Here is a 72,089-nt window from a genome sequence, read left to right on the forward strand (position 1 = left end):
AATGCCAGCTACTTGTGAGTTGTGGTAGGTGGCCAGGCCAGCAAGGGAGCCAGATGTATTTGTGCTTGCTTCCCTTTTGTTTTGCCCGCAGAAATCACAGGTGCAGCAGAGTGCGGGTAGCAAGGACAGTCTTTATATTGACAGGCCAGGCTACTGCTGAGCAAGACAGGTGCTTTTATTGAACCCCCTCTCCTATTGTAGTGTTTGAGGGAGCTCAGGGAGATTCACAGAACAAGGCTATCAGAGAATGCAGGGACAGGAGGTGTGCTGGCTGGAATGCTGAGAAAGAACCAGTGTAGTGACCTCTGTTATCAAACCTGAGGGGGAGGGGGGGAGAGCACGGGAAGTATCAGAGAGGCATCGTGCAGTGGCCAAAACAAACAAAAGAGAAAGTAGCTGGCTGGAGCTGACTTTACCTCCATTATCAGTCACAGGGAGAGGAGGAGGGAGCGCATGGGAAGGATCAGAGGCGTGTGCTGCAGCTAGAAGAGACAGTGAAAGGCTGAATCAGTGTGAGAGCTGTGCATGTACTCACAGCTCTTCTAGTAATGCTGGAGGGAGAGAGAAGAGTCCGCAACGTGCAGCCTGGGAAACCTGCAGATCAGGCGGTATGTGCTGACAGGAAGCAGAGCTCTCTCAGCATGTGTCTGCTTCGGATGTTTAGCAACAGTCAGGGGCGGGCCCCCTAGTGGCCACGGGCCTTCGGGCAGCTCCCGATATGCCCGAATGATCAGTCCGCCCTTGTCCATCGGAATGGTGAAATCAGTGAGAGATGGGTGCATATAAATCAATTACGTGCTTGCTATCCCAAATCACAATTACAGTTGTTGGGAGACTGACCCGCGCACTCCTCTTTGATGATTGAAAGATCATAAGGGCAGACTAAATTTAAGGTGAATCCACATTTTGCTTTACAGGGCTATTTTTGTATATATATGATACTCAAACTGTTTATTTACCTACCATAGTGTGTGTAATGATGCCCCAGATGACAGCCAAACTGGTGATCGAAAGTGATAGTGACCAGACCCTAGCAGGAATCCCTGATGATGATCTGGTGTTTCAAACCAGAAACCCGTCTGCCAGCGATCATTCGAGAGAGGAGGACCAGATGCCCCGAAGAAGAGACCTACCCACGAGACCGTCCCGGGGACCTGCTGTGTGGGGCATCCTGGGTATTCCGCTGTAGATATGCATGCCAGGCCAAGCCGGCCTAATCGCTCGACTAGGACTTTCATCGGGAATATTCGTCCAAGAAGCACCTGGGTTCATCTTGACTGACAAACGAATAATCACCCAAAAAGTTTGCATCAGCGGGGATCCAAGGACCTACACTGAAAGACGTTTTAACCCACAGAATATCCAATCCCCAGAAATCAAGGAATGGTACACCCTACACTTGAAAGCAGCACAGACTCGTGCAGAGGAGATCCTTATCCAAGCTTGCAAACCATTTGTGCCAATAGCTACGGCACATGAGAAAAGACCGAAGAGGTTCATTGGGGCCTTGATAGCCGGACTAATCTTCACTGTCCTAGGAACTATTGTGTCAACCACAATATCGGCCGCTGATTTGGTTTCAGTAAAGACTCTCTCAACTGAGATTGAAAATTTACAGATGAGTATCAGAGCTATTCACCATGAACTTGAAACACAAAAAGCAGGGTTAAGGGACTTAATCACTGTCGTCAAGGACACAGTTGTCACTGTTAATTTACATTCAGAACTACTCGCCCGGTCTATAAACCTACATCAAACTCATGAACTGTTCAAAAAAGAACTACTCTTCATTCAGGAACCAATTTTATTCCATACCTTAGCATTTCTGAATGAAATACAAAACGGAATGAACGACCTCTCCCATGGATACATTCCACTATACTTTGTGTCCACCGAGATGGTCAAAAGCCTGCTAATCAGGTTAGTGGAGGTGAAGTAGAGGACTTTAAAATCAATTTAGCCTTGGAAACAGGAAGTGCTATGCCCCTAATATATCAATCCAGAAGATCTTGAAGTCTGCTTCCTGTTGGCCATACCCTATGTCTCCTCAAAGAATGTTTTCCAGATGAAGACAATTCATAATGTTGGGACCTGGAAAGGAGACATACATGTACAAATCAAAACCCCTGACCTGATTGCCTATCAATCTTGGGTACCAGACTTATATGCCATACCCCTTTTGAAGGATATCAATTTCCAATGTAACGGAAACCCATTTGTATATGATACAACCCACGCACTACGTGGCCCGGAATATGATAAACATGGTTCCGAACAATGCGAAGTACAAATGTGTAAAACTGCAGATCCCTCGGAAGTCTATGCAATACTTGTGAAGGAGAAATGGCTTGTGAGCTCAGCATTAAAAAACATGAGCATATTTTATGAGAAGCAAATAATGAGCCGTATTATAGCCTTGCCTGCTACCGTATCCATTATCAAGGTTCCAACCAATGCCAGAATCACCATCGGAAAAACCACCTTGTACCCAGTCGGAACTGAAGTCTGGGAAGGGGCTGTCGAAAGTGTTGATGCCTTCCAGGTTCAGGACATCCTGATAAATCCAGATCTGAAATTCTTATTAAAGCATAAACCCAACCATACCATCCAGATGTCTATAAAGAAAGACAACCTGTCAATTGAAGGTTTTGCCTATACAGAGAAGGACCACATGTTATTGGAAAGCAGATCTTATTTTACACTAACGGACATCATAATTCTCATCCTTATTGGACTCTTAATACTGTGGTTATTGATTTTAACAATCCACATGGTGAAAGTATCACGAAAAGTTCATAGAGAATTACCGACGGTCCTCAGACTCGTCAGTGGAGTGCACCATCAACCATAATGATCTATAACCTGCCTAGCGGTTGATTTCCCTGTATGATACTGATATACATGTCAATCAAAAAGGGGGAATATGTCAGGTTATATCTATATAAAATTGATGAAATATAACTTTGCCATAGGTGAATCTGACCTTTGTCTGACATGATTCAATTCAGGGCAGGAAGAAAAGGCTGAGCCCCATACAACTATATTGATCAATCCTTAACAGTGCAAATTAAGCTACAGGCTTGTGTAACTAGTCAGTCACAATTGACAATACTGAACGGTCCCCACCTTTGAGGTCAATAAATAAAAAGATGTGTTAAGGATTTGAAACCCAAGGTTAAAGATGAAACTTCATTAACAAAGAAATAAAGCAATAGACTGTCCTCATTGTTCTAAGGGTGAAATTATCTAGCCCTGAGACATCCAGTATTGACTCAGCTGACAATACAAGCCTAGCTCATAGTTGGTGATTAGTTATTGGACGTGTATGCATGGGTGTATGTATGTGTGTACATATATATATATATATATATATATATATATATATATATATATACAGTGCCTTGCGAAAGTATTCGGCCCCCTTGAACTTTGCGACCTTTTGCCACATTTCAGGCTTCAAACATAAAGATATAAAACTATAATTTTTTTTTGAAGAATCAACAACAAGTGGGACACAATCATGAAGTGGAACGAAAATGTATTGGATATTTCAAACTTTTTTAACAAATTAAAAACGGAGAAATTGGGCGTGCAAAATTATTCAGCTCCCTTAAGTTAATACTTTGTAGCGCCACCTTTTGCTGCGATTACAGCTGTAAGTCGCTTGGGGTATGTCCCTATCAGTCTTGCACATCGAGAGACTGAAATTTTTGCCCATTCCTCCTTGCAAAACAGCTCGAGCTCAGTGAGGTTGGATGGAGAGCGTTTGTGAACAGCAGTTTTCAGTTCTTTCCACAGATTCTCGATTTGATTCAGGTCTGGACTTTGTGGATACTAATGTGGAGAAGTTTAAAGCCGGATTTGGATACAAAAAGATTTCCCAAGCTTTAAACATCCCAAGGAGCACTGTGCAAGCGATAATATTGAAATGGAAGGAGTATCAGACCACTGCAAATCTACGAAGACCTGGCCGTCCCTCTAAACTTTCAGCTCATACAAGGAAAAAATTGATCAGAGATGCAGCCAAGAGGCCCATGATCACTCTGGATGAACTGCAGAGATCTACAGCAGAAGTGGGAGACTCTGTCCATAGGACAACAATCAGTTGTATACTTCACAAATCTGGCCTTTCTGGAAGAGTGGCAAGAAGAAAGCCATTTCTTAAAGATATCCATAAAAAGTCTCCACCTAGGAGACACACCAAACATGTGGAAGAAGGTGCTCTGGTGAGATGAAACCAAAATTGAACTTTTTGGCAACAATGCAAAACGTTATGTTTGGCGTAAAAGCAACACAGCTCATCACCCTGAACACATCATCCCCACTGTCAAACATGGTGGTGGCAGCATCATGGTTTGGGCCTGCTTTTCTTCAGCAGGGACAGGGAAGATGGTTAAAATTGGTGGGAAGATGGATGGAGCCAAATACAGGACCATTCTGGAAGAAAACCTGATGGAGTCTGCAAAAGACCTGAGACTGGGACGGAGATTTGTCTTCCAACAAGACAATGATCCAAAACCTAAAGCAAAATCTACAATGGAATGGTTCACAAATAAACATATCCAGGTGTTAGAATGGCCAAGTCAAAGTTCAGACCTGAATCCAATCGAGAATCTGTGGAAAGAACTGAAAACTGTTGTTCACAAACGCTCTCCATCCAACCTCACTGAGCTTGAGCTGTTTTGCAAGGAGGAATGGGCAAAAATTTCAGTCTCTCGATGTGCAAAACTGATAGAGACATACCCCAAGCGACTTACAGCTGTAATCGCAGCAAAAGGTGGCGCTACAAAGTATTAACTTAAGGGGGCTGAATAATTTTCAGAATTCAGTTTTTTATTTGTTAAAAAAGTTTCAAATATCCAATAAATTTCGTTCCACTTCATGATTGTGTCCCATTTGTTGTTGATTCTTCACAAAAAATTACAGTTTTATATCTTTATGTTTGAAGTCTGAAATGTGGCAAAAGGTCGCAAAGTTCAAGGGGGCCGAATACTTTCGCAAGGCACTGTAAAAGCACTTTAATCAATGGAAAGTGGTGTTTGAGGCACTTTACCTTGAGTACTCACTACACAGACACACACACTACAATATACTGCAGTAAAACTGTACTGAGGCACTGCAATATACTGTGGTAAACATGCACTGAATTATACTGCATTAAACGCAAGCCTACCCAGTGAAATAAACTGTGTTAAATGTGCACCAATGCACTGCACTGCACTGCAATATACTGCGTTAAAAATGTACGCTAATGCACTGAAATTTACTGTGTTAAACGTGCAGTAATGCACTGAAATGTACTGCAATAAACGTGCACTAACGCACTGAAACATACTGCCTTAAACGTGCACTAACGCACTGCAATATACTGCGGTAAAGGTGGACCAACGCAGTGAAATATACTGCGTTAAACTGCAGTAACGCATTGATATATACTGCGTTAAAGGTGCATTAACGCACGTAAATATACTGCATTAAACATGCAGTAATGCACTAAAATTTACTGCAATAAACTTGCACTAACGCACTGAAATATACTACGATAAAAGTGTACTTATGCACTGAAACATACTGCATTAAATGTGCACTAACGCACTGCAATATACTACGGTAAAGGTGCACCAACACAGTGAAATATACTGCGTTAAACGTGCAGTAACGCACTGAAATATACTGCATTAAACGTGCAGTAACGCACTGAAAATACTGCGTTAAAGGTGCAGTAATGCACTTAAATATACTGCTTTAAATGTGCAGTAACGCACTGAAATATACTGCATGAAATGTGCAGTAACGCACTGTAATATACTGTGTTAAAGGTGCAATAATGTACTGAAATATACTGCGTTAAAGGTGCAGTAACGCACCTAAATATATTGCGTTATACTTGCAGTAACACACTGAAATTTACTGCAGGAAACCTGACCTGACAAAATAAACTGACTAAAAATAATTGTTCAAACTACACTCACACTGCTCTATCACTAGATTCACACTAAAGTAACATAAACGTAAAATTGAATGGTCACTACACTCACACTGCACTATCACTAGATTCACACGAAATTGATATTCTACACTGACAATAGAATCACAATAGCACACTATAGCACACTAATTCACTAGAAGCACTAAACAGAGCCCTCTCTTCACGCCAATATCACACTGCAAATGGCTGCTATGGGGAGAAGAGAAATGAGCCATGATTGGGCACAGTCATCATCAGGGCTGCTGTTAGAAATCGCGGGGCCCCGTACAGACTACCTGGCAGGGCCCCCTCAAGAAAATATTAAATATATATTTAGCTAAAATTACAACAAAATCACTATTAGCAGACACAAATATAACATAACTCGCATAATTCCTGCTAAATCTAAAAAAAAAAAACCTATGTTAAATAAAAAAGAAGATGATATTAGAAAAATATACAGGCTGGGCAGTTGGAGCTCAGTGATCAGAGAGACAGAAAGAGAGAAACAAAGTTACAATTTACAAATAAACTCCTGAGCAGAGATAAGTGCTGGGAGGGGGGCACACAAGGGAGGGGGATTAGTGAGGGACAACTGTCTCTTTCTCAACAGATAAAAGCTGATAGCAGGGAGAGGGACAGATCAGATTCAGGTGCTGGAGGAAGATTTCTGTATTTGTTGTCCATCACTAATCCCTCTCTCTGTGTGGGCCCCCCTGTGAGCTCGGGCCCCTTACAAGAGGGCTGGTGGTCCCCCCCTATCAGCGGCCCTGGTCATCATTACAGTCATGGCTCTGACAGCGCTATGTGCCCTGATTGGGTAAAGCTTTTATTGCTTTAACCAAACAGGGCGGCATTGTGGTCGTTTGGCGGGCCGAACCAATGGTTGAATGCCCCCAACAATTTGGGTGTTCGGTGAATGGGTGAACTCATGCTCGGGCCGAACTGTTCACCCAAATCTACACAGCACCAGTTTTGGTATGAAATTCAGGATTTGAAATTTTGTTTGAACCTTTTGCACCTTTAGTAAAATGCACAGAAATATTTACAGTATCTCACAAAAGTGAGTACACCCCTAAGATTTTTGTAAATATTTTATTATATCTTTTCATGTGACAACACTGAAGAAATGACACTTTGCTACAATGTAAAGTAGTGAGGGTACAGCTTGTATAACAGTGTAAATTTGCTGTCCCCTAAAAATAACTCCACACACAGCCATTAATGTCTAAACCGCTGGCAACAAAAGTGAGTACTTGAGGGGCAGCAAATTTACACTGTTATACAAGCTGTTCACTCACTATTATACATTGTAGCAAAGTGTCATTTCTTCTGTGTTGTCACATTAAAAGATATAATAAAATATTTACAAAAATTTGAGGAGTGTACTCACTTTTTTGAGATACTGTGTATATATATATATATATATATATATATATATATATATATAGTTCACTGAGTGGATTCATTTTGAGTTTTTTTTTTTTTTTTTTTAATCACATTTTATTTATTTGATATTTAAAGAGTTAGCACATTTATTTATTTTTTACTATATAATTTAAATTTCATTAAGAATTTTTTTCTATTTGTTAACATAGTTGATTAACTTAATATTTTCACATTTGGCACCTTTCAGGGGGGAGGGGGGAGCCGGATACCTGGTTTTGACAGGTACCTACTCCCACTTCCAGCTCATTTCGCTGGAGGAAAGTAAGGTGGAAGTTCGGCCCACCCTCCTCCCTAACACAGCTGTCCCATTCACAGAGCGCAGCGCAATTCGCGCATGCGCAGTAGGAAACCGGCTGTGAAGCCGCAACTGACTGCTGACATTTAATTTTTTTGGGGGGGAGGTGGGGACAGAACTCCTCTTTAAGCTGGTGCCATGTTTACTGTTTCAGGTTTCCTGTTTCAGAGTGGCTCTTTTCTCTTGCATTGTCCTATGGAGCCACCCTTGCATGCAGGAACTAGAGTTGTGTACAGAATATATTTGAAGAATTAAGGCACAAAAGAAACACCATCCAATTGTATGACTTAAATAAACCCGCATTGTTTATTCTGAAAATTGGGTCTCCTAAGTGTGAAGTATTGGGAGGAGTTTTTGAAGTTAATTTATATGTATTCCTATATAGTGTCCATAATGATAATGACTGAGAAACAAAGTGGTTGTGAAAGGATATAATATTTATTGGGATATTTTTGAACCATAATATACCTGACATGTTATATGGAAGGATAGAGTTCTCTTCAAATTGAACCCATGTGAGTTTTGAATTGGGTATGTGCTATTAGGCTATTTTGGAGAATCGTGAGGTTAAATAGTATAGCCAGAAGTCTAATAAACCTAAACCCTCTTTATGTTGGGATGTATATAATACAATTTTGGAAAAACAGGGATGAGAGTTAGCCCAGACGAACTTATTAACTTCTTTTTGAAATTTCGTTATATGAATTTTATTTATTCTAATAGGGATGGCTCTAAAGAGATATAATAATATCGTAAGGATTGTCATTTTTATTGCGGTTATTCTACCTAAAAATTAGATATGGTACGATTTCCATAGTTTGAGAGTTCTTCTTATTTTTAATAATAACGGTGTGTAGTCGTTTTTGGAGAATAGAAATGTAATATCTGGAGTAAGATGGACCCCTAAGTATGAAATTGAGTTCATTGACCGAGAAAAGTTAAGGGTATTTAGGAGTGCTGAATTGAGAGACAGGTATATTTATTGGCATTCCAATTGATTTTGAAATATTAACTAATAGGCCAGATATAGCAGAGAATTTTCAAAGCGTGTTTAGTAACTTTGGTAGGGAGGTTATGAGTTGAGAGATAATAGGAAGCATGTGATCCACGTACATGCTGAGTTTATATGTTTTGTTACATGAAGTATAATCTTTAATATCTGGGTTTGATAGAATGGTTGTGGCTAAATGTTCTATGGCCAGTGCAAAGAGGAGGGGGGAAAGAGGACAACCTTGTCTGGTACCTCTACTAACCTTAAAAAAGTCAGAATTACAGCCCGGTATATGGATTCTGGTTTGAGGATTATTATATAATAATGATAAGCATGAAGGAATTCGCCATGAAGACCATATTTTGGGAGGCTAGTATTTAGGTATTCCCAAGAAACAGAAAAAAGTTATTTATAATGTATATCTATAAAACAATGTTTTGCTTTTCATTTCTATTTTAAATTGAATTGGTTGTTTTACAAGGTGATAACTTACAATCACTTTATTTATTGGTATACAATCTTTATTTAACAGATAAACGCTTTTATACAAGGTGCATCACTGACATGGCAGTTTGTCAAGTATATCCAAGAAAAAAAAGTTTGTGTTTAGAAACTCCAGAATACCATGCAGGACAGAGAGGCCCTTTTTAGAGTAGGGGTATAAATAGGTTGCCTGTCCTAATTCCTAACGCAATTTTGTCACCTGAAAACAATCCACTAAAAGGTGTCTGCAAAGTGCAAAAACACTTCTAAACATTTATGTGTCTTGAAAAAAGCAAGTCAGAACTTTGCAATCTTCAAGCACTAAAATCCCCTGCAGAATCTTAAGCATTTGACACTTCTGTGAATCCCTTGCCATGCAGCTCTGGTTGTATCTGCCAGCTCTAAACCATTACCGGACACAGTAATGACAAGGGGTTAATAGAACCAGGTTAGCACACATGGTAAAGGCATACAGCACTTCTGAGTGTTCAAGAGATAAAGATTCTGCCTTCTTTTATTAGATTTTTGTTAAGCAAAAGAGTATATTTAGGGTGCAACTCCAGCCAAAATAATATTTTTTTAGTTTCATTATATTTTTATTCAGTGTTTTACATACAACAAGCAAGCAAATAATATGCAAATTCTAGTATTATACTTTGTCAAGAGCATAAAATAGCTGATGACAAATTCTGTAAAACACCAATGGTTGGACAAGGAAACAACAACAAAGGGTTAACATTCTAGAAAAAGTTATAATATATAGCTTTATTAGGTCTACAGGGATCCTAATAGTTATTTGAACCTCCAACCACTAGTAATTGGAAGACAACAACAAGGGAGTTTTCCAAATGGTAAAGTGCCAGTATCTTCATAAATCAATATTGATTCCACAGGGAAAACGCAGGTCTTTTCAGTCAGGGCCATCTTTAACGCAGGGCAAAAGGGGCAGCTGCCCGTGTTTTGGGGCCCCAGCAGCTGCCCATTGAGCCTGTGCTGCCTGCAAATAGTTGATAAGTGAATTCAGGTGAGCCCAAGAAAACCTTTGTCCAGGGTCCAATCAATATTAAAGACGGCCCGGTTTTTAGTTTTATGTGTGGGTCTTTGAAGACAACAATCACCAGGGAAGGCATTGCTGAGAAACTCCCTAAAGCCTAGTACACAGGATCAGAAAATTGTATAAAAAATACCACTTTTCAAAGCGATTGTACGATAATCTGATCGTTAGTACACAGCTTTCGAGAGCCGATCACAACAGTTCAACAGTTAAATCAGTACAGCTTCTGTCCAAAAATACATTACAAATACAATGCAATACATTACATCCCTTCCGAAGTTGTATTCTGTCATACAAGAATTTTCATAAATTGAGTAGTCTCTTCATTTTCGATAAGAGACTAGCATGCAAGAAAAAGAAACACAAAGAGATTATCAGACAAATTATTGTCTATTTGAGGTTTCACACAGGCATGGGTCAAATCCTTCCAGAATGTTTTTACCCTTCCCATCTTCATTACCATCTGCATTAAAAACAACAAAAACATCTTTGTGATGGAGTTCCACTTTAACACAACATTTAATTATTTTTTTACACGATTGAATGCATTTGATTTAAAAACATAATCAATAAGATCAGTGTATGTAACAATTACTTTCAATTCACAAACAAAAACAACTTGTTATAGTCATGTATTAATAAATTGTAATTTTAACTATACATTTGCATGCCAAAAGACATGGGGGGGGGGGGGGGGGGTTTAGAAAAGGATATGTTCAAATCATTTGACAGGTTGGCATACACATCATAGAACCATAATGATAGAAGACGATAGAGAGTTGAATGAGGAAGCCAGAGCCATTTGCAACTCGGTGTTGTCCACAGCCCCTACCAGTGTGCAAAACATTATTTGCTGTATTGGAAGTGTCTTGTTATATGTCCTGCTTATTTTTGCAAGGTGATTAAAATAAGTCCACTTTTTATGGAGACCGTTTTGTTATCTTTTTTTCCCAAGATGCTCTTTACCATATTTCCTGCAATAAGGATGTATATGATTGTGAGTGATCATGTATCTCATTAATCGAATTCAGGAAGAAGTATGGCCTATGCTTTACACAAAAAAAAACCTCCACACGCAGTGATGTTATTTATAAATGTGCTCTCCACTTTGCTGGCTATTTGAAGGAAGTAAAGCCTCACTTAAGGCTCCATGCACACTGGCTTAAAAATCGCTGCTACTAAATAAGTTTTGTGTTCTGCCTGTAGAAGCAGCTCAATGTTATTCGGTGTGTCCATGCACATTAGGATGATTATAGGCATATTTTGAGCTCAAGGTTAGAGGCAGGAAAAAAACTCTTCTGGTTTATGTTTCTGATTGGAGCCTTCTGGCAGAAAAAATGCAAAACTCTTCAAAACGCGTCTAAACTCTGTAAAAAAATCTCTCTAGAGGAATGTTTTTTTTTTTTTCTGTCAAAAGGAACTAGCATTTTTTAAGCCCAGTTTGCATGGAGCCTTAATGTACAAGGGGTAAAAAAAAAAGGTTCTGGAAGGGAGACATCTACAGGTCATGGGCAGAGATGTATAGTAACGAAGTAGAACTACTTAAGTACTGTACTTAAGTACCGAAATGCGGTATCTGTACTTTCCTAGAGTAGAATTTTTTTCTCCTACTTCTACTTTTACTTCACTACATTTTTTCGATGATTTCGATACTTCTACTCAAGTATTTTTTTTTTGTGCTGCATAGTTACTCGTTACTTTTAAAAAAATTACCACTGCCAGAACAGTAGATGGCAGGTTTCATAAAGCTCAAAAAAATGTGTATAATGTCATTTGTAAATCAGCGCATATGAAAATAAAGGCTGTGTATAATAAAAGCTGCTATACCAAATCTTTCCAATAAAAAGAAAATATAAAACAAACAAATAAATGGTGCTACAGCGCTTAAAGTGCATCAAGAAACTACTAACAAACACAGGTTAATCATTTGAATAAATCATTTGAAATCATAAAAACAATATGATGTTCATACTTTTGACTTCTTTCTTTAATAACTACATAACACAGTACTTCTACTTCTACTTTCAGTACTTGAGTAGAATTTTTTTTTCAAAACTACTGGTACTTTTTACTTTTAGTACTTAAGTAGCAAATTTTTTGAAAAAACTACTTGCAATACTTAAGTAAAAAAAATGTTGAATACTTTAGTACTTCTACTTAAGTAACTTTTTCTGCGAGCACTTCCACTTCTACTCAAGTAATTTTTTGATCTAGCACTTGTACTTTTACTCAAGTAGAAATTTCGAGTACTTTATACAAGTCTGGTCATGGGACATGGCTTTCCTTCTATCCCATAGTATTCTTTTCAACATTATGCAGACTTAATTCCATTGGACAATGTAGGCTCTGCATTTTATTAAATAAATATATGACACAGGTGACATGTGGAGTACAGATTTGATTGCAACAAAATACACTTCTATATCCATTACCAACTTATACTAGACCTGTTGGAAAGATTTGATTATATTTGATATTTTTATTTTATTAAGCTGCTCAGGAAAGTACATCCACAAATTTTTTCCGTATTTCTACTGAAGTGAAATCTGTAGTATTTGCACCAAGTGGTTGGCTACTGACAAAAACATTCCACCAAAACATTTTCAATGTACCCAGGGCCGGTTTTAGACAAAGTGTGGCCCTGGGCAAACCTAAAAGTGGGGCCCCAAATTTTTTTATATTCTACCAAAAATATAGGCGCATTTAATCAATTTAGCCAAATAAAACATACAACTACATGAAAATATACTTTAATTAAATAACATTAAATAGAATAAATAAAATATAACAAAATCAATATATCAATACCTCTCTGTCTCTGATGTCTCTCTCTCTCATGTCTCTGATGTCTCTCTCTCTCATGTCTCTGATGTCTCTCTCTCTCTCATGTCTCTGATGTCTCTCTCTCTCTCTCATGTCTCTCTCTCTGTCTCTCATGTCTCTCTCTCTGTCTCTCATGTCTCTTTCTCTCATGTCTCTCTCTCTCATGTCTCTCTCATGTCTCCCTCTCTCTCATGTCTCTCTCTCTGTCTCTCATGTCTCTCTCATGTCTCTCTCTCTCTCTCTCTCTCTCTCATGTCTCTCTCTCTCATGTCTCTCATGTCTCTCTCTCTCATGTCTCTCTCTCTCTCATGTCTCTCTCTCTCATGTCTCTCTCTCTCTCTCTCATGTCTCTCTCTCGTCTCTCTCTCTCTCATGTCTCTCTCTCTCATGTCTCTCTCATGTCTCTCTCTCTCTCTCTCTCTCATGTCTCTCTCTCTCTGTCTCTCATGTCTCTCTCTCTCATGTCTCTCTCTCTCTCATGTCTCTCTCTCTCTCATGTCTCTCTCATGTCTCTCTCTCGTCTCTCTCTCTCATGTTTCTCTCTCTGTCTCTCATGTCTCTCTCTCTCTCATGTCTCTCTCATGTCTCTCTCTCTCTCATGTCTCTCTCTCTCTCTCTCTCTCTCATGTTTCTCTCTCTCTCTCTCTCTCTCTCTCTCTCTCTCTCTCATGTTTCTCTCTCTCTCTCATGTCTCTCCTCTCTGTCATGTCTCTCTCTCTCATGTCTCACCTCTCAGTCGTGTCTCTCTCCTCTCATGTCTCTCTCCTCTCATGTCTCTCTCTCTTGTCCTCTCATGTCTCTCTCCTCACATGTCTCTCTCCTCACATGTCTCTCTCCTCACATGTCTCTCTCTTCACATGTCTCTCTCTTCACATGTCTCTCTCATGTCTCTCTCTCTCTCTTGTCCTCTCATGTCTCTCTCTCTCTTGTCCTCTCATGTCTCTCTCTTGTCTCTCTCTCTCTTGTCCTCTCATGTCTCTCTCTCTTGTCCTCTCATGTCTCTCTCTTGTCCTCTCATGTCTCTCTCATGTCTCTCTCTCTTGTCCTCTCATGTCTCTCTCTCTCTTGTCCTCTCATGTCTCTCTCTCTCTCTTGTCCTCTCATGTCTCTCTCTCTCTCTTGTCCTCTCATGTCTCTCTCTCTCTTGTCCTCTCATGTCTCTCTCTCATGTCTCTCTCGTCCTCTCATGTCTCTCTCTTGTCCTCTCTCTCTTGTTCTCTCGTGTCTCTGTCCTCTCATGTCTCTCTTTCTTGTTCTCTCGTGTCTCTGTCCTCTCATGTCTCTCCTTTCCTCCCTCCCTCCCATCTGCAGAGTCAATGTTTCCTCTATGGCTCCTATGGCCTGCCACAGGCGGAGGCGGAGTACATTTGATATCACTCCGCCTGTGACAGAAGCCGGCGCTATACAGGAAGCATCCGCTCTGCTTCCTGTAGTGCCTCTGGCTAAGTTTACAGCGATGCTCAGGGATGGCGGGTCGGGGACCCACAATCTGGGCTTACCGACCCGCCATCCCAGAGCAGGAGGTGGCGCTGGGATCGTGTCGGGGCTCGGGGGGAATGGGAACGGCGTTCCTGTTGTAGAATAAGTACAGGGATGCCGTTCCCATGCGTTCCCGCAGGACTCGAGCCCTGAGCCCGCTGCTGACAGTGACACGGGGCCCCTGGACATTCGGGGCCCTGGGCAGTTTCCCAGGTTGCCCCCCTAACGCCTGCCCTGATATGTACCCTACCAATCCTAAACCAGAGAGGATTCATTATTTTTAGATGATGAAAATGGACAAAAAAACTTTCCCCCAAGCTTAACATCTTATTTTGCCCCATTTAAACATTTTTTCCACAGTCCCTCTACTTTTAGGCTAGGTTCACACTGGTGCCTGGAAAAACACTGCATGTGATTTGCACAGGAATTGCAATGCATTCCTGTGTGCATCACATGCAATGTATGTGCAGTGCGATTTCAGCCATACATTTTGTATGGCTGAAATCACATTTCATCCGCACCAAAATGGTACAGGACCCTTTTTTTCTCCCGCACCTAAATCGCATTGCACGGATGTTCAAACACATGCAATGGTGATTCTGGCAATCGTACTGCCATCTGTTTCGGGGTGTTGTTAAGATAAAATTGACACCCGCAGCAGATCGCATGGACGCTCTGCGATTGCTTAGAGTGCAATGGGATGCATGGAGACACAGTAAATCCTGCGCGTTCCTCGCATTGCATTAGTGTGAACCAAGACTTAACCTTTTTTTACGTGTTTGAGGGCTCTCATCCCTACCCTTGCTTTTCTATGTTATTGAGTAATTGATTACTTGGGTGTACATGCATGTTCCAGTTCAGTGTCTCACCAAGTAGTAATAGGAGTATTAAAATGACTGCTCTGGAACATTCACCTCCAAACAAGTCACTTCCAATATTCACAGCCTGGGTGGTTGTTTTTTAAGGAGCAACATCATCCCAAACAGTCTTTTTGGATACACTTTTGACTTTCCCTGTTTTCTGTGACCATCAGGGCAGGGAGTAAGGGGAAACCTCTGCAGAGAGAACAAAGCATTTATACAGCAAAAAAACATTTATTTTGGAGAGTGGGGATGTGTTAGAAACTCTCTTATGTTTTTATTACTGCCTCTGCTCTCCTTGGGGAGATTCCCTTTATTTTCTGCATATTTATTCAAACAGGAAGCAAGTGTCAAATTTGCTAATTGGCTGGCATTTATCCCTTCCCTAATGCAGGGATTCCCTGACTCTGCTAGAGCTGCTAACATCACACTAAAGCCTCGTACACAGGCGTCGAAAATCGGCTTGTTAGTATGATGCTTCCGACAACAGACTCCGACTTTTCGGCCGAAAAAAATCTGGTGTGCAGGCTATAAATTTTTTGTCCGCCGTCAAAACACGGCCGATTTTCGTGCTGTCAGTACAGATTTCGACAGGGAAAAATCTAATGAGCAAGACTGGGCATGCTCAAAGAAGAAAGAACACAAAGAAAACAAACCAACACATGACATCACTTCTGAAGTAGAATTTTGTCGGGCGAGAAAATTCGTGTGCAGTCTAGGCACATTCCAACCAACAAAACACCACTCTGGACAAAAGACGGACGATCGGTCGGCCGATAATCGTTGCATGTGTACTAGGCTTTAGGATGGTGGAGCCCAGCAGCAGTCTCAGGAATTTGGGATGTCTATAGAGGGGAGGCTTTTACAATAATAATGCCTAAAATACATTAAATGTACATATATTCTTATTGGAAGATTTTTGTTTAAATGAATGGCCTGCAACAGAGTCTTTTTAAGTATTGCAAGTCCTTTTAAAAGTTTTTCCTACCTCTATTTCAAGAAGGCAAGACTTCAACATAGTCTCTTTCATCAACCTCTGCAAAAGAGAAATGACATCAGTGCACAGTGTAAATGGTGCTGTTAAACAATAAACCTAGATTCATGCATTAGTGGAGGACCACCTACAAGGAAATGTAAGCAGGTCCCCGGTTCTGGATGTTACCCTTGGCAGAGCAGCCTTTGCCTGCTCCCCCACATCTCTTACATCTCTTCTTTTGCCCTCAGTAATACTTACTTTACTTACTTTACCTTACTCCCACAGTAATGCATTGATTTTTTTGACTGGCATGATACGTGTGCTTTAAGCTGGAAATTAACTATTCAAATGCTGGCTGAGGGTGCACATAGCAAGTTCTATTAATCAAAAGGAGAACTTTTTATAGGACGGATGGACCCAAACAATACATTAGGCATTTAGACCACTCCCAGGCTAACTTTCGATAGCTAGTGTGCCAGCAACCTAGTTAGAGCAAAAGCTTCTGCTTTAGGCTGGATTCACACCTAAATCGGATGCGGCTTACAACAGGGGGTCTTGTGCGTCCCTGTTCTCTGTTTCGGGGACGAATCAGGCCCAAACTTTGACCTGAATTTGGACCTGAAATGGAGCCAAAGGCACACAGGACCCCTGTGCAATCTGCTCCGCAGCCGCCAGGGAGATGTGTGAACCGCCTCCATTGAGAGCTGGTCACATTCTCCTGTCTTACGAATTGGATGCGAGGAAACCAACATTCAATTCGCACTAATGTGAACCCAGCCTTAAGGATTTACTTGATAAGGAAGTTCCGAAGTCCAATAACACTGTTCTTTATATAATCTTTAACATTAATCCTTTAAACAGCACATCATTAACCTCCCTGGCGGTCTGATTATGTCCAGATTTCTGTGCTAAAAGCGGTACATTCTTTTGCATTGAAATCTGTTGTTCTACATTTTAAAACTCACCTTCCCCTGCGATCCCCCTGCCGTCCTCCCCCGCCGTCCTCCCCTCTGTGTGCTCAGCCGATGCCGGCACCTGTCTTCCGGTTCCCTTCCCTGCGAGCGTTGCGACGCAGGGGGGTGAAACCGGCGGCAATTTAAAAAATGTAAATACACTAAATGACATGATACAAAGTTGTGATCCTAACGGATTACTCTGTATCATGCCATTTCACCACAGGATTTCACCTGGTGGCTTTTCCAGTGCCCTGCCTGTGCTTTTCCAGTTTTTTGTGCCTGGAAAATAGAGAACGACCATGGCGTCCAAAAAGCATTCTTTTTGCGCAAAAGCGCTTTTAGACGACAGCGAAACTGAGTTACTTGAAGAACTGAGCGATAACAATTCGTGGGAAAATTCGTCATCAGGTGCGGAAAGTGACGACAGCGACGATTCTGATGTCTCTTTCTGGCACATCGCTCCGTTGGAAATTCTGAAGAATCATTTGATATACTTCCCAAATTCCACAAGCTATGTGCCAGAAAGAGACGTCAGAATCGTCGCTGTCGTCACTTTCCGTACCTGATGATGAATCCGTTTCATTATCGCTGTTTTCCAGTTCGTCTAAAAGCGCTTTTCTGCAAAAAGAACACTTTTTAAATGCCATGGTGGTTCAAACTTTTCCAGACACAAAGCACTGGAAAAGTCACCAGGTGCAATCCTGTGGTGAAATGGCATGACAGAGTGTAATCCGTTAGGATCCCAGCTTTGTATCATGTCATTTGTGTTTGCCGCCGGTTCCACCCCCCTGCGTTGCAATGTTCGCAGGGAAGGGAACCGGAAGGCAAGTGCCGGCAATCGGCTGTGCACAGAGCGGGGAGAGTGTGTGAGGATGGCGGGGGATCGCAGGGAAGGTGAGTAACATTCTGGGGTAATCCAGAGTGTGGCTTGGGGTTTCCGCTTTTGGTACTGAAAGTTAACCCCAAGCCACACTCGGGAATACCGCCAGGGAGGTTAAAGTTCATGTTTGAGTAAAATAAAAAATACACATTTACAGCACATCTCTGCTATACATGCACATTACCCAATGTTTTATCTCTTTAAAGACCCTGCAAGTACAGAAAAATACTTTTTTAATTTTTTTTTTTTTTTTACCAGAAATGCACTTGGAGCTTAATTTCCTATTGTGGGCTTACAACACACAACATTTTTGTTGTGTGGTGTCAGCCCTGCCTATTGTCTTTTGCTAAACTACTCAACAAGTCCCACTGTTTTCTTTTACACAGCATAAGAACTAATTGACTTATGGTTCTGGGTAAGAACAGGGGACGCTGAATAGTCTCGTTGGGATAACAAATGCAGAGAGCACAGGACATCTCTGAATTTGTGACAGTATCAACTGATATAAAACACATACATCAAAACACATTCAGTTGTATTATATAGACAAGTTCAATGGTAAGGTTTACTTAGAATTTACAGATAAATCCACAGCAATGACACCACAGTGCTAAAAAAAAAAGCTGAGGTCAAGAGACGCATTAACACAGAATGCTCTTCGTGATCATTCTTGACATAAATAGATACTGTATGCTTCACCAGTGCAGGCGTCTTCAGATTGGGAAACCTTTCTATTGAACAATAAAATAAAAGCAAGTGTGCAGAGACCTAGACATTAGGTAGGGGACAAGGCCTCTGCGTCTTCTTCTTTTATTTGTTTAGTCAACCTTAGTAAAGAGCAAAAGCGCAACTAACCCTCATTTAGCTTGGAGTTAATCATCATCATTTTTACATGAGGTTTTACATATATTTTTATATATCTGAACAGTTTTTCACTGCTTCATATTCTAAATATGTATTAACAGTACTTTTCAAAGAAGTATTAAAAAATAATTGCAATCTAGGCTAGATAATAAATAGTCTGAACAGTGTATACTGAGTGGTTTTAATCAAGGCAAAAGGATTATCTGTATGTGTGGCCTCAGGATTACGATCAGCTCTCCAAGTCAGGTATGTTGCTGAGATGGTGGCGGGGTTGACCCTAAATTGTGCAGATATAAACAGAGCTTGTTATGGTACAAGAAAGCAATGCAGAAGGGTATAAAGCTTACAGTCATTGACTGTAAGTGCCGGTTCACATTGGTGCGATGCCGGAACCGCGCAAATCCACTGCGGGTTCCTGCATCGCACCCGACTTGCAGGCAGTTCACACTGCCATATGCGAACTGCTGGGAGTGTCAATACAAAGTTAACGACACCCCCAGATTAGTTTGCATATCGCAGTGTGAACAGTCAGTTCAGACAGGAATCGGATTGCATAGGTGTGAACACCAATGCGATGCGAATTTGCATCACACAGACATCGCATGTGATTTGCACAGCAATGTGGTGCGAATCACATGCAATGTCTGACATCACATATGTGTGAACCGGCACTAATACTTCGGTAGAGGTGTTTATGGAGAAGGTAGTATGTGAGAAATTAACCTATTACTTACAGTGATATATTTCAGAAGCATCTCCTGAAATTGCCTATTGCACTGGCCTCTTCTCTTCCTAACACACTTTCAATTGATCATTTAGTGTGATGGGCAGTCAGTGGATATAAAAAAAGTCTACACACCGCTGGTAAAATGTCAGGTTTCTGTGATGTAAAAAAATAAAAAAAAGATAAATAATTTCAGAACTTTTTTCACCTTTAATGCAACCTATAAACTGTACAACTCAGTTGCACAACAGACTGAAATCTTTTAGGTGGAGGAAAGTAAAAATAAAAAAACTAAAATAATTTGGTTGCATAAGTGTGCACACCCTTAAACTAATACTTTGTTGAAGCACCTTTTGTTTTTTTTAACAGCACTCAGTCTTTTTGGGTATGAGTCTATCAGCATGCCACATCTTGACCTGGCAATATTTGTCCACTCTTCTTTGCAAAAACACTCCAAATCTGTCAGATTCTCCTGTGCACAGCCCTCTTCAGATCACCCCACAGATTTTCAATCAAATTCAGGTCTGGGTTTTGGCTGGGCCACTCCAAAACTTTAATCTTCATGTGGTGAAACCATTCCTTTGTTGATTTGAATGAATGGTTTGGGTCATTTTCATGCTGACAAATGAAGTTCCTCTTCATGTTCAGCTTTCTAGCAGAAGCCTGAAGGTTTCCTGCCAATATTGACTGGTATTTGGATCTGTTCATAATTCCCTCTACCTTTACTAAGGCCCCTGTTCCAACTGAAGAAAAACAGTCCCAAAGCATGATGCTGCCACCACCATGCTTCACTGTGGGTATGGTGTTCTTTTGGTGATGTGCAGTGTTGTTATCTTTTGGAATTATGGCCAAAAAGTTCAACGTTGGTTTCATCAGACCAGAACACATTTTCTCACATGCTTTTGGGAGACTTCAGATGTGTTTTTGCAAAATTTAGTTGGGCTTGGATGTTTTTTTCTTTGGAAGAAAAGGCTTCCGTCTTGCCACTCTACCCCATAGCCCAGACATGAAGAACACGGGAAAATGTTGTCACATGTACCACACAGCTAGTACTTGCCAGATATTCCTGCAGTTCCTTTAATGTTGCTGTAGGCCTCTTGGCAGCCTCCCTGACCAGTTTTCTTCTCATCTTTTCATCAATTTTGGAGGGTTGTCCAGTTTTTGGTAATGTCACTGTTGTGCCATATTTTTCTCCAATTGATGATGACTGTCTTCACTGTGTCCCATGGTACATCTAATGCCTTGGAAATTATTTTGTACCCTTCTCCTGACTGATACCTTTTAACAATGAGATCCCTCTGATGCTGTGGAATCTCTCTGCGGACCAGGGCTTTTGCTGTAGGATGTGACTAAGAAAATGTCAGGAAAGACCTACTAGAACAGCTGAACTTTATTTGGAGTTAATCAGAGGCACTTTAAATGATGGCAGGTGTGTGTGGATTTCTATTTAACATGAGTTTGAATGTGATTGCTTTATTCTGAACACAACTACATCCCAAGTTATAGGAAAGCATGTGCACACTTATGCAACCACATTATTTTAGATTTTGGTTTTTACTTACCCCCCCCCCCCCCAAAAGGTCACATTAACGGTGGGAAAAGTTCTGAAATTATTTATATTTGTCTAAATTTTTTACATCACAGAAACCTGACATTTTAACAGGTTGTGTAGACTTTTTTATCCACCGTAACTGACCAATAGCAAACTTGTGTGATGGGGACAGGGCTTTTAGTGAAGAAGTTTTTTATGCAAAATATGCAAATATTTGCATAACCGATCACCCTAGGTATAGGGCTCCCAGGTGCTTGGAAGAAAAATTTAAGTTTGCATGTATTCTTTGGTTGCAAACTAGACTATACTGTTCAATGAAATGAATTAAAAAAAAGATGTGAAGAAACTTAACACGGTCTGATGATTCTTGCCACAAGCTGTTACAGGAAGTGTATGGCAGTACTCCCAAAAGTGCTTAAAGAAAATCATATAGTAAAACCCTTCAGCACATCCAGAATTTTTTTTTTTTTTTGGGGGGGGGGGGGGGGGTTGTAGTGCAGTGTGCAAAAATGAAATATCTTGTGAACTAAAAAAGTGCAGAGTGTGTCCATGGTCCCTTCCTGCAAAGTAGGGCCCTCCCTGACCCCCCCCCCCTGGGTGTAAGACTCATGACAGGGCCAAGGCACTCTGGTTTACCTAGCCAAAAGTCCTGGTAGACCCCTCTCCTGGTGGCTAGCCGAAGTCAACCACAGATTACTAGGTAAGGAGCTCTCCCGAAGAAAACCCACCACAGTTATGGGAAAAAGGAACCTAAGGGCCACCCATTCCCCCCTAGACTTCAGGGCAGGCCCGAAAACCCACACCCTACCATCCTACCAAAAATGCAGTGAAAAACGTGGAGAAAAAATAAATAAAGGTGATAATGTGCAATACAATGACTAGGCCTTGTGGCCTGATAATAATTAACCCAGTCTTGCCCGAAAGGTTCATGAGGTGATGTCTACCACATACAGATAAAGCCTCTGGAAAAGGTACAGGTTTGTAAAAAAAAAAAAACAATAAAATGTGTTGGTAAGTATTATTTAGGGCCCAGTTTTTCTTGGCTTCATACTTATGGGAAACACATAATGCAGTACCTTTAGTCCTTCAGTGAACAATGACTGTTTACCATAAACAACATCAAAGGCAGCAAAAGCCTTCATCGAAAACCTGGAATGGGCACCAGTTTTGTACTCTCATAATGACATACCCGCATATGTATCTTCTAGTAAAATGATGCGCTTGATCGATCCTTTAACCTGGATTTGAGTTTTCTCAGCTTCATTCTTGTTTACAGGGAAGCTCAGGGAATGCATCAACCCTTTGTTAGGGTTTTCATAATAAGTGATGAGGTCCTTTAGTTTGGGGAAGTATTTTTCTTCTACACCTTCAGCTGTCTAAGTAAGAAAAAAACACCAGCCACAATTTGAAATTGTAGATCACATAAATGAACCTACCTTGATTGTGATAACATTGGACCTTCTAGTAAATAGTCAGCATTTACAGCAACCCTTAATAAATCACCTAATTTTTAGGAAATGTGAATTATTTCACTAAAGTTTTTGTTAGTAGGTATTTTCAGATAATACTATTTTACATGCTCACAATAAGGCCACACCCCTTTTTGGCTTAGTGACAATTTTATAATTTTGCAAATATATAAAAAAAATGTTCAGTTTGCTGATTTAGTAATGTGCCTTTTAAAAAGTTCATATACTACGGCAGGTCGGCTCTGTCCCGCAAAACGACGTAACTGTACGTCGCTTCGCAGACCTGCGAGCGGGGGCGCGCGCATGCCTATTCACCACAGGGGGTGCGCCAATCAGTAGGTCCGGCGGCCGCGATAGCTGCCGGGCACCCGCGATTGTTCCCCGTGGAGACAGACCGGTGGTCCGTTGTAAACACGGCAGACTGCTGTTCTGCCAGTAATGAACACAGGGCTTCTGTGTTCCTCTTACTTAGGAACTCAGGTCTTTTTGTTCATTCAGTAAATACATCCCCCCCACAGTGAGAAAACACCTCCGAGGGACACATTTAACCCTTTGATCGCCCCTGGTGTTAACCCCTTCCCTGCCAGTGTTATTAGTACAGTAACAGTGCATATTTTTAGCACTGATTGCTGTAGTAATATCACTGGTCCCCCCTAAAGTGTCAAAATTGTCAGTTAGGTGCCCGATCTGTCCGCCGCAATTTCACAGTCCTGCTAAAAATCGCCGATCACTGCCATTACTAGTAAAAAAAAAAAATAATAATAATAAAAATGACATAAATCTTTCCCCTAGTTGTAGATGCAATTCATTTATGTGCAAACCAATCAATATACACTTATTGGGATTTTTTTTTATCAAAAATATGTAGTAGAATACAAATTGGCCTAAAATAATAAAAAAATTTGATTTTTACATTTTTTTTCTTCTGCCCACTCTTCACCAATGGGGTATTGACTTTCTCTCCACAGGAGTAGCTAGTACCCCATTGGTGAAGACTGTATGAGTGGGCGGCGACTGTCGGAGGACTCCGAGAAAGGAATTTTATGGTAAGATTTTACAAAAATTCAGTTTTCTCTTACGCCCTCCGACAGTCGCCGCCCACTCATACAGTCTTCACCAATGGGGTACTAGCTACTCCTGTGGAGAGGAAGTCAATACCCCATTGGTAAAATTTTACAAAAATTCAGTTTTTTTTTTTTTTTTTTTTAGAATTGTCGCTCTTTTTTTTGTTTATAGAGCAAAAAAAAAATCACACAGGTGATCAAATACCACCAAAAGAAACCTCTATTTGTGGGGGGGGGGGGGGGGGAAGGACACCAATTTTATTTGCGTCGCAAAACCGCGCAATTGTCAGTTAAAGTATCGCAGTGCCGTTTCACAAAAAATGGCCTGGTCATAAAGGGGGAAAACCTTCCGGTCCAGAAGTGGTTAAAGAAATAAAACCTCATTCACACTGATGTGGTGCAGGATTTGCAGCCATTCCTGTTTGTTTCCCACACGGCATCACAATCGAACCGTAGTGGGTGTCAATGCTAAACGGTTCACAAAACATAGTGCAGTTGGCTGCATTAGGTTGCATGCATGTGGACACCTAGGTGATCCGATTCCAGTGCAAAAAAAAAGTGCCTGCACCTTTCCAGCAGGCTCAGTGTGATTTGCAGTGCCATTTGAGCCTTACAAAATAAATGGCTCAAATCGCACTGCACAGAATTGCATGTGGCTTGAACAGGAATTCAGTGTGATTCCTGTCCAAATCACATGCAGTTTCCTGTACTGCGATAGTGTGAACCGGGACTTAATTATACATCTACAAAACATTCATTGCAGATAAATCGGTCACAGTAATTTCAAACATGCATCTGGGAGATGTGTCTGCAGTGAATGTTTTGTGAATGTCACATTTACTGCTTTATGAAATATAAGTGGAAAAATATGAGCTAAGTAAAATGACATGAAAAGGCAATATTTATGCTGAGTGGCTGCCCTGCTGCATGAAAACCACTGGAGTCACCCTCTTGACACAGGTGCCATTCAGAAAATGTCTTGCATTTTTCTGAATACAGTGGGTATAGAAAAACTTTACAAAACTTAAAAAAAATCAAATGTTGTTGCTTAGCAGCCTGAAATTAAGACAGGCACAGTTTTTGTTTTATCCAGCTATATTTACTTGTGCAACTTATAACATCTAAGTAAAAGATATAACACCAACATGTCAGAAACAAATTTAAAAAAAAATTAAAAAACAGAATCACTGAGTTGGAGAAAGGATCACCCCTCTTATGTCAGCATTTTTTTGAACCACCTTTTGCTTTTATTCCAGCCTGTTAGGATATGTCTCTACTAACTTTGCACATCTAGACTTTGCAATTTTTGCCCACTTTTCTTTGCAGAACTGCTGAAGTTCAGTAAATTTGATTGTAGTTTTGAAGTCATTCCACAGATTTTCAATGGGGTTTAAAGCGCAAGTGGAACCCAAAAGTGAAACTTCTGCTTTAAGGCCTCCTGACATGCCACATTTGGCATGTCATTTTTTTTGGGTGGGAGCGGCTACCTAGTTTTTTTACAGGTACCCGCTCCCAATTCCACTCGGGCCGTCTAGGCAGCTTGAGTAGAAGTTCTCCTCTCCCCCTCCCTCCCTGCAATCTTCTGGGACACGTCACAGGTCCCAGAAGATTGCCCGTCCACTCAGGAGGTGTAGCCCGACTCACGCATATCCAGTGGCCACCCGGCTGTGGAGCCTCAAGCTGTCACAGCCAGTTGCCCACACTAGTGATGCTGTCGCCACGGGGAGAAGAGGGAGAGAACAGAGGCTCCCACCGGCCACATCCCTTGACTGTGGGACAAAGGGTTGTGTGTGTTTGTGTTTATTAAAAGTCAGTAGCTACACTTTTTGTAGCTGCTGACTTTTAATAAACACAAAAATGTCTGGAACTCCACTTTAAGTCTGGGCTCTGACTAGGCCATGCAAGGACATTTACCTTTTTCTCCACTAACCACTATGTGGTCATTTTTGCTGTGTGCTTTGGGGCATTGTCATGTTGGAAGGTAAACTTTCTTCTCATTGACAACTTTCTGGCAGAGGGCAGCAGATTTTCGTCCAAAAAAATATAATGGCATATTTCTTCTATCCTATCCTGACAAGTGCTCCAGCCCCTGCTGCAGACAAACACCCCCATAACAGGATATTACCACCTCCATGTTGAGCAAGTGACCCCTATAACAACTCTGCAGCAAGGCAGCCGCTCCACACAGGACCCAGAAAATAGCGAGGATCACTGTAATATCGATGTCTACTGCAGTGATTTTCTGCTTCCAAAGGGATCGACCAGGTATGAATAATGTATGCACAGAAATAGGCTGTTCCTGCAGTAGGGGTAGCTTTAAAGAAACCTGTGATAAGAAATAAATGGAAGGTACAATTGCTGAGCTCACCTTCTGAAGATGCCAATGTTACTTTATAAAACCCACTAAAGCAAATGTTTTGAGACTATTCTACTGGAGCCCTTTAAATATTAGCATATTTATGGTTTAAAATAGAATCTTTAATGGAATACCCTACCTGAATCTTGTAATGACCATGATCGTTTTGAAAAACTCTGTATGTATAGATTATTCTTCCACACCTATCAATGGAAGAAAAACAGAAAATAATGTATTAAATAGATAGATAAGAGAATGTTAGGGTTTGCACTGAAAATCTTCTACAATTTGGGAATGTTCTTGGGAAATGCTGTATTTATTAGTATTAGTTAATGCATCATATCAAATTTATATCAGTATAGGACAAATGTATGCCCATTTATGAGTGACAGAAGCCAGATGGGCCCCAGCTTCACATTGCCACAATTCATTATGTTGAAACTGATTGACACCCAAGGGCTCTTTCACACAGGCAGACCGTTCAGATCCGCCTGTCCGTTTTTTTTGACGGATCTGAACGGTCCCCTATGCATCCCTATGGGGCATCGGATGTCAGCGGAGACATGTCCGCTGACATCCGATCCGATCTGTCAAATCTGAACAGATCCAATCCGTCCAGCGGATTGGATCGGATGGGATCGGATGAGAACGGACCGGCGGTCCGTTCCCATCCGATTCCCCCGTATAGATGTATGGGGAACTGACAGCTGTGTCTCCGCACACAGCACGGAGAACAGCTGTCATTCTCCTGCTAAGCAGGGTATCGACGAATCGATCCCCCGCTGAGAAAAACCGAGTCCGTCCGACGGATGGATAGTGTGAAAGGGGCCTAAGTCAGTGAGTGTGGGAAAGACTTTATCAATGCTAAGAATTTTTATAGAATCTTTATTTTACAAATAAAAAATTATTATTTTTTGAATTACTTGAAAAGCATGTTGGCGTTTTCTAAAAAGCCCAGTTGCTCAAAATGCAATGCCTTGAACTACACAATTCTTCTTTTTAAAATTCCATGTATTTATTACAACATTTCAGATTAAAAACACATCCATACAATGGATAGGAATGATGCAAATATACACTTTGATAGTCAATTGGCGCCGTGGTCCCATGTGCCTGTTGATGTGGACATTTGGCGAGTATGGTTTTGTTGCGTCTATATGGCTCTTTGGTATAGCTTGAGACTACCTTCAGGGCATATTATATTTTAGTTTTTGCTTTTGCACATATAGTTGTTTTTCAGCAATTTACTATCAATGTATATGTATATTGCATATTCAGTACATAAGCCCCGTACACACGTACCGATTGTCGGCCGAACGATCGGCCGTCTTTTTCCAGTGCTGTCGTGTTGGTTGAAAAGTGCTCAAGACTGCACACGAATTTTGTCGTCCAACAACAAACAACTTCAGAAGTGATGTCATGTGATGGTTAACTTTCCGTGTGTTTTTTCTTCTCTGAGCATTCCCAGTCTTGCTCATCTGGCTTTTGTCGGCCGAAATCTGTACTGACTGACGAACAATCGGCCGTTCTGGTGACGGCCAACAAAAATTTTATAGCATGCAGACCAGATTTTGTTCGGCCGAAAAGTCGCAGTCGGTTCTCGGAAGCATCATACTAACAAGCCGACAATCGGCCTATCGGACGTTGGCCGAACATTTACGGCCTACAATCGGTACGTGTGTATGGGGCTATATACAGGTTTTGTTATGTTTTCATAATTAATTTTCTTGCATATTATTGTTGTTTTTTGTCTATATTTCTTTTCATAGATCCTCTTTAAAACAACTCCTGAAGAAGTGGATACCCTGCAAAACATGTAGAGTGTAAGATTTGAACTACACCGATTGAGGCTTTCCATATCTTGGACACCTCATCCACTGTCTAATCTGGTATTAGAGGAAGTCAGGCTCTGACAGAATTGCATTGTTATTACGGTATATATTTTTTGTTGGACTATCAAAGTGTATATTTGCATCATTCCTATCCATTGTATGGATGTGTTTTTAATCTGAAATGTTGTAATAAATACTTGGAATTTTAAATAGAAGTACTGTGTAGTTCATTCATACCGTACCATAAAAGTCCTGGTGCCTCAATCCTATGTTCTATCGTGTATTTGATATTATAGGACGAAGGTACCACTATTGATTTTGTACATATGTAGCACACTTTCTATATGAAATATATATATATCTATAAATACCATAGATTATCTTTAAGGACGATAATAGTGTTACACACACACACACACCTATCCTAATATTCATCTTCCCTAAAATATACTTGGAGAAAATATTAACAAGAGTAGAATTTTTAATTCATCAGCTGTCTGTTGCTCAGTGCACCCACAGTCGCAGGAAGATTCACTATTTGTCAGAAGAAATTGGACAGTGAAGATGAGGTACTTTACACTAAATAGTCTTAGTAAAAAAATTAGTTCTTTGTCTCCCCTGATTTCTCATTTCCATTAAAGGTAACTTTCCTTCTCATTTTGTCCTTTTTCTTCTGAGAGATCATCAGGGAAACCACATGCAGCTGCATGTGGGCTGAGCAGTGTATTATAAACTCTGATGTTGGAAGGAAGATTATATCTGAAGTCTGTAGCAATCCCTTTTAAAGTGAAACTATGGGTAAATATTTAAAACCTTACAAAATAATAGCAACATAGAGAAAAGCTTTGTTGGATCATTAGAGGGGAAAAATGGCCTTACCTTATGCTTTAATTGAAATTCAGTTTCTAGCCCCATATTCACAGTTAAACTCACACTGGGCATAGCTTTGACATAGAAGGGTGAACACAGTTATAATAGGCTTAATGGCACTCCGATGTGGAATGCCACATAAGCATAAGACCAAAGGCCATTTTACAGCAGGCATTCCCACAGCTACAGACCCGAACCATGCATGTCAACACCAGCAATGGGTAAGATGGTGCATGCAGCCTCCTCGTGTGACACACAGACTACCCCAGCTAGAACAGAGAATTCCCTCCACTGCTAGACACTGGAGCCTAAAAACAACAAATTGTTTCTAAGTAACCTCAATATCCTATATCTCTGCTGAGAAACCTCTCTCTGAGTCTTCTTCGCTTACTTACCCTATTGCTAGTGTGAGGCTCAGAGGACAGTTAAATTGGTTCCCCTGCAGCAGATTCCCCCCTTTCTTTGTGATGGCGGACACAGGCACTGGGACCAGCATGTTAGGAACCTAAGGCTAGCCATGCTATTTTTCATGCGCATGCGCATGCTCATGGTCATGACCATAGATGTGCTCGTGCTCATACTTGTGAGCATAGATGTATAAATGGCGCACGCAAGGATGCACAGACACAGCCATAGATTCCGGTGCTCAGCGACCTATTTGAACCAGAGGTTTGCCTTGTATCCTTGCTGGATGGTCTCCAGCTTTACCTTGTAACTTGTTTTTTCGGAAAGCCTGATTGATCCTGTTACTGACCCGGCTCCGTCTGACTATTCTTTGGATTACCCCTGCCCACTTATGTCTGCTACTGATTCATGTTACCAACCTAGGCCTTGACTTCTGACTAACATTCTGCCTGCTGATTTTGTACTTCACTGCCAGCATGTTGCTGATTCCTGCCTATCTCTGACCTGGACTCTGCCTAGAATACTGTACCTATCTGCCTGGCTGTTACCTGGCTTGTGATCTGACTCCTGGCTTTTGCTCATCCCACCTCAGCATCTCCAAGTCCAAGCTCGCTGTACCAACTTCCTGGTACCTGCGCTCTTCCCCTTTCCTAGCAGTACCTGTCTCCACCGCCAGGGGTGCTTGGATGAGAATTGTGCAAGAGGCCACTGTCATAATTTCGAGCTCCGCTGACAGGTACGTGACACAGCACTTCTTGCATCACACTGGCCTGGAAGACTATGTACCTGCCTCACCAGGTGAGCAAGCATTAGTGGCTTTGCTTAAAACATTACCATCCAGGGAAAACTTTGAAACACTGGCCAATAAGTTAGAGACATCTTGTTAATTAGGAAATAACTGACTAATATACCAAAGTGATCTCGTAGGAACGAGAAAAAGAGGCCTTACAAGATAAAGTAAATTGCCTAGAAAGACTGCAAAAAAAAAAGTATTTTTATCTCTCCCAATTAAATTTATTTCTATACTGATTTGGGAGTTTGTGCAAAATCTCCTCCAGCAGCATTCTCATGTTCAGTTTGCCATGTCTGACACACATGTGAATAACCAACTGCAATATGTAGATTCTTCCAACTGCATGTTTAATCTGCGGGTCACTTCTGTATACTCAGGATATCTCCCGAATATAAATTAACCGGCACACAGAGTCACGATAAGGGTGCATTATCTGCCCAGAAGGGGACTATGACTGCCAAGCACCCATTTTATTGATAGCTTTTACATCTGTTTATAGATAATATTTTTATAGATGCTTACTTTCAAAATGTGTTAGAGAAATGTAACCTCTAGCCTGGTGAACAGTAAAACTCACATCCTATGCAGCCTAGAGTTCTCAATCATGGTGATTTGCAAACTCACAGAAGACTGATCTTGTGATAATACCACCTTAGTCTGCTGATGGATACTTTATACTTCACACTGGATATGACCTATGCAGGCTGACAAGTAGGTATGTTGTGGGTTGCAATCTAAATTCAGAATGCTTTGTCAAGATGACATTGATACAGTGATGGCAGTGGCATTTTGGTAGGAGGCAATTAGCAGCTTGAGGGAGTGACTAAATCAGCTGGATTTCCCATTAGACACTGTAGGCATGTGCCTACGGGCACCCTTCCTACAGGGGCACCGATCCGTATGAGCAGGGCCACTCTACAAACCATTCCTCCCAGCCTGGACTGTGCGGGCACCGACCACAGGATCTGATCTCCTTCTAGGACCCTATAGGGATGCCCCCGACTGCTGATCACCCCCTGGAACCGGACCATGGGAGGACTGCATTAGAGGCTCCTCGGCACTCCTCATTCTATCCATGACAATCTCTGGATTACAGGAATTAACTGATCCAGGCACAATGGACTTGCTCCCAGTCCTCTGCCGCCTCTCACCCCTTCCGACTTTTTTCTGTCTCCTCTCTCCCCAAGCACCTGTAGTACCACATATCTTCATTGCTGAGCCAGGCCCACTTGGGGACTACATCCCCCCCCCATTAGCCCCCTTCTGCTCCTGGGTTTGGTTGGGATGTTGTTCCCCCTCAGGCTGTGGCTGCAGCCAATCACAGCTCCTTTTTACTCAGGAAGCTTGTGGTACTTCCAGTAGCAATGGATGCAGCCGGTGTCTGTGTCTCATTCTCCACTCATGGCCGCACTATCCATAGCAGCAGGGGAGGAGGAGGACAACAGCATCATGGGTGGCACTTTGCGACAGCCTGTGCTATGCGGCTGCAAAAACATTGTTTTAGTTCAGATTATTTGTTCAGCATTTATACATTTGTGGTTTCATGTGCATTATTATGACACATATTGCCTGATGCCGGTGCAAGAAAAAAAAAAAGCAGACAGATGTCTGTTCCCGCAACTTCTCTTGGCCAAATGACAGCCTTAGTCCGTGCAACTAAAATGAAAAACAAAGGGGTCTCCCGGGTTACATCATTGACTATATAAGATCATGTGCATATTTGGACAATGACATCAACAGGTAGACCCCATCCCTTACATTTAAGTGGCAGGAACCAGAGCTGGTATTTGGCCAGGAAGCAGCGGAAACAGATGTGTGTCAGCGAGCATCATGGGTGATGTGGATGTGATTGAAGGGTGACATTAATAAAGAAGGAAGTGCATGGTGGGGCTTTTTTTTAAATATTAATAGACTTTAAAACTGTTCATGTGTGTTTATTTATACTTTTCTTGAATGAGTAGGTGGAATATCGTTGAAGAGGGTTTTAAATTCCTATATTCTGATAAGCCCCCCACCCTCAGACCCCACAATCATCGGGCCAGGTTTGTGGGGGAGAGAACCATGTTCCTATCAAAATAGAGACAGGGTGCTTTTCCAGGGGGTCCCCCACACAAGTTAACCCCCCCATGTTGAGTGCATGTGGCCTAGTATCGTTCGGTGGGGGGGGGGGGGGGTGCACACACTCACCTTCTTTTCTAGCCTGTTAGGCAGCATGATTTGATAAGGTTTGGATTTTTGAGGTGATCACACTTTTTTTTTTATCTTTATGTGGGAATCTCCCTTCCAATTCATAATGTAGCACTGCCCCCTTGAGGACTGCTAGATATTACACTTTTGGCTCCCCCTGGGTTACCATCAGCAATTTCAGCATGCACAAACTAACACTTTACTTCTTGGCTCAGTCAATGATCAATCCAGGGGTATGTAGTTGTTTTGGGTGTTTTATTTAAATTAGGGATGGGAGAAAGGAATAGTGGGATACTCCAAATCAACTATTCACAATGCAGAGGACTCCTACTTCTGACGATGCAGCCAGGCTGCTGTTTCACCCTGCCACTAGGTGAATTTGGATTAAGTCTCTATCTAGATGACTTTATGAACTAGATTATTTTCAGGTTACTCTCCTAGTATCCCCTTTCACTTGACACACTGACACCCCCCTCAGGTCAGGCCCCTAAACACAATCCTCTGTACTCACGATACTGTTTTTGTAGGGTCTTCAGTGTCTCTCCCCCTCAGTCAGCTCTCCTGGACCTCTGGGTTCAGTTCCGTTCCTCTGGTCCCCAGGCTGACCGCCTGCGACCACGTGCCATCACTACAGATTAGGAGGCAGCCGCCACCCTCCCTGGTACTCTGTTCACCAGCCAAAGACCCCGCAGCGCATGTGCTTCTGGCTTTTATACAGTATCCCAGAATGCACTGAGACAGCCTGTCTCTACAAATCACTAGGACTGTATCAAAGCCTACAGTATGTATCCATTGGTCAGGTTTCCTCCCACTGTCCAACATGCCTCCCTATTGGACCATAGTGAAACACTCCTCTAGATTTAATGAATCACACACTAAGCACACTGAGCAGACCTCACTCACAGATCCTGCTCTCTGCTAGGCAGAAAGCAATATAGATTTGCCTGCTGCTCCTCTGATAGGCAGACAAAGCAAAAAACTAAGTCACTAGCACCTACCTAGGAGGGTGCTACAATAACATACTCAAAGGGTCTTGCATGAATTAGGAGGGGAACCCCCCTGCCATTTTGTTTTGTGTAATCCCACATTAACATCTATATCAGAACCTCATCTAGGATAAGGATCCAGTATATACTGTAGAGTAATGCAATCTCAGTCTGCTTTGTTTGCAATCAGAATAAAAGACATTGGGAGTTGTATTTTACCGGCAATTTAAACACCTGCCGACTGTTAACAATAAATATACTGCGAGTGGACATCAGGTGCAGGCACAATCACATACCCCAATGTCGGCTTATTTTTCAGGGTTCAGTGGCACGCATGCGCACACCGACTGCCTACCCGTGCTGTGACAGGACACAGCACAAATTTGGCAGCTGTGTCCATTCACACACAGCGTTCTGTGTTCTGTGTCTATTGCTGTGTAAATTCCAGTATATGTACCATAGTTTGTAGATGCTATAACTTTCACACAAACCAATTATTATACACCTATTGTGTTTTATTTTTTATTTTTTTACAAAAACATATGTAGCAGAATACATTTAGGCCTCAATTTATGAAAAAATTAGATTTTCTTATTTTTTTTTTCAATGGATGTGTTTTATAACAGGAAGTAGAAAATAATTTTTCCCAAAATATTCAATATTTTTTCATTTATATAATAAATATTCAAGTGGTGATCAAATACCACTAAAAGAAAGCTCTATTTGTGTGAAAAATAAAATGATCAGTTCATTTGCGTATGGTGTTGCATGACCACGCAATTGCCTGTTAAAATAGTACTGCTGAATAGCAAAATGCTCTGGTCATGAAACTTGACTTCTTGAGGTCAAGTGGTTAAACACACTTTCTTGTTTGTAAATGTCAGTGTTGCTATAAACAGCAGGATGTTTATATCGCATAGATGGGCCACTTCACAGGCAGGATACGGGCACAACCAAGGCAGGTTAATTAGCAATTTTCGGGCATTTTAAAGTTTGACTTTAAGCATTGCTAAAATTGCTGCTTCTTGCCAAAATGAATTTAAAAAAGGTTATTTTTTTGCTTTATTTCGTGTTCCTTAGGGCAGTTCACAGCCCCCATTTTTAACAATCCTTTGCCTATTAGCCTGGAAAATGACTATTACTGGGTTGAAAGAAAGAAAACTGGTTGATATCCCTTCCCCTGCACTATTGTATTTTGAGGGTGGGAGGTTTTCCAGCCTTCAGAATACAATGATCACTCTTGGTGGCTATAGCCACCGGCAATGATTGCAAAAGAAAAACCCTACAGGCTGGTTATACCAAAGTCGATTGATAAATAAATTGAAATCAAAACAATGTGCAGCACAAACAAACAATTAATATCGTACCTATAATCAGTAATAGGCAAATCTAAACTTCAACACATAAACAAATATACAGTATCTCACAAAAGTGAATACACCCCTCACATTTTTGTAAATACTTTATTATATCTTTTCATGTGACAACACTGAAGAAATGACACTTTGCTATAATGTAAAGTAGTGAATGTACAGCTTGTATAACAGTGTAAATTTGCTGTCCCCTCGAAATAACTCAACACACAGCCATTAATGTCTAAACTGCTGGCAACAGAAGTGAGTACACCCTAAGTGGAAATGTCCAAATTGGGCCCCTCTAGCCATTTTTCCTCCCCGGTGTCATGTGTTTTTAGTGTTAGGAGGTCTCAGGTGTGAATGAGGAGCAGGTGTGTTAAATTTGGCGTATGAGTGCTGCCAGCATTGCTGCAGAAGTTGAAGGGGTGGGGGGTCAGCCTGTCAGTGCTCAGACCATACGCCGCACACTGTATCAAATTGGTCTGCATGGCTGTCATCCCAGATGGAAGACTCTTCTAAAGCTGATGCACAAGAAAGCCTGCAAACAGTTTGCTGAAGAAAAGCAGACTAAGGACATGGATTACTGGAACCATGTCCTGTGGTTTGATGAGACCAACATAAACTTATTTGGTTCAGATGGCGTCAAGTGTATGTGGCGGTAGCCAGTTAAGGAGTACAAAGACAAGTGTGTCTTGCCTACAGTCAAGCATGGTGGTGGGAGTGTCATGGTCTGGGGCTGCCGGCACTGGAGAGCTACAGTTTATTGAAGGAACCATGAATGCCAACATGTACTGTGACATACTGAAGCAGAGCATGGTCCCCTCCATTCGGAGACTGGGCCAAAGGGCAGTTTTCCAACATGATAACGAACCCAAACACACCTCAAAGACGACTACCGCCTTGCTAAAGAAGCTGAGGGTAAAGATGATGGACTGGCCAAGCATGTCTTCAGACCGAAACCCTATTGAGCATCTGAGGGGCATCCTCAAATGGAAAGTGGAGGAGTGCAAGGTCTCTAACATCCACCACCTCTGTGATGTCGTCATGGAGGAGTGGAAGAGGACTCCAGTGGCAACCTGTGATTCTCTGTTGAACTCCATGCCCAAGAGGGTTAAGGCAGTGCTAGAAAATAATGGTGGCCACACAAAATATTGACACTTTGGGCCCAATTTGGCCATTTGCACTGAGGGGTGTACTCACTTTTGTTGCCAGCGGTTTAGACATTAATGGCTGTGTGTTGAGTTATTTTGAGGGGACAGCAAATTTACACTGTTATACAAGCTGTACACTCACTACTTTACATTGTAGCAAAGTGTAATTTCTTCAGTGTTGTCACAACAAAAGATATAATACAATATTTACAAAAATGTAAGGGGTGTACTCACTATTTGCGAGATACTGTATATTACAATTAATAAGTGCATATAAATACAAAAAAAATGTGCATATTAGAAGAGTGCGTATATGACAGTCCACCTCTGTGCACTCTATTTAACACACACATGGTGCTATGCCAAATCACCATCCACTCCTAATATAATTTTCTGTTTCACTGTGTTCTACTGTAAATCTAAACACACATGCTCTCTTAGACTGCAGTGCCTGATAGTGATCACCTCTGTGCTCCACCACCTGTTCAAGCTGTCTCTTACCTCATCTGGAGACCCCATAAAGGTAAGCTCAGCACAAGCCTTCCCAGATCACTAGGTGTAATCACTGCAGAAGCTCTCCAGGAGACAATTAGCAGACCTCAGGTTAAGTCAAACTCCTCACTCTTACAGCCTCCAAAGCTCAGCCAGGGATAGAACCAATAAAACTGGTGTAGTACATCAAAATAAGGGAATACTTTATTTAAAACACTATTAAAATGTACTCACAAGGAGAGTGCACTCTCCAATCCAGTGCACTGACTACAACAGATAGGTTAGACAATATCTAGAAATGTCCTTTTACATGGAAACATTCATATTGTGGAGAGAATAGAATGGCCATTTGTCTCCTATCAGGTGTACTGGCATCGCGTGGCTCCGCCCTCTGACACACTTCATCACTGGATACAGTGACTTCTTATCGATAGTTTCAAAAAACTATTAGATGGGCACCTTAACGATCACAACATACAGGGGTATACAATGTACTATTGACGTACACACACACACACACACCATAGGTTGAGCTGGATGGACTGGTGTATTTTTTAAACCTTACCAACTGAGTAACTATGTAAGATCATCTTCAGTACAACCAGCTTGCCAATAGATGCATTGAAATTAAGCCAGCCATAGGCAGATCGAAATTCATCCAATTCAGCAGGAACTGGCTTAAATTCAATACAACTATGGGAGGGCGGGCTGGTTGTACTGAAGTCAATCTGAATCTATACTGAAGAGAAGAAAATGGGTTTGATAATGCACCTAGCATAAATCTTGCCACCCAGAGCCTGTCCATCTTCTGCATTTTAGATATTTACTCATTTGTAAATCTATATGGAAAATGGCGTTGGGCTGAACCGATCTGATTGTGTTTGCATTCACAAAAAGTTAAAATTGGTTGAAATTAGCAGACAGTTTGGCTTTTCTTCTTAAACAAATTGCAAAGAACTAAATATTATATTTCCATGTTAGATTCACATGCCAACTGTCTATTGTTGTGTGTCAATGACACAAATGTATTAAGTACCCTGAAGATCCCAAGGAGGGCAGCTTCTGCATGTGTCCCCTTTTCTCACAAGAATGGAATAGAGGCATGCCAAATTTATTCTGAGCAGCTAAACATTTTTGCAGAAATAGTCACATTTTAAATACAATGCATTCTAATCTACAACTGTTTTGCATGCAGCAAATGGGAACAGCATCAGTTTGTGCCACGTTATGCAATATTTTTCTATGGTGAGACTGGAGAGGGTATACTTATCTCCTTGCACCACCAAGCCCATGATATACAGTGCCTTTTGTATTAATAAAATTCTGGTCATCTGGATTGCAAGTGAAAAGGTGCTTTTTCAATTTCACAAGGATGACAATAACATTTAGTGAACCCGAAACCACACAAAAAATTATTTTTGTGACACTACACATGGTATAAATTCCTACTAAACCTCAGGAGGTTTTTCAAAAATGTAAGGTGTTGATTGAAAAAACAGCCTCCATTCCCTCGGACAGGATATCAGCCACCCAAATGAGAGAACCATGATTCTTCAGTGGCCATTTATCACCCTCTTAATTTTTTTTGTAATCAAAATCAAACAAAAGTATGCAGTACAATGCAAAGATGACAGCTTATATAGCCTGCAAAGGTGGCCTGAGACCTGCATAAACATGTACACCATTATTCTAGATAGCCAACAAATAGTATTGCCTTTATTTACATTTTCCTAAGTCTGGCACAGTACACCATTTTATTGATAAGTTAGTATTAGAGTAGGACACAGATGGGCAATTAATAATATTTTACAGCGTACAAAGATGGCAATGCTAGCATGGTTAAAATAACTGTTATATTTTGTTTATTTTTATTATACAGATTTTGTTAATGTACCTCCCAATTAATTGACCCGTCATGGAACTTTAAACTTACAAGATGCAGAGACATAGGGCTCCAGAGACCGATTCACTGTCCCTCAGCAGGTAACTTCCATTCTTTCCATTACGCAGCAGAAGATTTTCACCAGTTTGCGTACTTATGCCTCCGTGATAATATGGAAGATCCATGTAGTAAGTCAGAGAACTATTTTCACGACAAAGTAAAAATTATTGTACATTGTAGTCTGTGTGCTCACCACTCGCAGCTTTAGTAGTACTCTGGGTATGCTACAAATATATACCACAGACAGGAAACACTAAATCACCAGGTCACAGGCTTCCAGTTTTCTCTTACTTTACTGTACAAAAATGACCCTTTTAATATTATATTACAGCTCTGCCATACAAAATCTGCTTCATTACATAGCTGATATTTACTATTCCATGGGAAAAATATGATTAACCAGTTTGGAAACAATTAGCAAAGTGTTCCACTCCCAGAGCAGGTAAGGCTACATTAACACTGGCACTCCTGCATTTAGCTTTTGTAAACAGAAATAATTTGGATCTTTTTAACAACCTTTATATTTCCCAGATCCCTTTTTCCTGCATTGACGTTTCTGTTTGAATTGGGTTTGTACATATTTACATGTGTTTAAAGTTTCTAAGTGGATGCTGGATGCACAGAATTTTATTTTCTTGCATCATTATTGCTGTCCTTCACATACTGCCTCTTTCATGCCCTATGCACTCCTTTCCTAGATGTATTGCCCACTAAGACACTTCCTTAGTATTTCTTGTATTATACCCAACCTTAGGCCTTATTCACATTGACAGTGTCAAACCTGCATTTAGAGGACATTTCTAAACAGATATAAATGCAGGCTAGACTTTTTTGTAATAGTGTAATTCAAACTCAACAGTTTACGCGCATGTTCCCAGTGACTCAACCCGTTTTTATCGGTAACAAAGTCATTACATCTAAATGTATGGAATTGGAGGGCCCATAATGATGTCATAATGCAACCCAGAAGTCCTGCAGTTGCAGAGTCTAAGCAAAAAGCAGATACATTTTATATATCTGGGTGCTGTTGTAGCACCTTGTTTTTATTATAATAAATTAAACACTTATAGACTATGGGAAATTTTGTTTTCTTTATGGCATTGCTAAACCAAGAGGGAATATTGACGGTGGAGAGAATGAGTTATGTTAATTGATTGCACAATGGACAGCGCTATGATTTAAAAAATATATACAGTGGGTACGGAAAGTATTCAGACCCCCTTAATTTTTTCACTCTTTGTTATATTGCAGCCATTTGCTAAAATCATTTAGGTTCATTCTTCTTCCTCATGAATGTACACATAGCACCCCATACTGACAGAAAAACACAGAATTGTTGACATTGTTGCAGATTTATTAAAAAAGAAAAACTGAAATATCACATGGTCCTAAGTATTCAGACCCTTTGCTGTGACACTCATATATTTAACTCAGGTGCTTTCCATTTCTTCTGATCATCCTTGAGATGGTTCTACACCTTCATTTGAGTCCAGCTGTGTTTGATTATACTGATTGGACTTGATTAGGAAAGCCACACACCTGTCTATATAGGACCTTCCAGATCACAATGGATGTCAGAGCAAATGAGAATCATGAGGTCAAAGGAACTGCCTGAAGAGCTCAGAGACAGAATTGTGGCAAGGCACAGATCTGGCCAAGGTTACAAAAAGATTTCTGCTGCACTTAAGGTTCCTAAGAGCACAGTGGCCTCCATAATCCTCAAATGGAAGACGTTTGGGACGACCAGAACCCTTCCTAGAGCTGGCCGTCCGGCCAAACTGAGCTATTGGGGGAGGAGAGCCTTGGTGAGAGAGGTAAAGAAGAACCCAAAGATCACTGTGGCTGAGCTCCAGAGATGCAGTCAGGAGATGGGAGAAAGTTGTAGAAAGTCAACCATCACTGCAGCCCTCCACCAGTCGGGGCTTTATGGCAGAGTGGCCCGACGGAAGCCTCTCCTCAGTGTAAGACACATGAAAGCCCGCATGGAGTTTGCTAAAAAACACCTGAAGGACTCCAAGATGGTGAGAAATAAGATTCTCTGGTCTGATGAGACCAAAATATAACTTTTTGGCCTTATTTCTAAGCGGTATGTGTGGAGAAAACCAGGCACTGCTCATGACCTGTCCAATACAGTCCCAACAGTGAAGCATGGTGGTGGCAGCATTATGCTGTGGGGGTGTTTTTCAGCTGCAGGGACAGGACGACTGGTTGCAATCGAGGGAAAGATGAATGTGGCCAAGTACAGGGATATCCTGGACAAAACCCTTCTTCAGAGTGCTCTGGACCTCAGACTGGGCCGAAGGTTTACCTTCCAACAAGACAATGACCCTAAGCACACAGCTAAAATAACGAAGGAGTGGCTTCACAACAACTCCGTGACTGTTCTTGAATGGCCCAGCCAGAGCCCTGACTTAAACCCAATTGAGCATCTCTGGAGAGACCTAAAAATGGCTGTCCACCAACGTTTACCATCCAACCTGACAGAACTGGAGAGGATCTGCAAGGAGGAATGGCAGAGGATCCCCACATCCAGGTGTGAAAGACTTGTTGCATCTTTCCCAAAAAGACTCCTGGCTGTATTAGATCAAAGGGGGGCTTCTACTAAATACTGAGCAAAGGGTCTGAATACTTAGGACCATGTGATATTTCAGTTTTTTTTTTTTAATAAATCTGCAACAATGTCAACAATTCTTTGTTTTTCTGTCAGTATGGGGTGCTATGTGTACATTCATGAGGAAGAAGAATGAACCTAAATGATTTTAGCAAATGGCTGCAATATAACAAAGAGTGAAAAATTTAAGGGGGTCTGAATACTTTCCGTACCCACTGTATATTTCCGATACCTGACTTAGCACTCATATAATGTGCAAACAAATGAGCCAATATTAGTACATGAAATTCTATGCAAGCAACAACCCCTTTTAATTTTGAATTGCAAATTGAAATGTATCATCTGCAATACATTCATGAAACAAAAATATAGAACATATTCATATGTAAATATCACAGTCAACTAGTTATGTTATTGTCTAAACATTACACCAGTGTTCAATAATGTTCAAAAGCACTGTCCTTGTAGTTTATATCCTATTTAGTGCAGCTCTTATTTCATGCTGGGAAACTTCACCCGCACACCCAATTGTCCGAGCACTAACCAGAATGTATGAGACCCCTTAAAGTATACCAGAGGCATTAAAACACTTGGTTTTTATTGTAGTCTGTGCCCCCATTAAGTGATTGTAAATTCTAGTTTTTTTTTTAACATGTTATACTTACCTGCAGTTGGTTTTGCACAGGGCAGCCTGGATCCCCCTCTTCTAGGGTCCCTCTTTTCTGTCCTTCTGTCAAGTGCCCCCACAGCAAGCAGCTTGCTATGGGGGCACCTGAGCCGAGCTGCAGCTCCGTGTGTCCATTCAGACACAGAGCTGCGGGTTCAGCCCTGCCCCCCCTCTCTCTCTCTTCTGATTGGCTAAATGATTGACTTTGACAGCGGCAGTAGCCAATGGCACCAAGGCTGTGTCTCAGCCAATCAGGAGAGAGAGTCCCGGATGGCCGATGGACTCATGAACATCGCTGGACAGAGATGGGGCTCAGACACAGCAAGCTTTTTATCTTAATGCATAGAATGCAGTAAGATTAAATAAACAACTCGCCATTTGTCCTGTTTACCATTATCATTGAAAGTGAACGTAAATGAAAGTCCTTTCCAGGGATTTCCTCTTCTTCTTCTTGTTTGGCTATGGGACAGGAAGTGAAGAGAAATCTTCACAATGGGGCACTGATGGTGAAAAAAAAAATCTGACTTGTTATAACCTTTCCTTGCTCTATCCAAAATGAAAAAAAGTTTTGCCTATAGTTCCACTTTACATTAATAAGTGGGTCCACTGTGCCTAATCGTCTTCCAGAAGCAGGGCAGACATTCATATTTAGATACAGATCAACGGAAGGCAAAATGTCCCATAGTGTAAAACCATCTTTCTCTTACGTCCTCCGACAGTCGCCGCCCCTTCCCAAGTCTTCACCAATGGGTATTGACCTTTGCTCCGCAGGAGTAGCTAGGCAACAAGATTTGTTAATAACAAAAGCTTTTAGCATAGACACACCCCTAGGGGCTGTCCCCTCAGTCAATACCTCCCTGCACCAGCATTCCCAACTCAGTTTGATCTTGCCTAGCTTAGGAGTAGCAGGCTTTCCTGTGCTGGGGCTTCAGTCTCAGCCTTCTACCCTTTTTTGATTTTATTTCAAGTATTTTTTCTTTTCTTTACTAGCTGTTATTTTGTCAGCTTTAGTTTAGGGATCTTCGGATGAAGATGATCATGCGGAGCTGGGTCTCGGACTGGCCGCCCTGGATCCCAGGGCTGAGAGCCAGATGGATCCACAGCCTGCCATCGAGCGTTCAGCTACGGTTCGCCCTGGCGCTATGAACGACCCATCCCTGTTCGCTGCAGGGATGCTGCCTGTGAGGTGGCTACCTCACTGGACGCCATTATGTGGTCTTGTGCTGCGGTCCACTGCGTCCTGGCTGCGGCACTCCCTGTCATCCTGATAGCGGTTTGTCGCTGGAGAAGGCTCCCCACGCCATCCGGTACGGTAAGCACCTTCTGTGTGGGGACCATCTGTATGGGTGTTCAGTCTGTGGCTGTGTGTACCCTCATGTCTGTGTGCTGTGCGGGCTCCCTGTCAGATCCCTGTATGGATGCATGCCTTTTGGGCTGCTAGGGGGGGGGGACCTCCCGCTCTGCTGTGAGTTTCTGTGGAACTGAATAGTCAGACATGCCTGAGCGGCGACCGCTATGCGGCCCGCCATTTCTTGTTGCAGAAAATGCAACAAGGTGGAAAGGTTTGTGGCAAGGACGCGCGATCCTCAGGCAGACGCCTCAGACGCGTTAGTGGCGCCCTGGCATCAGTATCGTCTGATGTATGCCTTTCCACCGATTCAGCTGCTGTCCAGGCTCCTTCGCAGGTTAGTCTTGGAACCGCACATGGTGATTCTGGTGGCACCGGACTGGCCTCGCCGGTCTTGGTACGCAGACCTCGTAAATCTGGCAGTCGACGCTCCGTGGCGTCTGCCGCTTCGGGAAGACCTTCTGTCTCAAGGGCTGATATTCCATCCTGCTTTACAGTCGCTGGCTTTAATGGCCTGGCTGTTGAAAGCCAGGTCCTGAAGGACATAGGTCTCTCCCCTGAGGTCATTCCCACTTTGATCAAGGCTAGAAAAGCCTCGTCGGGGAAGATTTACTACCGTACTTGGAAAGCATACTTTGCCTGGTGTGAGTCCAGGGGGGTTTTTTTCTCGCTCGTACTCGGTGTCCAGAGTGTTGGTTTTCCTCCAAACTGGAGTGGACCAGCGTTTGGCGTTGGCCACGATTAAAGGCCAGATTTCTGCACTGGCCGTCCTTTTTCAGCGCCCTGTGGCGTCAAACTCGTTGATTCGCACCTTTGTTCAAGGGGTGCGCCATTTGGCCCCTCCGCGGAGGGAGCCTTTGCCTCCGTGGGACTTGAACCTAGTTCTGTCCGCGTTGCAACATGCTCCCTTTGAAAAGATCAGGGAGATCTCGTTGCCTCTATTGTCCAAAAAGGTGGCCTTTTTGGTGGCGATCACTTCGGCTCGCAGGGTGTCGGAGCTGGCAGCTTTGTCCTGCAGCTCTCCCTACTTGGTGATCCACAAGGATAAGGTGGTCCTACGACCTATCCCATTCTTTCTGCCGAAGGTGATCTCGGATTTTCACCTTAATGAGGAAATTGTCTTGCCTTCGCTCTGCGCGAAGCCAAAGCATCCTAAGGAGGTTGCCTTACATTCGTTGGATGTTGTCCGGGCGATCAGGGTTTACCTGTCGTCCACTAAGCCTTTTCGCAAGGCGGATTCCCTCTTTGTCCTTCCTGAGGGACCTCGGAAGGGCATGGCGGCGTCGGTGGTGACTATCGCCAAATGGATTAGACAAACCATTGTGCAGGCCTATGCCTTGAAGGGGAAGGTCCCTCCCTTCCCCGTGAAGGCGCACTCTACCAGGTCTTTGAGTACGTCTTGGGCTTACAGGCATCAGGCTTCGGTGACCCAGGTGTGTAAGGCGGCGACTTGGTCGTCCGTTCACACCTTCTCAAAGTTCTATAAAGTGGATGTTCAGGCATCGGCTGATGCCTCCTTTGGCCGTAAAGTTCTCAGTGCGGCAGTGCCTTAGGGACCCCTGTTTTTGGGTCCTTGGCTGTTGGGGTGTTTTACCCCTGGGTTACTTGTTTTTCCTGGGTTGTTGCTCCTGTTGAGCACGATTTTCCTGTTGCCCAGTTGGTTCTCTTACTGTGTGTAAGGTTCCTTTCTCTGATGTGGGTACTGCGTTGCTTTTCTGCGGCTGCGTCTCCCACCCCTCAGGTCTACACTGCTTTGGGACGTCCCATTGGTGAAGACTTGGGAAGGGGCGGCGACTGTCGGAGGACGTAAGAGAAAACGGAATTTTTGTAAAATCTTACCGTAAAATTCCTTTCTCTGAGTCCTCCGACAGTCGCCCCCCCCCGCCCCTCTTTTGGGGTTTTTGTGTACTCTTACTGCTATGCTACCAAACTGAGTTGGGAATGCTGGTGCAGGGAGGTATTGACTGAGGGGACAGCCCCTAGGGGTGTGTCTATGCTAAAAGCTTTTGTTATTAACAAATCTTGTTGCCTAGCTAACCCTGCGGAGCAAAGGTCAATACCCATTGGTGAAGACTTGGGAAGGGGCGGCGACTGTCGGAGGACTCAGAGAAAGGAATTTTACGGTAAGATTTTACAAAAATTCATTTTTTTATAAAAAAAATCAACATATACAACAAATCATTGCATTTACAAAAGCTTTTTTCAACCCTGGCACTAAGGTAGATGCAGTGTAGTAAAATGTCAGAGGCTGGCTCCTACAGCATCTTGCGCTAAGCATAAGACACTGGTGGATCCAGCCTCTGACATTTAAAAAATGCTTTAAGTATACCTATAGTTTTTCAGACTAAATTAAAAAAGTAAACAAATGTAACTACAGTAGACTGAAGAGTACTTCTAAAAGTAGCTATAATCCAAAATACATACATTAAAAAAAAACAATCATCTAGATGATGTTGTTATTTTTAGCCTCGACTTGGATTCCAACCCACAGAAAGTCCAGGCAGTTTTAGATTCTATTTATAAGGCTGCGTTGCCAGCTAATCCACAAAAGTGCACAATAAAACTGGAAGTTCGATAAATGTCAGCCGGTCAACGGAGTCTGTGGACAGACACACTCTTTTATCCATCACAAAACCTCCGACAGCACTGAATGTCCATTCGGAAAGCACGCTGGAAGCAGGACAGGCCAGTAGCTCGATTGCATATTGAGCAAGTTCGGGCCAGTGGTCCATCCTCAAGACCCAGTAACCCAGTAGATGCTCAGTTGGAAAGGTCTCCAAGTCTGCTCTTGCCCCTAGATAATCCTAAATCATATGATGCAGATGCTGCCGATGGTTGCTTAAACCTAACAGCCCTGGGCACTAAGGACTAAAGAATTGTTTAAAGGCATTAATCGGCCGGCCGCCTTCTCCGACGTTACTTCTTTGACCGAACGAACCCTCAGAAACACGTTGTCCAGGAAATGGTAACCTCTTAGTGTCTGAAAGGAGTCACAAGTTAAACTAACAGGTCTATAGTTGCTTGGTAAAGACTTTGATTCCTTTTTAGATATAGGCACCACATTGGCCCTATTCCAATCCAGTGGTACTATTCCATGACTGGAAGATGGCATTCAATACCTGCAATGGACATCATGAGTACTTGGTTGTACCCTGTGGCTCTGCAACACCCCAGCCGTTTTCCAGCATTTCACGGATGAGGTGTTCTAGGACTTTCAAAACAAGTTTGTATTTATTTATGTAGACGACGTCTTTGTTTTTTCCAAGACTTACTAGAAACACGTTTCCCATGTGAAACAAGTACTTTAGTGCTTATGTGAAAACCACCTTTATGCAAAGATTAAAAAAAGGAAGTTTCCATTAGACCTGCATACCATTTCTGGGGTATATCATCAGCCCTGAAGGTTTCCAGATGGACCTACAAAAGCTTACAGCTGTCCTGCAGTGGCCACAGCCAAACACCTTGAGAGGGGATTCAAAGCTTTCTGGGCTTTTCAAGTTATTATAGATGCTTCATCAAAAGCTTTACCACTATTGCTCTCTCAAGACAACCAAGAACTTGTAAAATTCACCCAGTAGCCTTTTTCTCCAAAACGGCTGAGGTTAACTACGATGTTGGGAATCGAGAACTACTAGCGATAAAATTTGCAGCGGAGGTATCTCTTGGAAGGGACGTTGAAGCCCTTCACAATACTGACCGACCATAAAAACCTTCTGTACCTTCAAACAGCCAGATGTCTGAACTCACTTCAAGCATGATGGGCTCTTTTCTTTTCCTTCTTCAACTTCATTCTTTATGCTCCAGGACACAACAAAACAGCTGATGCTCTGACCCGACAATTTGAGACTTCTGAAACTGATCAGTCCACTGAACAGTACATAATATTGCCTCACAAGGTTGTGGCACAGCTGTCTATGGCCCTTTCACAACAGCTACAGGGGGACCAGAGTCATATTCCCCAAAGCCAGCTCATGATGGGGTGTTGTCTGGCCACCCTGGTGTCACAATCACTTCAAAGGCTTTATTTAGAGCGTCATGTTTGGTGGCCAGGGTTGAAGAAGGACATTTTGGAATATGTAGCCGCCTGTCCAACGTGAAGCAAATAAGACTCACGGGATACCCACCAACATAATGTCTTATCAGGGGCCCCAGTTCGTCTCCCAATTTTGTAAAGCTGTATGCAAAAAGTTGGGGGTAACCGTTTCCCTCTCTTCTGCAGATCACTCACAAACTGACGGCCAATCCTGATCGCATGAACTAAACCCATGGTCTGAATATCTGCCTTTGGGTAAACTGGCTATTAACTCTTCTTGACATAGTGCCCTCCATTTCACACCTTTTTTATTCAGCTCTAGGTATCATCCACGCACTTTCCCCGTGAAGCAGCCTTCTGGAGTACTGTTCCGGTGACACTGAGCATTTTTTAGACCCATCCCCCCCAGGAGTTTTTTCCTCCCCTGACCATCAACACTGGTCATTTATTTTCTCTCACTGATCCCAAGGCATTATTTTTATTCCCAGGGACAACTAATTTAGGGCATTCCCCCATGACCACTGACCACTGTGTGCTATATACTACAGTGCCTTGCGAAAGTATTTGGCCCCCTTGAACTTTGCGACCTTTTGCCACATTTCAGGCTTCAAACATAAAGATATAAAACTGTAATTTTTGTGAAGAATCAACAACAAGTGGGACACAATCATGAAGTGGAACGAAATTTATTGGATATTTCAAACTTTGTTAACAAATAAAAAACTGAAAAACTAGGCGTGCAAAATTATTCAGCCCCTTTACTTTCAGTGCAGCAAACTCTTTCTAGAAGTTCAGTGAGGATCTCTGAATGATCCAATGTTGACCTAAAGTCTCTGTATAAATGCACCTGCAATGTGATAGTCTCAGAGGTCCGTTTAAAATGCAGAGAGCATCATGAAGAACAAGGAACACACCAGGCAGGTCCGAGATACTGTTGTGGAGAAGTTTAAAGCTGGATTCGGATACAAAAAGATTTCCCAAGCTTTAAACATCCCAAGGAGCACTGTGCAAGCGATAATATTGAAATGTAAGGAGTATCAGACCACTGCAAATCTACGAAGACCTGGCCGTCCCTCTAAACTTTCAGCTCATACAAGGAGAAGGCTGATCAGAGATGCAGCCAAGAGGCCCATGATCACTCTGGATGAACTGCAGAGATCTACAGCTGAGGTGGCAGGCTCTGTCCATAGGACAACAATCAGTCGTATACAGCACAAATCTGGCCTTTATGGAAGAGTGGCAAGAAGAAAGACATTTCTTAAAGATATCCATAAAAAGTGTTGTTTAAAGTTTGCAACAAGCCACCTGGGAGACACACCAAACACGTGGAAGAAGGTGCTCTGGTCAGATGAAACCAAAATCAAACTTTTTGGCAACAATGCAAAACGTTATGTTTGGTGTAAAAGCAACACAGCTCATCACCCTGAAAACACCATCCCCACTGTCAAACATGGTGGTGGCAGCATCATGGTTTGGGCCTGCTTTTCTTCAGCAGGGACAGGGAAGATGGTTAAAATTGATGGGAAGATGGATGGAGACAAATACAGGACCATTCTGGAAGAAAACCTGATGGAGTCTGCAAAAGACCTGAGACTGGGACGGAGATTTGTCTTCCAACAAGACAATGATCCAAAACATAAAGCAAAATCTACAATGGAATGGTTCACAAATAAACATATCCAGGTGTTCGAATGGCCAAGTCAAAGTCCAGACCTGAATCCAATCGAGAATCTGTGGAAAGAACTGAAAACTGCTGTTCACAAACGCTCTCCATCCAACCTCACTGAGCTCAAGCTGTTTTGCAAGGAGGAATGGGCAAAAATTTCAGTCTCTCGATGTGCAAAACTGATAGAGACATACCCCAAGCAACTTACAGCTGTAATCGCAGCAAAAGGTGGCGCTACAAAGTATTAACTTAAGGAGGCTGAATAATTTTGCACGCCCAATTTTTCAGCTTTTTATTTGTTAAAAAAGTTTGAAATATCCAATAAATTTAGTTCCACTTCATGATTGTGTCTCACTTATTGTTGATTCTTCACATAACATTACAGTTTTATATCTTTATGTTTGAAGCCTGAAATGGGGCAAAAGGTCGCAAAGTTCAAGTGGGCCAAATACTTTCGCAATGCACTGTATGTTGTATAGTTGTGTATTACCTGACCCCTTTACCTCATAGATCTGACCACTGCACACTTTTCTCTGGGTTTTTTTTATTATATAGACCTGATCCTTGCACTCTATACACTATGTTGTGTATTAACTTACTCTCAACAGTTTCTTGTTGCTGTGTACATTGCAGCTTTTTAATGAATTTCCATTTTAAAGTAAGTTCTGACAAAGTGTTAGTTCTCCATTTCTGTTCATAAAGGTTTGTGTGAGATTCTTACACATAGATAGCAGAGTATTTGAGTATTTTGTGGATACAAAGACTGTAGACTGTGCTTCCCCTGGAAACAATTAACTCATCCAGTGCAGAGGGGGTAAGATTTTTAAATATAGTTTTAAAGTGACCCTAAAAAAAGAAAATTCTATTCAAGTACGTATTCCTAATTGTAAAAATTACCTTAGGGGAGACTGCATTTGTTCTTCATGGTTCCACAGTATGTAGGTAGCCACACTCTCTTGCTCGCTCACAAAAAGGACTATGGGATTTGTAATGTGCATAGAGCAGTGCACATGACCACAAATAGTGTGCACAGCTCATTCCGAATAAATAGAACCACTCGGCAAAAGTATAGGTTCGGGAGCTCAGGGTGAAGGTGCAAGGAGGTAGAAAAGCACAGTAAGGCTTCATGTACACTACAGCTGCCAAACAAAAGTTTAGGAGCAGTTGGGCGTTTTTTTTTTTTATGGCAGCCCTCTCCTCTGTTATCTTATGTGTACATGTACATTCAGTCGTTTATAGTAGCTTAGATGCAGTTGAAGTAACAGGCATTTTTTTGAAAGCAGGAGTGTAGTTTACCGGCGTTTCAAATGCCAAATGATAGTAACTGCGACAAACTGCATTTATGTATGTTTGCGTTGAGGAGCATTTCCTCACACATGCTCATGATGGGATCCATAGCGAAAACACAAAAAATAAGACCGCTAACTAAAAGCACACTGCTCTCTCTGCTGCTGCTCAATCTTCTCTCATAAAATGGCTTAAATAGTTCATAATTTACTTGTTTTTCATGCATTGTGGTCATTTGGGAGGGGCTCCTTATCTTTAAAAATGCTTCTAACTTCAAACCTTCATAACTGCCGGTAAGCTCGCATAAATGTGGTGTGTAAAAGCTATAAAACTGACGTTTTTCCCTGGCGGTTTTCAGCTGTCAGTTTCCAGTGTTCACAAAAGGTTTTCAACTGCCTTGTGTACATGAGACCTAATAAACTATTTTATAGAAACTAGATTACAGGGGCATTAAAGGGTAACTCCACTTTTGTGGGGGAAAAAACAGCAAATAGAGAAAATATAATATAGCGTATACAATTGCGACACAAGTCATATTGTGATTGAATGGTATTAAAAATTATCTTTACTTTTCAATCTGCAGCTGTTGTAATTTTCTGAAACTGCAATATGGCTGCCTGGAGCTGTTCTGTACACAGAATGTGTACTGACCACACCTCAGAAACATCACTTCCTGCTTGTGTGATTGGCTCACCAATTTTCCCAGAAGTCTGCCTAAGCTACAAGTCAGATTTCTGGCATCCCCTGCAACAAATATGTCATTTATGGTGAGCTACTCCCAATAGGAACACGTCTAAAGGTATGCAGACCCAGCAGATTCCTTCATTAGTGCTCTGCAGGTGCCACAGCTGATTGATAAATATGAAACCACTCCCATTAGATTAATTTTCTCACATGAGCGCAGAGGAACAAACAGTGATTTCTTCAGAATAACAAAAGGTTTGAATCTGCAACAAAGGTTGCTATAATCCTTTTAATGTACAGAGATCACCTAGAGGGGAATGTTTTTTCTCAACAAAAGTGGAGTTACGCTTTAAGTATTGGATGTGTATGGAATGTTTTTTAGATAATATGATTATCATTTAGGGCTCTTTAAGGCTTCTTTGATTTAATAACTTGGAACAAATATGCACATAAATAATTACTATGCAATTAAATAATTACTTCAACTTACTTTCAGGCAGGTCAGGAATTTGAAGTGTCAACGCCAGTGCATTAGAATAAGCAGCCAGACATTTTTGCAATTGGCAGCCTCTGCGTTTCTCTCATTACACTTGGTGTCAGCCCTGCCTACTTTTTTTCTGATGTATTACAAAGAACACAAGCCTCTCCTTATCCCTCCCAGTCCTTCTTCGCCTTCATAAGGGCTCTTTCACACGGGCGGTCCGATCAGATCCGCCTGTCATTTTTTTAGGCTGATCTGATCGGATTCTCCATGCAGCTCTATGGGGCAGCGGGTGTCAGCGGAGACACCTCCGCTGACACCCGCTGCCATCCGCATCTGATCCTGTGCTGAAATCTGGACGGATGGAAACCCTATTTTTCCATACGTTCAGTAATCGGAGCGGATCTGATGAGAGCGGACAAGCGGTCCGCTCTCCTCCGATCCCCCATAGAGGGCAGCGGGTGCTGAGACACCTCCCTCTCCGCTCTGCAAGCGGAGACGGAGCTGTCATCCGCCCGGCTCAGCAGGGATAGCGGATCGATCCCCGCTGAGCAACACGGATCCGCCTGCGGAGGCGGACTGTGTGAAAGAGCCCTAACCCTTCCTTGTGCACAAACAGAAAGCACATGGAGTTATCAGATTTCTGGCAAAATCAACAGGTATTTTTTTTTTTTTGCACTTATCAAACAGATCTAACAAAACACGTTCAATGTATATTTAGCAAACGAAAAGAGCAAATAAAACAAGTTCATTGTTAGGGTGAACATACACTTTAAGCCCCGGTTCACACTTGTGCGTGTGCAGGGTTCGCATCTAATGTCGGAGCGCACTGCTCCGACATTACATGCGATCGGCTGTGCGGTGCGAGTTTAGCCATACAGTTTGTATGGCTAAATTCGCACCGCAGCCGCTCCAAACACGCACAGGGACCCTTTTTTCTAGCCGCATCAGGATCGGATCGCACAGCGGTTCACACTTGTGCGATCCGATCCTGTGCGAACTGCACGATCGCACTGCGATATGCGATCAGACTGGGGGTGTCGTTAACATTACATTGACACCCCCAGCGTATCGCATATGGCAGTGTGAACTGCCGGGGGTGCGTGTGCGATGCGGGAACAGGCTGCGGATTCGCAGCCTTCCCGCACTTGCATAAATGTGAACCGAGGCTGACAATCAACTATAGACAAGCTCATAGTAGACGCTTGAGAAAGGAGCCGAGTGCGCATGCTCCGAAACGCGTTGCGTCATTTCCGGGAGCTTGCGTTTCACCGCGGCTTCCGATGTAACCAACCCTCCGGACCAGCTTCCTGTGACGTCACCTCCGGGCCGGTGGACGGCCGGATCGTGCGGCTGGACCCGCTGAGATACGGATTGAAGCTTACCATAGTGTAAGATACTATGTAATTTGTTGTGCAATAAATTTATGGCTTACTACATGGCGCCTGTTTTTCTTTTTCATGTTTACCAACGGATTCCTCTGAGTTTCTCCTGTCAGTGCAGCCTAGTATTCAGCCTTTTGTGACGGTTCCTCACAAGACTTTGGAGACATCCCCTGCATCCCTCTTACAGCGGTGAACTTCCCCTGTTTCTCCCCTTGGCTTGGTCGGAAGCGCCCAACACCCTCTTCCTTTTTACAAACAGAATATGGTAATTCTGTCTCTAATAAACAGCTCCCTCCACTACATAAGAATACGCACTGATATTTAAGCAGTTGTTTTGTACTTTAGGCACATGGTCCACAATGCTCTTTAAATTTCCCTTGAATCTCTACATTTGATTCACCATAAATTTATGACATAGGAAAAAGTTTACTCTGTTACTAAGAGCCATCACCAGTGTTCAAATTGCCCTTTATTTACAGTGCCTTGAAAAAGTATTCATACCCCTTTAAATTTTCCACATTTTGTCATGTTACAACCAAAAACGTAAATGTATTTTATTGCAATTTTTTTGTGATAGACCAACGCAAAGTGGCACATAATTGTAAAGTGGAAGGAAAATGATAAATGGTTTTCAAATTTTTTTAAAAAGAAATTTTTGAAAAATGTGGCGTGCATTTGTATTCAGCCCCCCTGGGTTAATACTTTGTAGAACCACCTTTACCTGCAATTACAACTGCAAGTCTTTTTGGTTATGTCTCTACCAACTTTGCACATCTAGAGAGTAAGGTTGAGCAAATACCTGGATGTCGGGGTTTGGCGGGTAGGGCCGAACTTGGAAAAAAAGTTGTTCGTGACCCGGACTTAACCCGAACTTTACCCCGATCCTGAACCCCATTGAAGTCAATGGAGACCCGAACTTTTGAGCACTAAAATGGCTCTAAAACAAACATGGAAAGGGCTAGAGGGCTGCAAATGGCAGCAAAATCATCTTAAGAGCATGGCAAGTGCTCTGCAAACAAATGTGGATAGGAAAATAACTTAAAATAACATAAAAAACAGAAAAATAAAAAATAATCATCTTGAATGATGTAGGAGGACGAGACCCATATGGAGTAGGAGGTTGAGGTGGCGGAGGATATGGCGGTGTAGGTGGAAGCGGAGGCGATGGTGGAGGAGGAGGACGAGGCCCATATGGATTAGGAGGTTGAGGTGGCGGTGGATGTGGCGGTGTAGGTAGAAGCGGCGGTGGAGGAGGACGAGGTAGCCAGCACTGGTTTTTGTTTTTAATTTTATTTCTTTTTAAATTAGGGTACACCCCAAAAGAGTGAGAAAGATCAAAAATACAACAGTGGCTGGTTAAGGCCGGTATACATGTCTATTCTACACAAGGTACGGACAAGTCCTGTGGGATCCATGCCTGGTTCAGTTTAATGAACGTGAGCTTGTCCACATTGGCTCTGGACAGGCGGCTGTGCTTGTCTTTGAAAACGCCCCCAGCCGTGCTAAATACACGTTCAGATAATACACTGGCTGCAGGGCAGGCCAGCACCTCCAAGGCTTAAAGGGCAAGCTCAGGCTATGTGCCCAATTTGGAGACCCAGGGGGCAGACCCGTCATTCAGTACATGTATAGTACATAAGGAACAGTAAGGAACTGTATATGGTAAGGAACGGTGATGGCGGCGGGGGGCTTTTTTCCCCCTTCTGGGTTGAGTCTGGCCTTGGAAAAGGTATGTGTCCCTGGTTGGGGGCCAGGCTCTCCCAAAGCTGTCTAAGTTCTGAGGCCTTCTGGTAGGGACGAGGCTGCACTGGTCTTGCCAGGGACTGGGATTCAGAAAAGCCTGTGGTGTATGTGCCCCTGGAGTTAGTCCAGGGGTGCCATAATTCACGGTGGATGGCAACACTATGAGTATGGCACCAAGGACACTGCACTTCCTACACTCGTTTTTCACACCTGCCTCTAAGGCCGGGCCTTTTGGTCAGGAGTCAGGACCAGAGGAATTTTTTATTCCTGGCCGAAGGGCCTGTCATAGTATTGCAACGTGGCACTAACCTTGCACTTCTCCACTATCCCTTTCCCCACTTCTATGTGTTGTGTGTCTCACGTTTTGTGTTTTTTATTGTGGCGGTACACTTTATTTTGCACAGCGTGATTAGTAGGGTGTAGGTCCTTGGGCCTGTCCCTGAAAGTCTTGGGAGGGGGTGGATATGGCCTTCTGGCTTGGTTCGCCCTCTCTCATGGGGTCTCTCTTCGGGAGAGCCCCACCTAGTACTTGGGGTGGTCTGTTTCAGCAGACCTACTAAAGAACGGGGCTGCCTAGTTTCGGCCAGGTTAGCCAGTGCCTTGCATCCCGGGGGATCAGGGTCAAGGACCATGTGTACACCCTGTGCACTTTTTGTGTTTCACTTTTTTGGTGTGCACTTTTTTATGCACCCACCGGGTGATAGTCTGAGTGTGTTCACACACCACGGGCTTAAAAAAAAAAACAACTGGTGGTTGTGGTTGTTGTGGCGTGCCGACAAAGCTTTTCCACATTTCATACATGCTAACCCTGCCTTATGAGGTGCTGGCGGTGCCCTGGCTGCATTGGCGACCTCCTCCTCTGCCTTCGCCTTGTGCTTCCACTGTGCCCCCGCTGTCAGGTGGGAATGCCACAAGCATTGCTTCTCAACCTTTTGGCTAAGATCAAGTGTAGTATCTGTTAATATCAGTTATCTGGGTGCCACCCTGCTGTGAATATGGTTCCTCCTCCTCCATCTCCTCCTCATCCTCCACCTCGTCATCCTCCAGAACTGTGCCCTTGCTGGACAATTGTTTACCTGGCGTTTGAGGGTGCAGGAACCCACCCTCGGAGCCACTTGTGAATTGACCTTGGAAATGATCACTGCTCCGGATGCGGAGGCGGTAGAGGGTGAGGATGAGGATGAGGAAGCGGAGAAGGAGGAGTTAGCAACAGGAGGCAAACTGAAGCGCCCTGCAATCCTCGGTGGTGGAAGGAAATGTGCCAAACAAATTTAAAGGGTGTATCTCACAGTAACATAATCAGCAAACGCTGCAAAATTATTCATTTTCCCCTAAATGGGTGTTTATTGAATAGCAGAATAGAGCAACAGTATACAAACGGTGTATCTCACACGTGCAGATACAGACTAACCCGCAATTTAATATCTTTCTGTCCCCTAAATGGGTGTTTATTGAATAGCAGAATAGAACAACAGTATCCAAAGGGTGTATCTCACAGTAACATATGCAGACTAGGCCGCAATTTAATATTTTTTCCCTATATGGGTGTTTATTGAATAGGGGAATAGAACAACAGTATACAAAGGGTGTATCTCGCACGTACAGATACAGACTAAGCCGCAATTTAATACCTTTCTGTCCCCTAAATGGGTGTTTATTGAATAGCAGAATAGAACAATAGTATCCAAAGGGTGTATCTCACACGTACCGATACAGACTAAGCCGCGATTTAATATCTTTGTCCCTAAATGGGTGTTTATTGAATAGCAGAATAGAACAACAGTATCCAAAGGGTGTATCTCACAGTGACATATGCAGACTAGGCCGCAATTTAATATTTTTTCCCTATATGGGTGTTTATTGAATAGCGGAATAGAACAACAGTATACAAAGGGTGTATCTCACACATACAGATACAGACTAAACCGCAATTTAATATATTTCTTTCCCCTACATGGGTGTTTATTGAATAGCAGAATAGAACAACAGTATCTAAAAGGGTGTATCTCACACATACAGATACAGACTAGGCCTAGCGGAATAGAACAACAGTATACAACGGGTGTATCTCACACGTACAGATACAGACTAGACTGCAATTTAATATTTTTTCCCTAAATGGGTGTTTATTGAATAGCGGAATAGAACAACAGTATCCAACGGGTGTATCTCACAGTAACATATGCAGACTAGGCCGCAATTAACTTTTTATCCCCTAAATGGGTTTTTATTGCAAAGCGGAATACAAATGTATGCAATGGGTGCATCTCACTGTACCATATGCAGACTAGGCCGCAATTAACTTTTTTTTTCCCTAAATGTTTTTTTATTGCAATGTGCAATACAACAGTATGCAATGGCTGTATCTCACTGTACCATATGCAGACTAGGCCGCAATTAACTTTTTTTTCCCCTAAATGAGTTTTTATTGCAAAGCGGAATACAACAGTATGCAATGGGTGTATCTCACTGTACCATATGCAGACTAGGCGGCAATTAACTTTTTTTCCCCCTAAATGAGTTTTTATTGCAAAGCAGAATATAACAGTATGAAATGGGTGTATCGTACTGTAACATATGCAGACTAGGCTGCAATTTATTTTTTTGTCCCCCTAAATGGGTTTTTATTGCAAAGCGAAATACAACAACAGTATGCAATGGGTGTATCGCAATGTAACGCATGAATGAAAATCTGAAAAATAATTGTCCCCTTAATTGGTGCTTGTTGAATAGCAGATTTAAAATGTAGTGTCTAAACGCTGTAAGTCACAGTAAAATATGAAGGAAAAAAGTTTTTTTCTTTTTTAAATGCAGATTAAGCAGACACATATGCACTCAGGTTGCATGAAATGGCCGCTACACACCGCATGCCTAACAGGTTGGATACTGTTGTTCTATTCCGCTATTGAATAAAAAAAACCCCATTTGAATGAAAAACTGAAAAATAATTTTTTTCCCTAAATACGGAAAAATAATTATTTTCCCCTTACATTGGTGCTTTTTGAAGAGCAGGTTAAAAAAGCAGTGTCTGTCTAAACAATGTATGTCAAAGCAAAATATGAAGGAAAAAAGGTTTTTTTTCTTTTTTAAATGCAGATTAAGCAGACACATATGCACTCAGCTTGCATGAAATGGCCGCTACACACCGCACGCCTAACAGGTTGGATACTGTTGTTGTTCTATTCCGCTATTGAATAAAAAAAAAACCTTTTTGAATGAAAAACTGAAAAATCATTTTTTCCCCCTAAATACGGAAAAATTATTATTTTCCCCTTACATTGGTGCTTTTTGAAGAGCAGGTTAGAAAAGCAGTGTCTGTCTAAACAATGTATGTCAAAGCAAAATATGAAGGAAAAAAAGTTTTTTTCTTTTTTAAATGCAGATTAACCACTTACCTACAGTGCACTTTCACCCCCTTCCTGCCCAGACCGATTTTCAGCTTTCAGCGCTCTCACACTTTGACTAAGAATTACTCAGTCATGCAACACTGTACCCATTCAAAAATTGTGTCCTTTTTTTCACACAAATAGAGCTTTCTTTTGATGGTATTTAATCACTACTGGGTTTTTTATTTTTTGTGCTATAAATAAAAAAAGACTGAAAATATTGTGAAAAAACGCATTTTTCTTTGTTTCTGTCATAAAATTTTGCAAATTAGTAATTTTTCTTCACAAATTTTGGCCAAAATTTATACTGCTACTTATCTTTGGTAAAAATAACCCAAGTAAGTGTATATTATTTGGTCTTTGTGAAAGTTATAGAGTCCACAAGCTATGGTGCGAATCATTGAAAATTGATCACACTTGATCACACCTGATGTACTGAAGGCCTATCTCATTTCTTGAGACACTAAAAAGTCAGGAAAGTACAAATACCCCCCAAATGACCCCTTTTTGGAAAGTAGACATTCCAAGGTATTTAATAAGGGGCATGGTGAGTTTTTTGAAGTTGTCATTTTTTCCCACAATGCTTTGCAAAATGAAGATTTTTTTTTTTTTTTTTTTATTTTTTTTTACAAATTGCCGTATTAACAGGTTATTTCTCTCACACAGCACATGTATACTTGCAACTACACCCCAAAACACATTCTACTACTCCTTCTGAGTATGGCGATACCACATGTGTGAGACTTTTTCACAGCCTGGCCACATACAGAGGCCTAACATCCAACCAGCACCGTCCGGCATTCTAGGAGCACAAATTTCACATATAATTTCCTGACAACCTATCGTACTTTTGAAGGCCCTGGAGCACCAGGACAATGGAAACCCCTATAAAACGACCCCATTTTGGAAAGCAAACACCCCAACGTATAATTTTTGAGGCATAATGAGTCTTTTGAATATGTCATTTTTTTCCACAAGTTTTTGGAAAATGTGGAAAGAAAATGAAAACACATTTTTTTTTACACAAAGCTGTCCATTTATGCAATATTTCTAACACATAGCATGTACATAGCAAAAATTGCACCCCAAAATACATTCTGCTATTCCTCCTGAGTATGGCGATACCACATGTGTAACACTTTTTCACAGCCTGGCCACATACATAGGCCTAACATCCAAGTAGCGCTTTACACAAAGTTGTCCATTTATCCACTTTAAGACTGGGCCTATTTTTGACACTTGGTGTTTACAAGCTAAAATCATTTTTTTGCTAGAAAACTACTTGGAACCCCCAAACATTATATATTTTTTTTTAGCAGAGACCCTAGAGAATAAAATGGAGATTGTTGCAATATTTTTTATCACACCATATTTGCGCAGCAGTCTTCCAAATGCGATTTTTTGGAAAAAAAATCACTTTTTTGATCTAAAAAATAAGAAACCAGTAAATTTAGCAAATTTTTTTTCCATAATGTGAACGATAATGTTACGCCGAGTAATTAGATACCCAACATGTCATGCTTCAAAATTGCGCATGCTCACAGAATGGCGCCAAACATTGGTACTTAAAAATCCCCATAGGCAACATTTTAAAAATTTCTGCAGGTTACTAGCTTAGAGTTACAGAAGAGGTCTAGGGCTTAAATTATTGCTCTCGCTCTAACGATCGCGGCGATACCTCACATGTATGGTTTGAACACCGTTTACATATGTGGGCGGGACTTGCGTATGCGTTTGCTTCTGCGCGCGAGCTAACGGGGACAGGGCGCTTTAATTTTTTTTTTTTTTTTTTTTTTCCTATTTATTTTATTTATTATTTTTTTATTTTTACACAGTTTAAAAAAAAAAATGTTTTGATAATTTTTATTCCTATTACAAGGAATGTAAACATCCCTTGTAATAGAAATAGGCATGACAGGTCCTCTTTATTGTGAGATCTGGGGTCAAAAAGACCTCACACCTCACAACTACACTAAAAAAGAAAAAAAAAAAAAAAAATTGTTGAAAGAGGAAAAAAAAAAAAGCAAAAAAAAAAAGCGGCCCTTTAAACCGGTTGCTAGGCAACGTCTTTTGACGTAGCTCCGGTCCTCCAAGACCATAGAGTTGAGTGAGGGCCATCTTGCCCTCACTCGACTTCCTGTCTCTGAGGATCCGGGACCGGATAGTTTTCCCCGCTGCCGGCGGGTCCGGTAAGCTGGGAAAACGTCTGGGACGCGGCAGGAGGGGGGGGGGCACCTCTTCCCCTGCACCGTAAGGGTAATTCCGCGGCGAATCCGCCACTGGGACCACCCTTATCTGAAAGCCGACCGCCCGCCGTTTCAAAAAATACCGGGGTTATGGGGGCTATCTTCTGCCATAACCCCAGTATTTAGCTTTTAATGGCCGACGCATATAGTCGTTAGGCGGTCAGTAAGTGATTGCATGTATATGGCAAACAGGTGACGATGACTGATGGGGTGACAGGTGACGATGACTGATGGGGTGACAGGTGACGATGACGGATGGGGTGACAGGTGATGATGACTGATGGGGTGACAGGTGATGATGATTGATGAGGTGACAGGTGACGATGATTGATGAGGTGACAGATGACAATCACTGACCGGGTGACATGTGACGATGATTGATGGGGTGACAAGTGACGATCACTGATGGGGTGTCAAGTGACGATGATTGATAGGGTGACAGATGACGGTGACTGATGGGGTGACAGGTGACGATGACTGATGGGGTGACAGGTTACGATGACTGATGGGGTGACAGATGACGATGACTGATGGGGTGACAGGTGACGGTGATTGATGGGGTGACAGGTGACGGGGCGATGGTCACTGATGGGTGACAGGTGACGGGCGATGGTGCACGGCGGTACTGATGGCAGTCTCTGGTGACCGGTGAACTTTAGGCTACATTCACATGTGAGCGTAGCGATCACGGGCAGAATCACTGCGATTCTGCCCGTGATCCAGAAATCATTGCAAATGGCGGGACGCCTGTGCGTTGCCCGCTGTGCGATGTTGCTGCGATTTCCGCCTGCCGAATCGCGGTAACATCACGCAAACAACGCATGACGCCCCAAAGAAACTCTTGTACTTTTTTGGGCGTCATGCGATGTTTGCGCGATGTTACTGCGATTCGGCAGGCGGAAATGGCGGCAACATCGCACAGCGTTTGGGGTGCTATTGCAAATCACGGGCAACGCACAGGCGTCCCGCAATTTGCAATGATTTCCGGATCGCGGGCAGAATCGCGGTGATTTTGCCCGCGATCGCTGCGCTCACATGTGAACGTTATGGGTGTCAATTTCTGGGCACTGATGAGGTGACTGTTGGGTGACAGGTGACATTGGGGGGGGCTGAGGACTGTGTGGGGGGACCTTTATTACTGTGATTTTAGTGTGATTTTACTTTGTACATGTGTACAGAGCAGTAACTCACTATTTCTAGCTCTTCTCCCCTCATACTGGAAACTGTATGAGGAGAGAAGAGCTAGTAACAGTGAGTTACTGCTCTGTGTTTACATTTTGTGATCGGCTGTGAATGGATTCACAGCCGATCACATAGTAAACAGTCACTGTCAGTGACTGTTTACTACCGCCGGTGACAGCTGTGTTCCTACGGAACACAGTGCCACCGACATGACCGCGCTGCGCGCTCCCGATCGCGCATGCGCGGTCATCTCCCGGCCGCCTCCATTGTGATCGGCTGTGTCATTGGAACACAGCCGATCACGTGGGAAACAGCCATGCCTATTGGCTGTTTCCCCCCTGCCGGTGACCGGCTGTGTCCCGGGGACACACCGACACCGGCAGTGCACGGCGGCGCGCCCGCGATCGCGCGCCTGCCGTGCTTGAATGGGCGGACGTCATATGACGTCCGCCCAGGATAATAGCCGCACCGTCCCGCCGTCATATGACGGCGGGCGGGCGGTAAGTGGTTAAGCAGACACATATGCACTTAGCTTGCATGAAATGGCCGCTACACACTGCATGCCTAACAGGTTGGATACTGTTGTTGTTCTATTCCGCTATTGAATATAAAAAACCCATTTGAATGAAAAACTGAAAAATATTTTTTTTTCCCTAAATACTGAAAAATAATTATTTTCCCCTTATATTGGAGCTTTTTGAAGAGCAGGTTAGAAAAGCAGTGTCTGTCTAAACAATGTATGTCAAAGTAAAATATGAAGGAAAAAAGTTTTTTTTCTTTTTTAAATGCAGATTAAGCAGACACATATGCACTCAGCTTGCATGAAATGGCCGCTACACACCGCACGCCTAACAGGTTGGATACTGTTGTTGTTCTCTTCCGCTATTGAATAATAAAAAAAAAAAACATTTTAATGAAAAACTGAAAAATATTTTTTTTCCCTAAATACTGAGAAATAATTATTTTCCCCTTACATTGGTGCTTTTTGAAGAGCAGGTTAGAAAAGCAGTGTCTGTCTAAACAATGTATGTCAAAGTAAAATATGAAGAAAAAAAGTTTTTTTCTTTTTTTAAATGCAGATTAAACAGACACATATGCACTGAGCTTGCATTAAATGTGCAGCACCGCACGCCACCCACCTAACAGACTGATAAAAGTTTTCTCCTTTCTCCTCCTCACTGGGCTCAGGTCAGGGCATAAAAATCGTGCACTGCACCCCCACACAATACAATCAATGTTTATGATTGCTGTCTGATTAAAGAAGATTCTTCCTATTCTTTCCCTCAAAGCAATCTCCAGCCTGACCCTACAATAATCTCCCTATCTCTCCCTCAGCAGCATCAGGAACCTCTCCCTAGTATAGTTTGAGCAGAGTGACACGGGGCGCTATGTGACTCCAGCTTATATAGACTCTGGGTCACATGCTAGACTTGCCAATCACAGCCATGCCATTAGTAGGCATGGCTGTGATGGCTTCTAAGGGCACACTAGTTAAACGCTTGCTGATTGGCTTCCTTGCACCTGTTGAAACCGCGCCATTAAAACCACGCCAAAACATCAAATAACATTACCGAACAATGGACAGTACCCGAACATACAGTGAGATGTTCGGGTCCGTGTCCGGGTACCGAATACCCAAAAGTCCGGTACGATCCTGAACAATACAGTCCGGGTTCGCTCAACCCTACTAGAGAGTGAAGTTTTTGACCATCCTTCTTTGCAAAATGACTCAAGCTCTGTCAGATTGGATAAAGAGCGTCTGTGAACAGCAATTTTCAAGTCTTGCCACAGATTCTCAATTGAATTTAGGTCTGAAATTTGACTGGGATATTCTAACACGTGAATATTCTTTTAATCTAAACCATTCCATTGTAGCCCTGGCTGTATGTTTAGGGTCGTTGTCTTGCTGGAAGGTGAACCTCCGCCCCAGTCTCGAGTCTTTTGCAGACTCTAACAGATCATCTTCTAAGATTGCCCTGTCTTTGGCTCCATCCATCTTCCCATTAACTCTGGCCAGCTTCCCTGTTCCTGCTGAAGAAAAGCAGCCCCACAACATGATGCTGCCACCACCATATTTCACGGTGGTGATGGTGTGTTCAGGGTGATGTGCAATGTTAGTTTTCCGCCACACCTAGCGTTTTGCATTTAGGCTAAAAAGTTAAATTTTGGTCTCATCTGACCAGAGCACCTTCTTCCACATGTTTGCTGTGCCCGCCACATCGCTTCATGCAAACTGCTTACAGGACTTATTACGGCCTTTCTTTCAACAATGGCTTTCTTTATTCCAGACTTCCACTTCCAACTAATAGTTGTCCTGTGGACAGATTCTTTCACCTGAGCTTTGGATCTCTGCAGCCCCTCCAGAGTTACCATGGGCCTCTTGGTTGCTTCTCTGATTAATGCTCTCCTTGCCTGGCCTGTCAGTTTAGAGGGACAGCCATGTCTTGGTAGGTTTGCAGTTGCGCCACACTCTTTCCATTTTCGGATGATGGATTGAACAGTGCTCCATATGTTCAAAACTTGGGATATTTTTTTATAACCTAACCCTGCTTTAAACTTCTCTATATCTTTATCCCTGACCTGTCTGGTGTGTTTCTTGGCCTTCATGAGGCTGTTTGTTCACTAAGGTTCTCTAACAAACTTCTGAGGGCTTCACAGAACAGCTGTATTTATACTGAGAATAAATTATACACAGGTGGGTTCTATTTATTAATTAGGTGACTTCTGAAGGTAATTGGTTCCACTAGATTTTAGTTAGTGGTATCAGAGTAAAGGGGGCTGAAAACAAATGCATTCTACACTTTTCAGATATTTATTTGTAAAAAATTTTGAAAACCATTTATCATTTCCTTCCACTTCACAATTATATGCCACTTTGTGTGTGGGTCTATCACATAAAATCCCAATAAAATACATTTATGTTTTTGGTGGTAACATGAAAAAATGTGGAACATTTCAAGGCATATGAATACTTTTTCAAGGCACTGTAGTCAGGGCTGCAGTTAGAAATCACAGGGCCCTATACAGCCTACCTGGTGACCCCCCCCCTTGTATTTAGACAATATTTTCACTAAAAATACACTAAAATCATTATTAGCAGACACAAATATAACTGAGAACCTGTGTGAATTAGCCCTTTTTAAATATTTTTTTTACATTTTTTTTTAAATGTTTAAAATGTTTACAGTTATTTTATTTAAATGTATTTATTACTATGTTTAATTATTATTATTATTGTTTTTTTACACTTTGTTATTTTTTGTGTGTGTGTGTATGTGGGGGGGGCGTCACAGTGATAAGGGGGCACATGGGAAGGGGGAGGGGGTCAGAAGCAGGCAGAACAGGGAGGGGGATCAGTGTCAGAGAAGCAATTACAGGAATGATGCCCTGTGTCTCTCCTGTAGCAGGTGAAAGCTGGCAGGAGGGGGAGAAACTGGCTTTCAGCTGTTGCAGAGAGTCGCACAGGGCTTCCTTCTGTAATTGCCCCTCCTCCTGACCACACAGATTCCCTGTGCTGTTGGGGCCCCCCTGTGTGCCCCGGGTCCCCTACAGGAGGACTGGCGCCCCCCCCCCCCCCCCTTATCACTGGCCCTATCTGTAGTTATACTAAACCATCATTACATCAAGTGAACTGAAGACTCCTTTAAAATGTTTTCATTTAAAGTATTATATTGTAGTTGTTACTATTCCCTAGCTTTTTCTATATCCCAACTCTGGGGTGCAGAACCCCTGCATGGATGAAACATTTTTTTTGGCCAGGGAAGGGGGGGGGGTAAATACAAAGGCTTACCTTCTTACTTGCTCACCTGGAAGCCAGTGTTCTCTTTTGCTGTTCAACTCACCAGGTTGCAGACAGGCCATGGCAGTTTACAACTGATAATGAGGACCTCTTAATGTCATGGTTATCTCTTCCAGTAGAATTGGTAGCAGGAGGCTCAAGGCAGGAGTGCTGGGCTATATGGATCAGTAAAAGAAAGGAACAGAAGACTGGGTGTGGTATGCAGAAGAGAGAAGCATGTGTATATATGGTGTGTAGCTGCAGCCTTTAATTTGGGGAGGTTATGTAAGGCTTCTTTTCAGTTAGTTAAGTTTAATCAAGTAAACAAGTGAGATCCAGTGTCAATTCAAACAAATAACATGTTTGCAATATGTACATGCACAATGTCCCATATCTTATCCCTTTAAAGACCCTACAAGTACAGAAAGATTGCCATGAGACAGATAGAAGAAAGCTTAGGGTATGAACTTTACAAGCAGCTATACAATAATATAAAGTGCTTTATTAGACAAAACATGTTTATATGCCTGGAATAAACTACTATGATAGGACATAGGGACTGAAAGCAATTGTGGAAAATGTTCTTTGTCACTCAGACTAATTGTTTGCTGAATGGCGCAGTCAAAAACATATATACAGTATGTGTGAATACAGAAAAAATGGCTATTAATTATATTTTAAGAGGTCCTCCAAAACCCTTATTACATGATCTAGAGTAGTGATCTCCAAACTGCGGCACTTTGCTTGCTATTTATCCAGCCCTTGAGGCATTATTCCTGCCATTGACACCAACAGTGGGGCAGTATTCCTTTCACTGACATCAAAGATGGGGTGTAATTCCCTGAAAACAAAAATGGGTCACTATTCCTCCCACTGACACCAACCATCTCCCCCCCTAAAACCAAAGATCAGGCATTGTTTACTCCCACTTTACACAGTCCAGCCCCCCTAAAGTCTGAATGACAGTAAACTGTCCCTTTCTTTGGAATGTTTGGAGTCCACTGATCTAGAGTCACACAAATGTAATAACCCAAACCCCATGAGGGGACAAGGCATCTATTGTTGTTTCAATGTGATAACTAGAGTGCTGCCATGTATGTCCCTTAAATCACAGAGAAAATATTGTTATTAACTTATTGTAGATGCAAAGTAGGTTCAACAGTTTTTTTTTTTTTTTTGGTCAAAAAGTGATGAAGAATGACATAGTCATGTTGCAATGAAATACCTTAACATTAACCTTTAAATTCATATGAATAACACACCCACAGGCTTGTGCACAACTGCTCCTGAGCTCCACAAACACAGATTTCAACACCCACATACCCAATGAAGTGAGAACAGTATCCTTGTTTATGTCTGAAATAGTGCCAGTCATCAGATGGTTTTTCATGGATTTCTGACCTTGTGCCTGAGAATAATTTTAGACAATTTGAAATCCTCTTCAAAAGTACTGTAGCATAGTGAGTCAATGTGACACACATATCAAATTAGGTATTTTGTAAAATAAGAACAATACAACATAGATATATATTTGTTCACAGAGAACAAGGATCGGTCTTTGCATCTTGCAATCTCTGTCATTGCAGTCTTTGTGACATACACAGCAGGTAAAATAAGTATTGAACACGTCATCATTTTTCTAGTTAAATATAATTCTAAGGGTGCTTTTGACATGAAATGTTTACCACATGTCGGTAACAATCCATGCAATTCATACATACAAAGAAACCAAAACAAAAGTTCAGAAATTAGGTTATGTGTAATAAAATGGAATGACACAGGGAAAAAGTATTGAACACATGAAGAAAGGGAGGTGCAAATAGGCATGGCAAAGCCATGGCATAGCCAAGACACCAGCTAAAATCTATTAGTAATTAGAAAGCAATCCTGCCCCTTGTCAGTGCAAATTAATATCAGCTGGTTCAGTCTCAACTGATGGCCTATAAAAAGTTATCTCTTTACCACGGTGTTACAAAAGAAACCTCTCATGATGGGTAAGGCCTCATGCACACTGTGCGTTTTTACAGCTGCTTTTAGGAGCGTCAGACGTTTTTTTGCATCTTAAAAATGCCTCCTGTGTTATTCTATGGCCTCATGCACACACAGGCTTTTAGGAGGTGTAAGTGGCATAGGCGTTTTCAAGCTGTAAAAAAAACCCAGGGCCAGTACGTTCTGGAGCAGCAGCGTTAAGCTGTAAAAACGCCTGACGCTGCTAAAGGCATACAGCGTTTGACGTTTGGAAGCTTTAGTAGTTGGATTTGAGGTTGGAAAATAGAAGAGAGCAGAGAAAGGCTGCTAAACGCTAACGTTGCTAAACATGGCTAAAACATGCATTAACGTCAATACAAAACGCTTCTAAAAGCACGTTTTTACAGCTGCTTTTTCTTGTCGTCAGAACTGGCTTTGCAGCTTGTTTTTTCAAACACCCTGTGTGCATGAGGCCGAAAGGCAAAGAGCTCTCTCAAGACTTCGCAGCCTTAGACCTCATGCACACTATAAGTTTTCACAGCTGCTTCTGCTTTTTTCCTGGCTTTAACCACTTGCCGCACGCCCACCGTCAAATGACAGCAGAGCGGTGCAGCTATTGTTCTGGGACGCCATCATATGACGGCGCACCAGAACAGCCTCTCTCGCCGCCCCCGGGACGGCGATTGTGGCCACGCCGTGTTACTAGGACACGGCGTGACCCTGATCTTGGTAAAGAGCCAATGACATGGCTCTTTACCCATGTGATCGGCTGTGTCCAATCACAGCCGGTCACATGTAAATGAGGAAGTGCCGTTTATTGGCTCTCCTCGCCTCACACTGTCAGAGTGTGAGGCGAAGAGAGCCGATCAGCGGCTCCTCCTCACAGGGGAGACCAGGACAGGTAATCAGGGCACTGATCATCAGTGCCCTGATTACAAAAAAGTGAAACACAGTGCCAATCAGTGCCCACCATCAGCGCCCACAGTGCCACCATCAGTGCCCACAATCAGTGCCCATAGTGCTGCCAGTCAGTGCCCATCAGTGCCTGCTCATCTAGGCACTGACTGGCAGCACTATGGGCACTGATGGTGCTGCCCATCAGTCTCCATCAGTGCCGCCTGTCAGTGCTCATCAGTGCCACCCATCAGTGCCCAGTGCCGCCCATCAGTGCCACCTCTCAGTACCCATCAGTGCTGCCTTTCAGTGCCGCCTATCAGTGCCCATCAGTGCGGCATATTAGTACCTCCTCATCAGTGCCACCTCATCAGTGCCCATAAGTGCCACTTCATCAGTGCCCATCAGTGCAGCCTATCAGTGCCGCCTCATCAGCGCACATCAGCGAAGGAGAAAAAGTATTTGTTTTCAAAATGTACTCACAGAAAATAAGAAAACTTTTTTTTTTCAAAATTTTCTGTCTTTTTTTTTTTTTTGTAAGAAATGAATCACCCAGCAGTGATTAAATACTGATAAAAATTTCATATGGGTACAGTGTAGCATGACCGCGCAATTGTCATTCAAAGTGTGACAGCGCTGAAAGCTGAAAATTGGCCTGGGCCGGAAGGGGGTGAAAGTGCACTGTATTGAAGTAGTTAAACGTCTCTCCATGTTAGCCTATGTGTCCATACACACACAGGCTTTTAGCAGTGTTTAGTGGCAAGAGCTTTTAGAGGCTGTTAGAGGCAGGAAAAAAAACCCACTCCCAGTGCGTTCAGTAGCAGCAATTTAGGCAGAAAAAAAAAAGTTTGAAGCTGCTAACACTTGCTAGAAGCTGCTAACAGCTTCTAAAAGCTGTTAAACATTAGTGATTGAGCAGCAATAAATTTCAGTGACCAGAATAAATTATTTATTCTGGCCAATAAATTGAACTAATGCCCAAGAGCTTGATGCCTGTAAAAGCTCCTAAAAGCTTGTAAAAGCTTAAGACACTTATACAAGCGTTAGGCATTTTTTCTGCAAAAACTCTGCTGGCCTCTAGGAGAGTTAAATTAATGTCCTGTGAGCATGAGGCCTTATTATTGCAAAATATACTGACGGCATTGTGTACAGAAGGATTTCTAAACTTCTTAATGTTCCAGTGAGCACTGTTGGGGCCATTATCCGAAAGTGGAAAGAACATCATTTCACCATAAACCGGCTATGATCAGGTGCTCCCCGCACGATTTCTGACAGAGGAGTAAAAAGATTTATCGGAAGAGATGTCCAAGAGCCAAGGGCCACTTGTGGAGAGCTTCATAAAGACCTGGAATTAGCAGGTACAATTGTTTAAAAAAAAACAATAAGTAATGCACTCAACCGCCGTGGCCTACAGTATATGCATGCTCACCACACAAGACTCCATTGCTGAAGAAAAAGCATATAAAAGCTTGCTTAAAATTTGTTGCACAACATTTAGACAAGCTTATGAAATACTGGGAGAATATTGTCTGGTCAGATGAGACCAAAATAAATTCTTTGGATGCCATAATACCCACCATGTTTGGAGGTCAAATGGCACTGCACATCACCCCAAAAACACCATACCAACAGTGAATTATGGAGGTGGGAAATCATGGTGTAGGGCTGTTTTTGAGCATACGGTACTAGCAAACACAAAGCCAAGGAGCCAAGGAAACTCTCAATTGGTTTCAAAGAAAGAAAGAAAATAAAGCTGCTAGTATTGCCCAGCCAATCAACTGACTTGAATCCAATAGAAAATCTATGGAAAGAACTAAAGATCACAGTTCATAAAAGAGTCCCATGGAACCTTTTAAGATTCTTCCATTTGTGTAGAAGAATGGGCCAAAATTACACCTGAGCAATGCATGCGACTAGATTCCCCATACAGGTGGCATCTTTAAGCTGTCATTACCAACAAAGGATTATGTACGAAGTAATAAATACATTTTAGTTAGCATGTTCAATACTTTTTCCCTGTGTCATTCCATTTTATTACACATAACTTAATTTCTGAAAGTATTTGTTTTGGGTTTTTTCTATGTATGGGTTGCATGGGTTGTTACCAAAATGTGGTGAAATGTTCATGTTAATAGCACCTTTAGAAATATAAACTGCAAATAAAATTAAAGGAACACTTTTTAATCAGAGTATAGCATCAAGTCAATTAAGCTCCTGGGATATTGATCTGGTCAGTTAAGTAGCAGAGGGGGTTGTTAATCAGTTTCAGCTTCTTTGGTGTTAATAAAATTACCAACAGGTGCACTAGATGGTCAAAAATGAGATGATAGTAAAGAAAGGGAGGAACCAGCGCTATGGATGAGAACTTCTGAGCCTCTAAAAATAATTGGGTTGCAGCCACCAACCAACCCCTAAAACTTAGGGGTTAAATGTGATATGGGGAGAAAAAAGTTGGAAACGGCGCTCCCTAGAGTATGTACAGCGAGTACAAGAAGTGAATGTAATTGAGGAAAAAGTGCTCAGTGCAAAATAAATATAAATAAAATATACTTAGTGCAAATATAAATGTGTGAAATGTTGTTCAAGTGACAGAATTGATCGAATATAAATATAAATAATTAATAGTGGACTAAAAACACTGGGCGAAATATGAATAAATATTTAAAATGTGGCAAGGTATGGTTGGTATCCCAATAAATAATGTGATATATGAATAATGAATAAATAGTAATAAAATGGTGAAGATAATAGTGGGTACCTTTTGTATGAGAAATCTCCAATATGACCACTAGAGGTCGCACTTACCCCGCATCAAGATACTGCTCATATATATGTATAGGGTAGTAAGACTCTCAGACCTGTCCCCAAAAAGTCCTTACGGACCGATGTATCCCATCTGAGTGTAGGGGAGAAAAGGACCTCTTAGTGTGGCTTATAATAAAGGAGTTTCAAAAGGTTAGTAGTAACTCACATTTAAAAAACGAGTGCAGCAGATCGTGTCAGACAAGGTGCAGACAGCGCCGGAGAAGCTTCCGCGTTCCACACTCGGCGAGCTGCGGACCGGAAGTGACGTTGACGTTAGGTTCCGCCCTACGCACGTTTCGTCATTGGACGTCTACGGGAGCGGTGGTGAGATGACCTCCAAAACAGGAGTGGTTTTACAGGTGGAGGCCATTGACTTTTTTTTCCCTACTCATCTTTTCTGACTGTTTTTCGCTAGTTTTGCATTTGGCTAGGGTCAGTGTCACTACTGGTAGGATGAGGCGATACCTGGATCCTATAGAGGTTGCAGAGGCAGTCCAACTCCTCCGGGAAAACACATCAATACTTGCCATTGCCGGTTTGCTGTGTCTCCCAGCACAGTCTCAAGAGCAAGGAGGAGATTCCAGGAGACACACAGTTACTCTAGGAGAGCTGGAAAGGGCCATAAAAGGTCCTAAACCCATTAGCAGGACTGGTATTTGCTCCTTTGTGTAAGGAGGAACAGGATGAGCGCTGCCAGAGCCCTACAAAATTACCTCCAGCAGGCCACTGGTGTGAATGTCTCTGACCAAACAATCAGAAACAGACTTCATGAGGGTGGCCTGAGGGCCTGACATCCTCTAGTGGGCCCTGTACTCCCTGCCCGGAACCGTGGAGCTTGATTGGCATTTGCCATTGAACATCAGAATTGGCAGGTCCGCCACTGGCTCCCTGTGCTTTTCACAGATGAGAGCAGGTTCACCCTGAGCACATATGACAGACGTGAAAGGGTCTGGAGAAGCCGTACAGAACATTATGTTGCCTGTAACATCATTCAGCATGACCAGTTTGGTGGTGGGTCAGTGATGATCTTGGGAGGCAAATCCATGGAGGAGCGCACAGAGACAATGGCACCCTGACTGCTAATAGGTAACAGGATGAAATTCTTGGATCCATTGTCAGACCATACACTGGTGAGGCGGGTCCTGGGTTCCTCCTGGTGCACAACAATGCCTGGCCTAATGTGGTGACAGTATGCAGCCAGTTCCTGAAGGATGAAGGAATTGATACTATTGAATGGCCCCCACAGTTGCCTTACTTAAATTCAATAGATCACCTCTGGGACATTATGTTGCGGTCCATCCAATGCTGCCAGGTTGCACCTCAGTCTGTTCAGGAGCTCAGTGATGCCCTGGTCCAGATCTGGGAGGAAATACCTCAGGACACCATCCGTCGTCTCATTAGGAGCATGCCCAGATCTTGTCAGGCACATGGGGCATACAAGCACATGGGGCCATACAAACTACTGAGTACCATTTTGAGTTGCTGCAATGAAATTTCAGAAAAATGGACTAACCTGCTGCATAATTTTTTCACTTTGATTTTCGGGGTGTCTTTGAATTCAGCCCTCTGTAGATTGGATGTGGCATCCTTTCATTCCTAACACATTACCTACTCCATATCAGTGTCATGATCAGAGGTCAGGCTTGGGTCCTGACAATCAGTATAGATA

General features: G+C 42.3%; 1 protein-coding gene across 1 annotated transcript; it reads right to left on the minus strand.

Annotated features, from left to right (window-relative positions):
* Positions 1 to 16,389: 16,389 nt before the first annotated feature.
* Positions 16,390 to 38,436, minus strand: LOC309545558 (SH2 domain-containing protein 1B-like). The gene is made up of 4 exons (XM_082244768.1): positions 38,248 to 38,436; positions 26,383 to 26,446; positions 22,544 to 22,730; positions 16,390 to 16,438 (listed from the first exon to the last, which is right to left on the minus strand). Exons 1-4 carry the CDS (start codon positions 38,379 to 38,381, stop codon positions 16,398 to 16,400), a joined length of 426 nt encoding a protein of 141 aa, XP_082100894.1. The 5' UTR covers positions 38,382 to 38,436; the 3' UTR covers positions 16,390 to 16,397.
* Between the last annotated feature and the right edge of the window lie 33,653 nt (positions 38,437 to 72,089).

This window comes from Pelophylax lessonae (assembly GCF_965119305.1).
Source record: "Pelophylax lessonae genome assembly, chromosome: 2".
Classification (NCBI taxonomy): domain Eukaryota; kingdom Metazoa; phylum Chordata; class Amphibia; order Anura; family Ranidae; genus Pelophylax; species Pelophylax lessonae.

Bases quoted from the DNA above. Each gene is read 5' to 3' on its own strand.
- LOC309545558 (XM_082244768.1), bottom strand. From the start codon at position 38,381: ATGGATCTTCCATATTATCACGGAGGCATAAGTACGCAAACTGGTGAA. The intron at 26,447-38,247 runs GTAAGTTTAAAG...TTCCATTGATAG, and splicing joins GCCCTATGTCTCTGCATCTT to GTGTGGAAGAATAATCTATA. The intron at 22,731-26,382 runs GTAGGGTATTCC...TTTCTTACTTAG, and splicing joins ATGGTCATTACAAGATTCAG to ACAGCTGAAGGTGTAGAAGA.